The following is a 72,089-nucleotide window of genomic DNA, read 5'->3' as shown; positions in this document are numbered from 1 at the left end:
ACAACAACCTTCAATTTCCCTTTTACTCGCTCGGTCTGAGCACCAGTTGGGTCCATGGCTGGTCAACTAGCAGGAGAATGAGCAGATTGGCACTCCCAACTAGCGGAGGGAGTTTGGACGGGAGAAAATGGAGAAGGTGTCGCTGGAGAGGCGGGAATAGGTGGATTGCTCCTTGGCTGCTTGGCGGCTGGCTCTTTTCTCAAGCCGGTCTTGGGAGCCACCTTTCTTTTCTTACCTCCTTTGGTCGAGGCTGGAGGAGAAGCGTAGAGATAAAATTGTCTAAGTCAGACATTGCTGCAGAAAAAAGATGAACATTAAAAAAATATCGAAGATATAAAACGAGCAGGAACAAAGCTTATTTCAACATTCAACAACATTAAGCAGTTCATAAACAATCTATATCACATATGTATTCCTCATAAAAATCAGAAGAGGAGGACATATCGAAAGGATCGTCATCCTCCTACAACACCTGCTTCTCCTTTCCTTTGTCTGCAAAAGTTGTTGGAGCCCTTGGGCGAGGAGAATCGTAATGCCTTGGATAGTCAAGACAATTTTACTGTGTATTTTAAATTGTGCAAGACTTGCTAATAAAGTCGTTTGGACATAAATGTGTTACTAAGGTCAATTAATAGATTAGGGTTAAAAGTTTTCAAGGCAATTACAACCCTCAAAATAAATACAACTGAAGCCAACCTAAGTGGCAAAATACAATTTGACTCTAGTCCCTGTCAATCCCTCAGCGGTGGTGGTCGAGCAGCTGCTAATGTACACACCAACCCTATAGCTCTCCAACTCATGACTGGTCCAACTTTCCCTTTCCCTTACATGCACCACATAGCACCTGTGAGGCAAGACTCAGCCAAGAATTCTTATTTCAACAGACACAAATAAGCCACATTATATGCATAGTCAAACTTAGATCAATAAGTTCAATCAACAACAGGATATAAGTGATAAGCTTAACAGTAATACTCAACTCAACAACACATAAACCAATCACATCAATCAATACAATTAGTTAAGTGCAAGGCACTTCTGTTTAATGTATAATGTTCAGGCCCAGCGTCCTTAGGCCATGCCCTCTGGTCTTACAGCCGACCCCAGGGCGCTTAGATCAGGCTGCATTCTGCATGCTTGCTATCGGCCCTCAGCGCACATCGAGCAATTAGAGGCAACCTATACAAGCGTGTCTATCAAGATATTCTCAGATACAAATATATTCAAAATCATAACATACTTGTTAACAAGGGTCTAAGCCTCATTCACAACCTAAGTGTAGTTTTCTTACCTCGAGTCCCGAGCTGAAGGTGTGAGATGGTCCCGAGCACGATCCTCAATTGCGAGCCTTAACGGTAACCCTAGTCACACAGAGATAATGGATAACCATTAAAATCTAAACCAATTAAAATCTTTAGAATAACACACTAGCCCCCAGGACATCAAATCCTACTAAACCTGGTAGTAGGATCCTTCCCGAGCACTTAAATTTGGGTTCTCGAGCTTAAAACCCTATTATAGCCCTTAATCCCTATTTGAGTCGTGGCCCATCCCCTAAGGGCTGTGGCGCACTACAAATCAGAGAGCCTTGGGCTCTCTACAAGGGGACACGGGCCGCGATGCTCCCCATTTGAGCAACAGGCTGCCTGGACGGTTTAAGACGCTCCCAAGCCTCCTCGTTCATACGGGTTGCAGCGCCTGAAGAAGAGGGTCGTGACTTGAGCCCAAAAATTCCCAACATTTTCAATCCAAAAATCCTTAGAATTTCCTGCCAAAAATCTCCCTTTTCCCAAAATCAAACACCCAACACATTCACTACAACACATACAACATTTATAACCTATAAACTAGCTCAAAACTACCTTAAATCTCAAAATTAGACCCTAAGTTTATAACTCAAGAAAACCTCTAACTACAACAAAAGTACTATAAAAAATAAGAACACAATCATTACCTCAACTACAATTCCGACCTTGAGCTAAATTCTCAGACCCAATCTTCAAAAAATTGGTGCCCTTTCCTTCAATCCTCCAAACTATCACCAAGAGAGGGAGGGAGAGAGCAAACGTAGGAGAGGGCTGAGAGAGAATACTGAGAAATGTTCTGGTTAGTTCCTAAAGTGTTTCTAAGAATATCCCTTAACACAAAGACCAAAATGCCGCTAGTGTTATCTCAGCTCTTTATTTCCTTTAAGGGAAAACCTGTCATTTACCGCAATCCCTGCTAATCCTCAAGCGATCCTATAAATTTTCAAATAATCTCGATGTGCCAATTAGTCACCAAATAATTTCCCATTATCCAATAAATCCCAAATACACATTAAGTGTCACGACCCAAATTCGCTAATAAGGCTTAAGGGCCTTGATTAGTCTGCCTGGACGGCATAATGGGAATTATGTGTGATTTAAATGAGTAAAATGCATGATTATGTGAAAAGCATGTTTATGTGGTTATTTGTATATTTATGATGCATGACAAGGTGTATTAGTATGTATGTAGGCCCCGATTAGGATAGAAAGGGTATTTTTGTAATTTTGGCCCGTTGAGGGCATAAATGTTAGTAACTGTGATAAATTGATAAGACCACATTATTATGTGGATATATTTATAACCGGTGATTCAAGACGATCCTTGTGAGTGAGTTAGCGGAAAAGTCACGGTGGGGATTTATACCTGGCTTGGGGCGAGCCAGGGGGTATTTATGGGAATGTAGGTAATATATTGGAAATTATTTGGTATTGAAGAATATAATTGGAGATTAGTTAGGTATCGGGAATTAAGCGGAAAATATTAGAGACATTTGAGGAATTAGCGGGAATTGGGGTGAAATGATCAAAACGCCCTAGATGCACTTAAAGGTTTAAAATTAAACGGGAGGGCATTATGGTCATTTCTCTTGCAAGAGATAAGTATGCTGAGGCTTTATACTTAGTGGGAATTGTAGAAAAAGGTAGAAGGCCGAGGAAAGAAAGAAAAGAAGGAAAAGAAGGAAAAGAAAGAAAAATAAAAGGAAGGAAAACATAGCAGTTTTCTTAGGGTCAGTTGGTGATTCTCTCACCCTTTCTCTTCAATTTTCTTGGAGCAAAACTCAGAAGGGAGCTAAGTTAGGCTGAGAAACAAGAGTATTGAGCTAAACTTGAAAGGTTTGCAAGGGATTAGCAAGAACACATCAGTATTTGAGGTAAGCCTTTAGAGTTTTCAGTTTCTGGTTTGGTTAGTTTAAACTATGGTGTGTAAGCTGAGTTGATGGGAACTTTAGGGAAATTCAAGCAAAGGAATTGGGAAAGAACAAGCTAAGGAGGTCAAGAAGTTAACTTGAAATCTAATTTCCATCAAAGGTATAAATTCTGAACTTTAAACTTTGAAGTTTTGACTGTGTTTTGCTGAATTCTGAAGTCTAGGAGTGACTATGGTGAATTTTGGGATTAGAGGTGCATTTGGTTATGATGCTTTGGATGAGATAGACATGTTAGTGAGCTTGATTTTGAGTTTGGTGAAGGTTTGGGGGAGTTTTGGTTAAGTTTGGCTTGGGGAAATCGCAGGAAGGGAAAATGTGGTGTTGGCAGTTTGTGACTAGCGCTAGCCTTTGGGTGCTGTAGCGCTAGGCCAAGCTTGCTGAGGGCATTTTGGTTCTGTTTGTAGTGCTGTAGCACCCTCCAATGAGCGTAGTAGCACTACCCTGTCTTCAGAAAGGGATTTTAGGGTTATTTACAAGAGTTTTAGACCAAGGGTTCGGGGTTCGATTCCACCACCCTGTTTGGTGGAATTAGGACTTCGTGAGGGCTCGGGATTGGTCCCAAGGCTAGGTTATGGACTTGAGGGTTGATGATGACTCTGGCCCATGATTGTGATTAGGTTCGCGCTAGGGCTCGGGAAGGATCGTGCTTGAGGATCTCATTGAGCAAAGCTAGCAAATTCAAAGGTAAGAAAACTACTCCCAGTTATATGTTTTTGATGGGATTAAGAGCTCCCTATATTTGTATAATGTCAATGATGGTATTACGCCATGGGACATGTGATAGAGGCCTAAGGGTGCCGTATACAATAATTGCGCACAGGGCGCGGCTTGGCCACTGGTAGTCGAGGACAGCTTAATATTCACTGAGTTCGGTTTAAGCGGGTCGGAGTCAGTGGGATAACGGAGGGTGCAGCCTGAGGGCGCTAACCCTAGTTATCATTTGTGATTTGGTGTATGATATGAGTTGATATGTTTAGTATGCTAAATACTTGGTTATCCTGAATATTTATATGGTTGAGAACATGTTTATGAGATGTTGGATTGCCTGTTGATTGCTTATGCTCTGTTATTGTGTTTTCTTGCTGGGCCTTGGCTCACGGGTGCTACGTGGTGTAGGTAAAGGCAAAGGCAAGTTAGACCAGTCCTGAGATGGAGAGCTGCGGGGCTGAATGTACATAGCCAGCTGTTCGGTCTCCATGGCCGAGGAGTGGATCAGGACAAAGATTTCCTAATTGTCTGTTTGCCTTAATATGGCTAATACTGTATTTAAATCTTGAATCTTTTGTAAATGGTTTTAAACTTAATATTTTTGGGGATCTCGTGTAAATAGGAAATGTTTCTTTATAAGAAATGTGACTTTTAAGACCAAAACATTTTAACCCTAGTTCCACTATAGTTTCAAAAACACGTTCTTAATTAAATGACCTGATTAGCAAGTCTAGCACTTTTATAAACACACAGTGTAACGGTCTTGGCTGTCCAAGGCGTTACATTAAGTCCTCGAAATACCCCAAGGCTCACCCCGAGCAGGGTATTAGACCCCGTTGTGACTATTTAGCTAATCTGCTCACTAGGATCGTCTCGAGCCGAATACTGCAAATACATCCACATAATAATGTGGTCTCAATCATTTAACACATATAATCACATTTATACCCTCAACGCGTTAACATTACAAATATGCCCTTATTAACAAGAACAGGCCTACATGCATATTTAATACACATAAACATGCATATATATATATATATTTATATCACCATATAAATCATGTATGCCACGTAGTCACACATTTAATTAATCAATTTCGCACATATATATCTCATTATGGCCTATCGATACACTAATCAAGACACTAAGCCTTATTAGCATTTTTGAGACGTTAAAACTATCCCCTCCTAATGAAAATTCCATCCTTGAAATTTACCTGAATAACTCGGGATGTTGATCCCGCATAACCGACTCTAGCTCCCACGTCACTTCCTCGACCTTGCTATTACTCCATAAGACTTTAGAGGATTCGTCTTGTTTCTTAGAACCTTGTCCTTTCTGTCTAGGATCTGAACTTGTCGCTCCTCATAAGACAAGCTCATTTGTAGCTCCAGATCGTCATATCCCAATACATGGGTCGTATCTGACACATACTTTCAAAGCAAAGTGATGTGAAACACATCATGAACTCCTAATAATGACGGGGGCAGAGCCAAAAGGTCCTAGGAATTTAGGGCTCAGCTTGATTCCAATCTATAGGCTACCTGCTTGATCCTCTTCAGGATCTCAAAAGGTCCTACGAATTTAGGGCTCAGCTTGCCCTTTTTCCCAAATCTCTTTACTCCCCGAAATGGCGAAAATCGCAGAAATACGTGGTCCCCTACCTAGAACTCCACGTCCCTACGATTAGGGTCAGCGTAGCTTTTCTGTCTTCTCTACGAATACATCATTCGAGCTTGGATCTTCTCAATAGCTTCATTAGTCTTCTGAACCATCTTTTGTCCCAAATATTTCCTTTCCCCCATCTCATTCCAATGAATGGGCAATCTACACTTCCTTCCATATAGAATCTTGTAAGGAGCTACTCCAATTGTTGACTAATAACTATTGTTGTATGAGAATTCAATCAACGAGAGGTACTTACTCCAAGACCTCTCAAAGTCTAGAGCACATGCTCTAAGCATGTCTTCCAATATCTGAATTGTCCTCTCAGACTGCCCGTCTATCTAAGGATGAAAGGCTATACTGAACTTCAACTAAGTTCTTGTAGCCTTCTCTAAACCACTCCAAAACTTGGAAGTAAATATGGGATCCGAGTTCGATACTATAGACTTTGGAACCCCATGAAGACGTACGAGCTCCCTCACATACAGCTCTGCATACTGGTCCACATTATAGGTTGTCCTCACTGGCAGAAAGTGAGCTGACTTGGTGTATCTGTCTACTATCACCTATATCGAGTCATGTTGCCCCACCGTCCTGGGCAAGACTCCTACAAAGTCCATGGTAACATATTCCCACTTCCATTTAAGAATACCTAACGGCTGTAACAACCTCGCTAGCTGCTGGTGTTCAGCCTTCACCTGCTGATAGGTTAAGCACTTTGGTACGTAATCGACCAAATCCTTCTTCAGCCCAAGCCAACAGTACAATCACTGTACATCCTGATACATCATTGTGGTGCCTGGATCTAATGAATATGGTGTAGTATGAGATTCATCAAGAATCTCTCATCTAATACCCGTATCAATCTGAACACAGATCTGATCCTTACACCTCAGCAAACCCGTCTCTGAAATGGAATAATCCTTAGCTACTCTAGCTAGGATGTGACAGTTAGAATCTCATGATCCGTAAGGGGAAAGACCGGGTAAAGTTGTTCAATCCCACACCGCCTAGGGAAGATCAAATGTGATGATTTTAAGACTGTGTAGGTATGGGACTACATAGTTGAAGAAGGCTTAAATGGATTGATGGGTACTACCTATATCAACTAGATGCATCTTCTTTTCAGTAGCCCATCACCTGAGAACTCCAAAGTTAAGCGTTCTTGAGCTGGAGTAATCTGAAGATGGGTGACCTCCTGGGAAGTTTTCTCAGGAAGCGTGCGTGTGAGGACAAAGAATGCTGGAAAGACTCATGTTGGTTTGTAGGGCCAGTTGTCATTCCAGGAAGCAGCCATAGTTACGTGCGGCATTACAAATGGTATCAGAGCCTTGACCCAGTCGGAAGTGTGGCCAACAGGGACGTCGGGCCCGTAAGGGGGGTGGTGTGACAGTCAGAATCTTGTGATCCGTAAGGGGAAAGACCGAGTAAAGCTGTACAATCCCACACCGCCTGGGGAAGGTCAAGTGTGATGATTTTAAGACTGTGTAGGTATGGGACTACACAGTTGAAGAGGGCTTAAATGGATTGATGGGTACTACCTATATCAACAAGATGCATCTTCTTTTCGGTAGCCCATCACCTGAGAATTCCAAAGTTAAGCTTGCTTGACCTAGAGTAATCTCAAGATGGGTGACCTCTTGGAAAGTTTTCTTAGGAAGTGTACGTGTGAGGACAAAGCATGCTGGAAAGACTCGTGTTGGTTTGTAGGGCCAGTCATCATTCCATGAAGTAGCCATAGTGACGTGGGGCGTTACAAATGCTATCAGAGCCTTGACCCAGTCAGAAGTGTGGCCAACGGGGACGTCGGACCCGTAAGGGGGGGTGATTGTGCAGTCAGAATCTCGTGATCCGTAAGGGCAAAGACCGGCTAAAGCTGTGCAATCCCACACCACCTGGGGAAGGTCAAGTGTGATGATTCTAAGACTGTGTAGGTATGGGACTACACAGTTGAAGAGGGCTTAAATGGATTGATGGGTACTACCTATATCAACAAGATGCATCTTCTTTTCGGTAGCCCATCACCTGAGAATTCCAAAGTTAAGCTTGCTTGACCTAGAGTAATCTCAAGATGGGTGACCTCTTGGAAAGTTTTCTTAGGAAGTGTGCGTGTGAGGACAAAGCATGCTGGAAAGACTCTTGTTGGTTTGTAGGGCCAACCGTCATTCCAGGAAGCAGCCATAGTGACGTGGGGCGTTACATAGGACATCCCATCTAATCTCCTTTTACCATGTATCACTCATTTCATGCTCTTTTATCCTCTTTAAGAGGGTCGACTGTAGTGTAATATTTTCCAACTGGCTCACTACCACTTCTGTCTTTGCTCTGGTCATTTCTTTTGCCAATTCCTTTGATATTTGCTTAGATCTACACAACTGTCCTGGGCCCCTCCGGCTCAAAGCATCGACCACTACATTGACTTTCCCTAGGTGATAAAGGATGTCATAGTCATAATCCTTTACCAACTCTAGCCACCATCTCTGTCTCATATTTAGGTTCTGCTAGGTGAAGAAATACTTCAAACTCTTATGATTGGTGCATCTCTCGCACTTCTCTCCATACAAATAGCGTCGCCACAATTTTAGTGAGAATTCCACTACTGCCAGTTCCAAACCATGGGTAGGGTACTATTGCTCATATTCCTTCAACTGCCACGATGCGTAGGTAATAACTTTCCCACTCTGCATCAACACACATCCCAACCCTAGTCTTGATACGTCGCAATACTACACAAATTTGTCCCCATCTAAAGGAAGACTCAGTAGTGCAGCTGTAATCAATCATCGCTTCAGTTCTTGGAATCCACCCTCACATTTGTCTTACCATGTGAACTTTAAATTCTTCCATATCGACTCAGTCAATGGTGTGGCAATCTTTGAAAACCCTTCCACGAACTGCCCGTAATATCTCGCCAACCCAAGGAAACTTCTAACCTCTGAGGCATTCCTTGGCCTCGTCCAATCCCTAACTACTTCTACCTTGGCCAGATCTACCTTAATCCCATCTCTAGTGACAATATGTCCAAGGAATGTCACCTTCGGTAGCCAGAACTCACACTTCTTAAATTTAGCATATAACCGATGCTCCCTTAACCTCTGCAATACCCATCAGAGATGCTGCTCATGCTCTACCTCTAAATGAAAGTAAACCACGATGTCCTTGATGAAGATAATCACAAACTAATCTAAGTAATCCTTGAACAACATGTTCATCAGATCCATGAACGCTGCTGGGGCATTGGTCAATCCAAATGACATGACCGAGAACTCATAGTGCCTATACCTCATGTGTAAGGTTGTCTTCAAGTTATCCTCATCCTTGATCCTTAGCTGGTGATAACTAGATCGAAGATTAATCTTCGAGAATACTGTCTTATCCTGCAACTGATCGAATAGATCATCTACCTCAGTAGTGGTTACTTGTTCTTGATAGTCAACTTGTTCAACTCCCTGTATTCTATACACATCCTCAAGGTCCCATCCTTCTTCTTCACAAAAAAAAAAAAAAACTGGAGCACCCCATGGCGAGAAGCTAGGTCTGATAAATCCCAGATGTAATAGCTCCTGTAACTGTACCTTCAACTCCTTCAACTCTATCGAACCCATTCTATATGGTGCCCTAGACACCGATTCTATACCTGGTACTACCTCAATGAAAAACTCGGTCTCGAGGTGTAACGACCCAAATTAGCTAATAAGGCTTAAGGGCCTTGATTAGTGTGCCAGGAGGGCAGGTTGGGATTTATGTGTGATTTTATGAGTTAAATGCATGGTTATGATTTAAAGCATGTTATTTGGCTATTTGTTTAACTGAGATGCATGGCTATGTTTATTAGTATGCATGTAGGCCCAGATCGTGTTAGAAGGGCGAAATTGTAATTTTGGCCATGTTGGGCATAACTGTGTTGGTATGTGATAATTGTATTCTGTGAATTGTACCACGTGGGTGTGGTTTTATTATTTTGATGCACGTGCCGAGACGGTCCTAGAGAGCTAGTTAACTTAAGAGTCACAACATGATTTCTATACCCGGCTCGGGAGGAGCCTAGGGGTACTTTGGGAATTTTATGGTTAAGTTGAGATTTAGCGGGTAATGGTTATTGGAGATTTAGTAACCTGGGTAACCATTAGTTACTGCTGTGGGTAACAATTTTTAAGGTAAAAAGTGATAGAATTGGAATGAAGTGTAATGACTTAAGTGCCCTTTGAGGTTTAGCCAAGGAGGATTAGTAGGAAAGGGTAAAATGGTCTTTTGGCAAGGGTTATAGACAAAATTCAGCTGGGATTTAGGGGGGTTCGGTTTGGGCATTTATGTCACTTGAGGCTTGATAGAAATTGAAGAGAAGAAAGAGAAGGAGAAAGAAGGTTAGGGCAAGAAGAAGAAGAGAAGGAGAAGTGGGAGTCTAGGAGGAGATCAAGGACTTTGTGTGGGTTCTCCACTTTTGGTAAGGATCTTGTGCATATTTTATGATTGATTTCTGTTTTAACTTGTGAATCTAAAGCTTGAGTTAGTGTGTTTGAGTTTTTGGTTTGAGTTGCTAAAAATAGGAATCAAGGGGTGGATTCTTGAGTGTGTTGATGTTTTTGTCTTGTATCTAGTGCCTATAGGTTGTTAGGTTGTTCATATGAAGTTTGAAATTGATTTTGGGGTTTGGGTATTGGTTTGGTTTGATTTGGGAAGGTTTTAGCTCGGTGGAAACGCAAGAGAAAACCCAGTTTTCTGGGTTCGCGAAGGAGCGCCGCGGCCCTGTTCTTGGGCGCCGCGGCGCGAGGCTGTGTCCAGGCGAGGGTGGCTTTCTGTCTTGCTGGGCGCCGCGGCGCTATAGGGCAGCGCCGCGGCGCTAGGCCATTTTCAGGGGTTAGAAATTTGCATTTTTGAGCTTTTGCTCCGGGGTTTCGGGGGATGTTTCCGATGAATTGTTTTAGGGATTTGGGAGTCCCGAGAGTGTGGGATTGGTCCCGGGAAGCGGTTTTTGATTTGATTAGTGTTGAGGGATATTTCTTGTGTGTTGTGACTAGGTTATTGGAGAGGCTCGTGCTTGGGGACCGTGCTAGCGGCTTTAGTGCATCAGGAGGCTCGGAATGCAGGTAAGAAAACTATAACACCCGTAGGATAGGGCGTGGGCCCATAGTGTGATTGCGGGGCACGACCCTATATTGCATGATGAGATGATTGCCGGGCATGGCCCTATATTGCATTACATGTTAGGGGTAGACTTACATGTATTGATAATTGTATGAATGTTGTTTGATTTATGCTTTGTATGATTATAATGAAATGAACGGCAAGGGCCGAGTGCGGCGTAGGCCGGGTACGGCAGCGGAGCCGGAAGTAACACTAAGCACATGGGATGCTTATGGTCAGGGCGGGGCCCGGGACCCAGAGGATATGTGTGAGATCCTTGCGGTGAGGACCGATACCCCAGGGCTTGGGTAAGGTTTCTGGGGCGGCATGGCCGTGTTTTCTTAGTCTAATGGTTGACTTGTTTTTCTGTGGATTATCTGTTATGATTTACTGTATATTTGCATATGTTATGTTCTGCATGAGTTTTCTTGCTGGGCTTCGGCTCACGGGTGCTCTGTGTTGCAGGTAAGGGCAATGACTGAGTCAACCAACCTTGAGTACGGAGAGCGTGAAGCGACGCGTACATGTTTGGCCTGCCCGACTGCTTTGGTTGGGGGTTTATTCGAAAATGGCTGTAATAATCTATGATTTTATGATTTATCAACTGTAAACTTATTTCAAGATGTAATTAGTTTTCAAACCTTATTTTGGGATCCCAAATGTTTAATAATAGAAGTTTTAATGAAACGACGCATTTTCAAAGATTACAGCCTTAAATTTTAATTAGTCACACTTTTGTCTCAAAACCTCGGTTAGCGAGTTCTTTGCACACTGTTTTGTCTTAAAAATCACTTAGTAACGGCTCTAAGGAAGTAGGGCGTTACACGAGGTACGGCGGCAGTCCTGGTAAGTCCTCAGGGAACACATACAAGAACTTACATACCAGTCTAGTCTCCCCTGGTCCCACTAGCATGACCCTAGTTCTATCCACCACTCTAGCTAGAAAACCTATACAACCTCCTTGTAATAGGTCTCTAGCCCTCAATGCTGATATCGTGGGAATGCGAGGTCCAAGCACAGTACCAACAAAAATGAAGGGGTCCTCACGCATAGGCTCAAATGTCATCATCTTCTTCTTGTAGTCTATAGTCTCCCTATACTTGACTAACCAATCCATCCCCAAAATCATGTCAAAGTCATCCATACCCAACTCAATCAAGTCTACTGATAGTTTCTTACTTTCCATCATCACTGGCAATGCTCTAATCCATCTTCTAGAAACTACCAGTTCCCCTATAGGCAGTATATTCCCAAACTCTGCGGTGTAATACTCACTAGGCCTACACAATCCATCAATCACTTTGCTAGAAAGAAGTGAATGCGTAGCACCAGAGTCAATCAATATAGTATATGAAGTGAAACGCTACGAACCTGACTTATCACCACCGATGGACTAGCCTTAGCCTCTGCCTGAGTAAAGGTGAACACTCGAGCTGGAGTCAAGTTGTTCGCCTTCCTTTGTTATTTTTTCTAAAACATTAGGCAATATTTCTTGAGGTACCCAATCACCTCGCACAAGTATCAGGCTTTCGCCTGACATTTTCCCAAAAGGCGCTTCCTAAATCTAGCACACTCTATGTAGTTTAGTCATGTCTCACTACTGCCCTAGCGGCCGCCATGGACACCCCGGCCCCTCCTATCAGGACCAGCAGTGGTTGAGGTGTCAGGGGTCTTCGTCTTCTGATCACTGGGGCCTTGCCCCTACCAGATCATGTAAGTGGAGGCACTACCCTCCAAACATCCCGTCTTGTAGCGCTCTCCCTCCATATCTTGTTCTCTGCCTCCTTAGCTGTGAGGGCCTTCACAACCAACTGGGCATAAGTAGTCTCCCCAAGTACTAATGTGATCTGCACATCTCGGGCTATCATAGCATTCATCCCCCGAACAAACCTGTTTTTCCTGACTGCATATATAGGCACTAGATTAGGTGCAAACTATTATAGTCTGTCAAATTTTAGGGCTTACTCGGTAACTTTCATGCTGCCCTGTATCAGACCGGTGACTCATTCACCTTTGTCGCCCTGACGACAATGCTGTAGTATTTCTGGTTGAACAAATCCCTGAACTCATCCCAACTGATGGTAGAAACATCTCGAGTTTGGGTCGCCACATCCCACCAAATGTGGGCATCATCTCGAAACATGTATGTGGTGCAAGCCACCTTATCATTACCTTCCACCTTTATGAAGTCCAAGATGGAGGTGATTAGACTCATCCACTATTCAGCCTTAAATGGATCTGATCCTCCCTCAAAGACTGGAGGATGCTGCTTCCTAAACCTTTCATACAGCGGCTCCCACCTGTTCCCAATCTCAGGCTGTTGTACTACTAGTGTCACAACAAGTGGCAAGTCAGGTGCAACATTCCCAAGTGAAACATGCTGCCTAAGAAGATGAATCTCTTCCTCTTGGCTCTGAAGTCTAGCTTGCATGTCAGCAAGCAACTACTGCCAATTCTCAGGGACTGACAGAGGTATCTAGCCCTAGTCATCATCTCTAGCCTCAATCCTGGTGTCAGCTAGTCGAACTAATCACCTTGGAGGTATAACTCTCCAAGTTTCTCTACAATCAACGACTCGGCTGATCAGGCAATGATAACAAATTTGAAATCACCCCTCAGTCTTATGCCAATACTCAACCAACATGATTCAATTACAATGCAAACAGGCATTTTAACAATTATCACATACAATAGCAATGCTAATAAGCATGCCCTATCATGTACACCTAGAAGTCAAGGGCCAGGCCCTATTCTTATATCTCATACTTCCTAATAAACATGCAGATAAGACATTTATATTTCATTTAAACAATCAAACATGCAATCACATATATGGTTACAAAACCCTGAGTCAAGCTTGTCTTTAGTAGCGAGTGTACATGCCCAGCCAGTCTTTAGGAACCCTTAAACCTAGACCGCTCTAATACCATGTTTTAATGCCCTGGATAGCCAAGACCATGCCACCGTGTAATTTAAATAGTGCAAGACTTTCTCATCAAGTCATTTGGACATAAACGTATTACTAAGGTCAATTAATGGATTAGGGTTAAATGATTTTGATCGTAGAATAGTTGCACACAGGAACCCAAAAATATGTTTTCAAGGCAATTACAACCCTCAAAATAAATACAACTGAAGCTAGCCTATGTGGACAAATACAATTTGGCACTAGTTCCTACCAATTCATCGGCCGTGGTTGTCGAGAAGCTGCTGATGTACACACAACCCCTAAAGCTCTTCAACTCATTGTTGGTCCAACTTTCCCTTTCCCTTACCTGCACCACTTTGCATCTGTGAGCTTAGGCTCAATAAGAAAACTTAATTCAACAAACACAAATAGGCCATAGTTTATGCACAGTAACACTTAGATCAATAAGTTCAATCAACAACGGGATATAAGCAATAAGCTTAACAGTAATACTCAGTTCAACAAACACATAAACCAATCACATAAATCAAGACAATTAGTTAAGTGCAAGCAGCACTTCTGTTTATTGTATAATGTTCAGGTCCGCCGCCCTTTGGCCAAGTACTCTGGTCTTACAGCCGACCCTGGCACACTTAGGCCAGGCTGTGTTCTGCATGCTTGCTATCAGCCCTCAACGCTCTTAGGCCGACCTTCAAAATAGATATGATCACAAATATGTATTGCACAACCAGAAATCAGAGGCAACCTATACAATCATATATTCACAAATATGTACGCTCTTAGGCATGCCTATCCATATATTTTTAGATATAGATATATTCACAATCATAACATACTCATTAACAGGGGTCTAAGCCCCATTAAAAATTTGGGTACAATTTTCTTACCTCGAGTCCTGAGCTGAAGGTGTGAGAGGGTCTCGAGCACGATCCTCAATCCCGAGCCCTAACGATAACCCTAGTCACACAACGATAATGGCTAACCATTAAAACCTAAACCAATTAAAATCTTTAGAATAACACACTAGTCTCGATGACTTTGAATCCTAATAAACTGGGTAGTAGGATCCTTCCCAAGCCTTTAAATTTGGGTTCCCGAGCTTAAATCCTTGTTCTAGGCTTAATCCCTATTTGAGTCGCGGTCTAGCTCCTAAGGGCCATGATGCGCTACAAGTTAGAGAACCTTGGGCTCTCTTCAAGGGGACATGGGCTACAGTGCGCCCCATTTGAGCCACGGCGCCTGGACGGTTTCAGAGGCTCCCAAGCCTCCTAGTTCATATGGGTCACAGCTCAAGCACAAAAACCTAGAAATTCCCAATGTTTTCAATCTAAAAATCCTCAGAATTTCCTACTAAAAATCTCCCTTTTTTCCAAATCAATCCTCCAAGAGGTTCACTGCAACACATACAACATTTATAACCTATAAATTAGCTCAAAACTACCTCAAATCTAAAAATTAGACCCTAAGTTCATAACTTAAGAAAACCTCTTACTACAACAAAATTACTATAAAAAATCAGAACAAAATCCTTACCACAACTGCAATTCCGATCCTGAGCTAACTCCAATTGTGCTCCTAGCTTGATTCTTAAATTCTCATCCCCAAACTTCGAAGAATTGGTACCCTTTCCTTCAATCTTTCAAACAATCACCAAGAGAGGGAGAGAGAGAGCAAACGTGGGAGAGGGCTGAGAGAGAATACTGAGAGATGTTCTGGTTAGTTCCTGAAGTGTTTCTAAGTATATCCCCTAACCCAAAGACAAAAATGCCCCTAGTGTTATCTCAACCCTTTATTTCCTTTTAGGGTGAACCAGTCATTTGCCGCAATTCCAACTAATCCTCAAGTGGTCCTATAAATTCCTAATTAATCTCGACATGCCCAATTAATCACCAAATAATTTCCCATTAACCAATAAATCCTAAATACGCACTAAGTCCTCGAAATACCTCAGGCACACCCCGAGCTAGGTTTTAGACCCCATTAAGACTATTTTGCTAATCTTCTCACTAGGATCGCCTCGAGTCGAATACTGAAAATAAATCCACATAATAATGTGGTCTCAATCATTTAACATATATAATCACATTTATACCCTGAACTAGTCCAAATTTCAAATATGCCCTTATTAACAAGAATGGGCCTACATGCATATTTAATCACATAAACATGCATATATTTTCATATTACCATATAAATCATGTATGCCACATAGTCACACATTTAATCAATCAATTTCACACATATAAATCCAATTATGCCCCCTGGCACACTAATCAAGGCACTAAGCCTTATTATCATTTTTGGGACATTACAAGAATCCTCTTGCTCCCTAATACTAATCCATGTTGCCTTCCCCCTTTGAGGTACATGGGTCACTTGGGGTTGTGCATATCGCCCCACCTCCTCGCCAACTGCCAGATTGTCCACTAATTGCACACTCTGTAGTTCCCCCAATGTTTTCTTTATGGGTATCAAACAGACCAACCCTCCTAAGAATTCTGTTGTTAAAAGCAACCTATATTTTCTATGCTCGATGGAAAGAATTTTTAAAGTTGCTGCTCGCTTTACCATATCGGACGTAGGAAGAGGTCTTTCCCATGGACCTTAAGTATAGTGAAAGAAATAGAACTAAGCACTAGAGTAAAGGAAAAGTGCAAAAGAGAAAAACTAAGGATTATCGTTACCTCATCGCTGAAAGGAAAAATTATCTGTGTCCAGGTCAGTCGTCAGAAAGTATTCCTTGAAATAACCACCCACGTTGCTCCTAAATGTGGGCTCTTTTAGGAACACCTTGGTTGTGTCCCTGTGGCATAAATAGAAGAATCTAGTGCCTCGCTGCCTTTGGTTCCACTTCAATTAAAAAAGATAATGAACTTCTTGAGGACTAAGAGCAGCCCATGCTTGGATGCAATAAAGGATATATAATGCTAAAAGCATTACATATTGATTAGGCATTATTTAATAAGGGGCAACATAACGTCCCAAAATTCCTATTAAGGCTTAGTGCTTGATTAGGGGAATAGGAGGGCAATATTTGAATATTATGTGTTCATATGTGAATTAATTGAATATTTATGTGATAAGGTTTGATTAATATAGTTGATTATGTGAATTGCATGGGTTATATTATTATATGAGTGATTATATATGTTTATGTGTATTAAATGTGCGAAATAGGTCCACTTTTATTTAAAGGGGAATATTTGTAATTTTGTCTCGTTGAGGGTATAATTATGATTATATAAACTTATATGATTGAGATCACATTATTATGAGGATATATTTGAGATATTCAGCATGAGTCGATCCTCTTTTGCAAGATAGCGGTTTAGCTAGAAATGGGGATTTATACCCAGCTCGGGGTGAGCCAGGGGTATTTCAGTAATTCAATGAGTTACTGCGACTCATTAGAGTATGAGTGTAGAATCCCAAAATGTTTACTTAGCTAGATAGTAGTAGTAGTAGTAATAGCTAGTAGTAGTTATAGTATGTTTATTACTGTGGATTTTGGTTCAAGCCGGGACTTAGTTGAACACTCGTAGCAACACTTATAGATTTTATAAGTTTAACCTATAGTTTAAGAGTATTAATTATAACATAAGGTTTGATTAATATAGTTGATTATAAAGATGTTATTAATTATACTATAATGTTTAAATAGAATTAATAAGATCATGACACTTGTCGTGTGCAGGTTTATTTAAGGATTTTATTATAGTTTAAGTAAAAGAAAGTTCTAGAATCTTCCATGACCAATAAGAGCATGACATTTGTCACAATCTTGTTTATTTGAGGAATTAAGTATTTTTAAGAGGATAATTCAGAAATAGAGGTTTCTAGAAGCCCTAGACCCTTCCAAAACCTAATGGAATCTCGTTTTACTTAGTCAAACCTGTTTTATCATTTCAAATTAAGCTGATAATGTGCAATTACGTGTTTAATATATTCACGAAAGCCGATATATCGCAGCCTAGGAGCCGATATATCGCCACACGGTGAATACGAAAAACACGTGAACTTCACACAAACGCATCGACGAACCCTCGGGATATAAGGCCAGGCGATATATCACCTACAATGGGCGATATACGGGCTCTAGGGTTACATTTTCAAATGATTTTGAAACTGAGCTCAATTTAACACTTAACCACTTGACCAGCCTCTGAACGTCTTGACCGAGTCTTAAGTCTCTATTGAAAGAATATTCAAATATTTTTCAATTAATATTCATTATTTTTATTCAAGCTAAAAGAAGATCTTTCCAGACCTTGAACTCTATAAATACGACCTAGTACACAGCCATTTCTCTCATTCTTCAAGCTGTGTCAAGAGCCTTCAAGATGCTAGGATTACTATTGTAACGCCCTACGTCTTTAGAGCCGTTACTAAGTGAGTTCAAAACGTGCAATTAACTCGTTAATCGAGGTTTTAAGGAAAAAGTGTAATTAAGCCATAAACAGAGTCTTATATTTTGAAAATAATTCCATTCATTGAAAATCATAAAGCATTTAATATTTGGGATCCCAAAATATTGTTTAAAAATATTTACAACTAAAAAATATAACTAAAGTCGGCTAAACAACAAAATCTAGGTTTAGTACAACCATCTCCCAAAATACCCCTGGCCATGGCAGCCAGGCAGACCAAACATGTACACGTTGCTTAACACTCTCCGTACTCATGGTTGGTCACTTTCCCCTTACCCTTACCTACCTACACCACAAAGCACCCGTGAGACAAAACCCAGTAAGAAAACCCTCACAAGCAGATAACATATGCATATTAAACACTTAACATATAAACAAGCCATCATCAGGCTAACCACATACGGCCATGCCGTCCTAGGCGCTTTACCAGGCCTTGGGTTTGTGGTCCATACTGTGAGGATATCCCACGTATCCTTTAGGGTCTCGCCCTGGAAACTCGCACTACATGCACGAAACGCTGCTCCAGGCCCCTTGCCGTTCTCGGCCTAGCCGTTCTCGACCTTCGCCGTTCCTGGCCCTCGCCGTTCCCAGCTCTTGTCATTCATTCACATATATGCACACATAGCATAACTAAGCATATACTTAAACATGAATAAACTCAACCAAAGGGGCTATGCCCTGCAACACAATCATATAGGGCTGTGCCCTGCAATATAAGCTCTACGGGTACAATAGTTTTCTTACCTGTGTCCTAAGCTAACCGAGCACTGCAGTCATGAGCACAATCCTCTAACCCGAGCATTGAAGAAAGATCCTAGTCACAACGTATGAACAATAATCAACCAACACTTTCTAATCCATTAAATAGTTTTGAGACATAATTCTAACCTCCGGGACAATGGTTTCTACTAAACTGGGTAGTAGAAACCTTCCCGAGCGTTAACGTTCAAGTTCCCGAGCTAAAAGCCCTCATTTTGTCAAAAATCCACTTTTGGGCCGCGGCCCAGCCTCCCTTAAGTGCCACAGCACACCCCAAAACAGAGGAAAAATTGCCTCACATCTGTCACCCTAGGGCCGCAGCACCTGGGAAATCTCTCGAAGCCCCACTAGCCTATAAACTCAAGCGGGCCGCGGCGCTGATGAATTGGGCCGCGACTCAACCCCGAAACCCAGAAATTCCATGCAATCTTACAAGCTAACTCCCCTGGAAATCATCCCAAACACACCCCAACAACAGAATTGAGTCCCATAATCATCCTAATACACTTTATGTAGCATATAAGCCCAGAGAAACCAACCAAAATCCTACCATAATTCAAGTTCAATTATCTAAGATTTAACCCCTCAAACTTCAGCAAAACAGAGGAAAATTAGATAGAATTCAAGCTTAGATCCTTACCTCAAGAATGGGTTCGACCCTCAGCTGTTTATAATCTGCTCCAAGCTTTGATTTCTCCAACTCCCAGTTTAAATTCAAAGCTTTCTCCTCCAAAAATCCCAAAAACCTTTCAAGCATCTAGAGAGTGAAAGAGAGAGAGCGTTACACGTGGGAGAGAAGGAGAGTTCCTTATGATTTCTACTTCTTTCTTTCCCTCCAGAATATGCCTAGAAACTAAGGATATCCCCAGCTGCCTAACATAATCCTATCCTTGAACCAAAATGACCAAAATAGCCCTTTAACTTGTCCCTAATCCTTTAGTAACCCAAGGGTACTTCAGTTATTTGCCATACCCCACTAATTCCCTGAGTAGTCTTATAAATTCTTATTAATCCCGACATATCCCATCTATTACTAAATTATTACGCGCTACTCAATAATTCCCGAACACATTTTACATTCCCAAAATACCCCTAGGCTCCTCCCGTGCCGGGTATTTGACCCCGTTGTGACTTTCTAGCTGATCGGCTCCCTCAGACCGTCTCAGATCACGCATCTCAAATATTCCACCACATACACGTGGTAAAATAAAAAATATCGCATTTAGTGCATTTATGCCCTCAACGAGCTAAAATTACAAGCATGCCCCTAATAACCAAACGGGGCCCACATGCATATTTAATTCACCTAAACATGCATTTCTAATCACATACTCATCAAATTCACATATAATAATAATAAATCACTTATTGCCCTCCAGGCACGCTAATCAAGGCCCCAAGCCTTATTAGCGAATTTGGGACGCTACAACTATCCCCACCTTATTGAAATTTCATCCTCGAAATTACCTGAACAACTCGGGATACCGCTCCCGTATCTCTAATTCAAGTTCCCATTTCGCCTCCTCAACTTTGCTGGTTCTCCACAGAACTTTCACGAAGGCAATGGTCTTGCTCCGCAAGACTTTATTCTTCCGGTAAAGAATCTGAACCGGCTTCTCCTCATAAGACAAATCCTGGTCCAGCTCCAAATTCTCATAATTCAGTACATGCGTCGAATCTGATACATACTTTCAGAGCATGGATACATGAAAAACATTATGAATCCCTAATAAGGATGGAGGCATCGCTAACCTGTAAGCTACCTCTCCAACCAGTTCCAGAATCTTGAAGGGGCCAACAAACCTAGGGCTCAGCTTGCTCCAAATACGAAACCATTTCACTCCCCTCAAAGGTGAAACCCTAAGGAACACGTGGTCACCGACCTAAAACTCTACACTCCTGCATCTCAAGTCCAAGTAACTCTTCTGGCGACTCTAGGAGGCGAGCATTCGAGCTCTAATCTTGTCAATTGCCTCATTGGTCCTCTGAACCATCTCATAGCCCAAATATCTCCTCTCACGCACCTCATCCCAATGGATAGGTGATCTGCACTTCCTCCCATAAAGCATCTCATACGGAGCCACTCCGATAGTTGCCTGATAACTGTTGTTGTACGAGAACTCAATCAAGGGGAGATACTTGGTCCAAGATCCCGTGAAATCTAGCACACAGGCTTGTAGCATGTCCTCCAGTATCTGAATCGTCCTCTTAGACTTTCCATCTGTCTAAGGATGATAAGCGGTACTAAACCGTAATTGCGTGCCCATAGCCTTCTGCAGATTCTCCCAAAACTTGGAGGTGAAGGTGGGGTCCCTGTCGGATACTATCGACCTCAGAGCCCCATGAAGTCGAACAATTTCCTTCACATATAACTCAGCATACTGCTCCATAGTATAAGTCATCCTGACAGGTAAAAAGTGGGTGGACTTGGTATACCTATCCACAATCACCCACACCAAGTCATGCTATCCCACGGTCTTCGGAAAACCAACCACGAAGTCCATAGTGATATCTTCCCACTTCCACTCTGGAATCCCTAGAGGCTGCAGCAACCCTGCTGGCCTCTGATGTTCAGCACTTGGCCACATAATCCACCACATCACTCTTCATGCCCGACCACCTATACAAAGCTCTCATATCTTGGTACATCTTTGTCGTACCTGGATGTAAGGACTAGGGAGTGGTATGCGATTCATCTAAGATCTCCCACAGGATATCAGAATCCATCGAAACATAGATTCGACCCTTGTACTTCAGTAACCCTATCTCCGAGATAGAAAAGTCCTTAGCCGCTCTGACTAAGGTGTTCTCTCTGTGACATCTCAGCTGGGAATCTTTCCCCTGTGCCTCCTTGATTCTCTCAAGGAATGTAGACTGAAGAGTGATGTTGGCTAACCAACCAACCACCAACTCTATACCCTCTCTAGTCATCTCCTTAGCTAACTTTTCAGATATCTGTCTCGAACTGAACAACTGTCTTGGGCCTTTCCGACTCAATGCATCAGCCACCACATTAGCCTTCCCAGGATGGTATTGGATATCACAATCATAATCCTTAATCAACTCCAGCCATCGTCTCTGGCGCCTATTCAGATCCTTCTGAGTAAAGAAGTACTTCAAACTCTTATGGTCGATGTATATCTCGCACTTCTCACCATATAGATAATGTCTCCAAATCTTAAGTGCGAATACCACCGCGACCAACTCTAGATCATGCGTGGGATTTATGTCCAAGAAATAGTACGGTTGCATGGAATCCCTAAAACAATAGTTTCCAATAGAGGATCGGTGATTACATCGAGATTTTGGGGAAGCTTACAGCAAGCCATGGGTGCTAAGTTAAGTCTTATTACAACATTTCATCCTTAGACAGACGATCAGTTCGAGCGTACCATACAAATTTTAGAAGATATGTTGCATGCTTGTGTACTTGATTTCGGAGGATCATGGAATAAGTACTTACCGGTGATAGAATTCTCCTACAACAATAGCTACCAGTCAATGATCAGGATGGCACCTTATGAGTTACTTTATGGAAGAAGGTGCCGATCACCACTACATTGGGATGAGGTAGGAGAAAGGCAGCTTCTTGGTCCCGAAGCTGTTAGAAAACCTCAGGAAGCAGTAGCACTGATTAGAAAGCATATGCTCATTGATCAAAGTCCTCAGAAAAGTTATGCGGATGCCAAATAGCGTGATGTGGAATTCAAAGTTGGAGATCAAGTCTTCCTAAGGATATCTCCTATGAAAGGGGTAAAGTAGTTTGGGAAGAAAGGCTAGCTTAGTCCTCGGTTTATAGGTCCTTTTGAGATATTGGACAAAGTGGGAGCAGTTGCATATAGATTAGCCCTATCGCTAGCTCTCGCAGATAGCCACAATTTGTTCCACATCTCGATGCTACGGAAGTATGTGTCAGATCCATCTCACGTTCTCAAGTACGATACAATAACACTCCAGAAAGACTTGAGTTATGAGGAACGACCGGTTAGCATCCTAGATAGAGGGATGAAGCAGTTACAGTCCAAAAGTATTCCAATAGTCAAAGTCCTATGGAGTAATAGTTCTGAACGGGAGGCAACGTGGGAGTTGGAGGAGGACATGCAAGCTTGGTATCCGAATTTTTTTGCTAAGTAAATTTCGGGGACGAAATTCTTTGTAGTAGGGGAGAATTGTAGAGTCCCAGAATGTTTACTTAGCTAGATAGTAGTAGTAGTAATAGCTAATAGTAGTTATAGTATGTTTATTACTGTGGATTTTGGTTCAAATTGGGACTTAGTTGAACACTCGTAGCAACACTTATAAATTTTATAAGTTTAACCTATAGTTGAAGAATATTAATTATAACATAAGGTTTGATTAATATAGTTGATTATAAAGATGTTATTTATTATACTATAAGGTTTAAATAGAATTAATAAGATCATGACACTTTTCGTGTGCAGGTTTATTTAAGGATTTAATTATAGTTTAAGAAAAAAAAGTTCAAGAAAGCTCTAGAATCTTTCAAGAACAATAAGAGCATGACATTTGTCATAATCTTGTTTATTTGAGGACTTAAGTATTTTTAAGCGGATAATTCAGAAATAGAGGTTTCTAGACGCTCTAGACCCTTCCAGAACCTGTTGGAATCACGTTTTACTCAGTCAAACCTGTTTTATCATTTCAAATTAAGCTAATAATGTGAAATTAAGTGTTTAATATATTCACGAATGCTGATATATCGCAGCCTAGGAACCGATATATCGCCACACGGGGAATACGAAAAACACGTGAACTTCGCACAAACGCATCGACGAACCCTTGGGATATAAGCCTAGGCGATATATCACCTACAATGGGCGATATATCGTCTCTAAGGTTACATTTTCAAATGATTTTGAAACCGAGCTCAATTTAACACTTAACCACTTGACCAGCCTCTGAACGTTTTGACCGACTCTTCAGCCTCTATTGAACGAATATTCAAATATTTTTCAATTAATATTCATTATTTTTATTCAACCTAAAAGAAGATCTTTCCACACCTTGAACTCTATAAATAGGACCTAGTACCAAGCCATTTCTCTCATTCTTCAAGTTGTGTTCAGAGCCTTCAAGCTGCTAGGATTACTATAGAGTGTTAAACACTTGGGTTGGGGTATAAGGTTTATCATCTTAAGCTTTATAAACACTTGGGAAGTAAGATAAATAGTGTGTTTCCAATATTGAGGTGTAGTTCGATTCTAGTACATTCAAAGGTATTCCTAATCTTAAGTTCATTTCAGTTTAATTCTTTAGTTTTCATTCAGATCCTAACTCGCTGTTTTCACTTCTTGGTTAGGTATTTAAGTTCTTTGAACTTAAGGTTTATTTTTGGTAAGTTTCATCTCGGTGGTTTAGTTCATTTCTTGATCATCTCTTTCTTTTAGAAATACTCACCTTCTTATTATTGGTTATAGGAGTGTTCCATATCCCATCCTTGTTCTCAAATCCCGATATTGGTAAGGAAAATAGGTTAGAATTTATATGTTTATATGATATGTCATGCTATCTTATGTTATGCTATCTTATGTTATGTTATGTTACATTATGTATAGTATGTTTATAGACCTTGGGCATATGACTGGTTAGCGAACAAGCCCCAATAAATTATGGGCATATGACTTGCTTAGCTAGCAAGCCCCACCAATCTATTGGTCATGTGAGTTGTTTAGTTTACAAGCCCCAAGTAGTATAATGGCCATTGTAGTAGCATATGACATATGTTTATAGTATATGTTCATGTTATAGTTTATGTGTATTTTTTATGTTTTTAGTAGATTTTCCTTGTTGGGCATTAGGCTCATTCTTTTATTTTTATGTATGCAGGAAAATAGTTATGGTGGCGGAAGGATTCTTGGCAGCTTGGGGTTGTGTATTGAGGAAGAATGGATTTGGAGGACTTCATGAACAATTCGAGGACGAAGTTATTTTCAGTCTTTTTAATTATATTTCTATGTATTTTCCACATTTGGCTTTGTAAACAATTTTAATTAAGTTAAAGTTATGTTTTATTTTTCAAACAATGGGATCCCATACCCCAAATTTATGAATTCCAACATTTTAGTTTTTAATAAAGTTATGAATGTTTCGTATGTATGTTTTCTTAAACTGTCTATGTATAGTAATTTTAGTGGTCCAAAGTCTTAGCATTAGTTGGGTCATTACAATGAGTAATATGTTGGGCAAAATAGTGATATTCTAGGTTTGGTGGAATTAATTGGGATTATAAGTATAATGTGAGATGAGAGTGTAAATGATGATTTTTCCCTTGATGGGCGTTAAGAGGAAAAATTATCCTTGGGGGAGTTTTGGTCTTTTGGACCCTTAAGTTATTTTCAGCTGAGCATATCAACTTAAGAGGAAGGGAAAAATAGGCAAAAATAGAACACTCTCGTTCTCTCTCTCTCTCTCTCTCTCTCTCTCTCTCTCTCTCTCTCTAAACTTTGGGATTTTGGAAGAGAACATGGGTTTTAAGGATTTGATGCAAGTTGGCCTTGGGATTTAGAACTGCTAAAGGTTGTAATAGCTAGGAATCGAACTGCATCTGAGATAATCCAATAACTGAGATTTTGTTCTTGGGTTTTTATAGTTTTTTTGAAGCTATACTTAATTCTTAGTTATATGGAGTTTTGATTGAGTTTAAGAGTTGTTTACTGTATTATTGAGCTCCTGGGACTATTATTATGGTAGAAATTGGTTAAAATCATGTTTTGGGATGATTTTTAGGAAGTTGGCAATTCTTAAAATCAGTGGTTTTCTGGGCTCGGGGCTCTCTGACTTGTTGCATCATGACCCTTAGTGGGGGCACTACGACTCGAATTGGGGAAAAACATAAAAAGTAGGTTTTGGGAGTTGAGAATGCAAACCTAAGGGCTCGGGAACGGTTCTACTATCTGGTTTGGTAGAATTCAAGGTCTTAGAGTCTAGGACATAGTCTGGAAGCCTTTATTAGTTCATTTACTAATATTTATTCATTGTTATGGTTGTGATTAGGGTGAACCATTACAATCGGGAAGAAAATACAATACTCGGGGGTCGTCAGACACTATGACTTAGAACCTGAGGTAAGAAAACTACACCCGATCTGTGTTTAGGGCTTGGCTTGGCTATAGAACATGGTTATAACCATGCTGAGAATGTTTTATTAAACATTTTGAATGCATTGTGCTTACCTGTCTTAAGTAATGATTGCTTATCTCAATGCTTGACTGGAAAGTTCGGCTTATAAGTCGATGGTTATTTGTTATATTTGACTGAAAGGCTCGAATTATAATTCGAGGGTTATCGATTACATTTGACTGAAAATCTTTGCTTATAAGTTGAGGATTTATCCATTGTAGATATTTGAAAGCTAGGATTATAAGTGAAGGACTTGTCTATGGTATCTGATTAAAAGCTCGACTTATTTGTCGAGGATATATCTGGTTAAAAGACTCGACTTATAAGGCGAGGATTTACAAGGCTCTGATTATAAGTCGATGGTTTAAAGGCTCAGCTTATGAGTCAAGGGTTGCAATAACGTGCTGAACACCCACCGATGTCATTAAGCTAACCCGGAAGCATGACATATGCATGAACGACCCTATGGTCACCCAAAATACTAAGCGTCAGGTACGCTTGGACAACCCTAAGACTCGTTATACAGGAATTGGGTAATGGACCCTGTGATTTGATTATTTACTACTTATGAGCATGATTATGATTTATTGATGAGCCTTGGCGCACATGTGCTAAATGGTACATGTAAGGGAAAAGAAAGGCTAGACCAGCCATGAGTTGGAGAGCCTCAGGGGCAAGGTGTGTATATGCGACCTGCTTGACTGGCACGGCCGAGGGTATCAGTTGGAACTAGGGTTGGACCGTGATTTTTCTGCTTAGGTTGATTTTTCTAATCATTTTGAGTTTGTAAAAGTTTTAAACTCTGTTGGGAACCTATGTACTGCACTCAAACTCTTTTAAGGAAATGGTTTACTTTTGGTTGAAATTTTTAGTACATAAACTTGTGTTTAGTTTCAATTATACGTTTTAAGTCCAAATGACTCATATAACGAGTTAAGCACTATTTAATTACACAGTGTAACAATCCTAGATTAGGAGTACGTTACAACTTGGTATTAGAGTCGTTTAGGTTTAAGGGTTGGTAAAGATTGGTTGGGCATGCACACTTGTCGTTGACGACAAGCTCGACTAAAGGTTCGGTAACTATTAATGTGAATATGTGTTTACTTGCCAATTTGATATGTGAATGTGTTATTTTCATGATTGATTAGGAAGCATGAGTTTTACTGATAGGGCCTCGCCCTTGACTATTGTGTGAATGAAAAAAGATGAGCTTATTAACACCATTGCTACTATGAATATGGAAGAAATGCTTATTAGCACTATTATTTGTTTATAACTACTAAGTGTGTGCTTGTTAGCACTAGTGCTTATTAGCTTTGTTATATACATATGAATACTAAAAATATGCTTATTAGCACCCTGATTGAGCATGAATATGAATTGACTAGCTTATTAGCATGATTGTTGTATGTGAAAGCTATTGAACTGCTTAATAGCACTGTTATTTCATGTGTATGCTTATTCGTTTGGTCTTGGACCATGGAGTGGTGTTGGGCACTATTATTGTTGCCTGATGTGTCGAGTCATTAATTTCTAATAGACTTGGAAGTATGCTTCCAGGGAAATCAAATGAAATAGTCGGTGCTGGAGTTTAGGCCAGAGACAACGACCAGGGTCAGAATCCTCCGCCATCTCTTGAGAACTGGCAACAGGTGCTTGCTGGCATGCAAGCTAGATTTCAGAGGTAGAAAGAAGAGATCCACCTACTGAGACAGCAGCAGGTTCCAGTAGGGAAAAGTGCACCAGTTGTGCCACCTATTGTGGCAATAGTACTACAGCAATAGTCGGGGGCTGAGAAAAGGTGGGAGCCTCTATATGAGTGCTTTAGGAAGCAACACCTTCCTACCTTTGAGGGAGGGCCAGATCAACTGTGAGCTGAGTAGTGGATGGGTATGACCACCTCCATCGAAGACTTTATGGGGGTAGTAGGTAATGACAGAGTGGCATGTGCCACATTTATGTTTTGGGAGGATGCCCGAATCTAGTTGGAAGTGGTTTCCTAAACAAGAGATGTGAAGACTATGAGCTGGGAAGAGTTCAGAGGGTTATTTAATGAGAAATACTATAACAATGCAGTTAGAGTTGCAAAGGCGGTTGAGTTCAGTAATTTGGTGCAGGGCACCATAACTGTTACAGATGACGATTTGAAATTTGATTGGTTGGCCAAATGCACTTCAGACTTGATGCCAATAGATGTTATAAGAAAGGAGAGATTTGTTCGATTGCTATATGTTATGATAGCCTGGGATGTTAAAAATACTTCAATACCTAGAGTGACAACTTATGCTAAGGTAGTGGAGAAGGTCCATAATGCTGAGGGCGCTAAAAACAAGATCTGGCGCAAGAACACGCCCAGAAGGAATACAAGGAGGGTGGGACATCCATTTACTGGATCTGGTAGGGGGAGACCCTAGTGACCAGAAGGAAGACCCCAGACACTATTACAATTACAAGCTCATACAGGAGGCCACGGGGTATACAGGTTGGCCGCCAAGGCATGAATGAGAGCTGGAGTGTTAGGGTTTTATGCCCTAATTAAAACCCAATTTTTTTGTAATCTTATTTATTATCAATAAAAGAATTGAAATCATTTTTTGACTAGGTCAATTACTTTTGTTATCCCCAAAATTTGAAAATGATGATGTCGCAATAAAAGTGACAAGTGGTAAGAGATACTTGACTGATCAGTTACCTGCTCCACCCGACAAGGTAGGTGTTTGGCCGACCGATGAGGTGCTTGACCAACTGGTGGAGTGCTTGGCCGACCAGTGAGGTGTTTTGTCGACCGGTGGAGTGCTTTGCCAACCAGTGACGTGTTTGGCTGACTGGTGGAGTGCATGGCTGATCGGTCAAGTGTTTTGGCCGACCAGTTTTTCTCCAAGGAGTGAAGTCGACTTACTGAACAGATTATTGTTATGCAAACAAAATTCCAGCAACGGCTTAGACTAGAATCAGTCGTGCCTACGTGGGAATCTCTCAGATTATCCCAAAAAAGTCGCGTATTGTTGTATTTTAAATATTATTATTAATTAAATATTGTGAGAGTAATAGAAAGATCCTAATTATGAGGGATTTCAATTTGTACAATCCTGGGCCTATAAATACAGAGCTCATGGCATCATTTAGGGATTCAGATTCTGATTTTCCTAAGAGAGTATTTGATTTTTGAGAGAAGTATTGTATTCTTTTCGTTTACACTGAAGAAACTTAGTTGACTTAGGTTCATCTGATCTTTAGTGTAGATCTATAAATTGTAACTCTAAGTGGACTAGGCTATTACCAACACATTGGGTTGAACCACTATAAAAATCATCAGTATCGTTTTTTCTCTTGAAGGTTTAGTGTAGTTTTGATGTCTACTCGTCGTTTGGCAAATCTGTGGTCAACATTTTGGTGCTTTTGTTGAGAGCCTGAAGATAAAAACACACAATTATCGTAGAATTATGGCGCCCAAGAACACCAATGTGGCCTCCAAGAAGCCAGGTGTGGATGCCAAAAATCCACCAAGAAAAAAATCCCCAATACATGGTTAAATACAAGGCTAAAGGACACTTAGTCAGATTATCAGGCTTAGACCTATAAGTCTTGTGAAACCAGGAGATGGTCCCAGGGGAAGCGACGTCTTGTGAGTCATGAAGTATGGCCTTTGTGGATGCTCAATATTCCAGGCTTGTAAAAGATCCAAGGCACATGATAAGGTCCCATGAAGGCCTAAATACAAGTCTGAGCCGCGGGACGCTCGGGCCACCGTCATCTTGCAACTGCCTTGCACCACTTCTCGACGCATGTGTGTCTCGCGAAGCCCCAGCCTCGCACCACCTCTGAGTGCACCCAGCTAGGCGGCTCGTGTGTCACAACCCCATGCACCCCAGCAAGGCCCCATCTTGCATAGGAGGATCAGGCCCAGGAACGTCTCGCAAGGCCGGCACCATGCCTCCGCCTCGCTCACGCACCTGCCACAGCAAGGGCTCGCAAGGCCAGCGCCTCGCCCACGTAACCTGCCGCGCCAAGGGCTCGCAAGGCCGACACCACCCCAGCGCCTCGCCCACGTACCTACCGCGCCAGGGGCTCGCGAGGCCGACACCACACCAGTGCCTCGCCCGTGCACCTGTCGTGCCAAGGGCTCGCGAGGGCAACACCACACCAGCGCCTCGCCCACGTACCTGCCGTGCCAAGGGCTCGCGAGGCCGACGCCACACCAGCGCCTCGCCCACGCATCAGCCGCGCCAGGGTCTCATGAGAGACATCCTCACCTCAGCACGTCATGTCCATGCCACTAAGAGTAGCTTACATAGTGGGCCTCATTGGAGGGGTTTAGTTGCTCCCCATCATAGGAGCTGGTGACGGGACACCACTCTTGTTGTGGGTCTAACCTGAGGTAAGGTCAAGAACCTATTCCACGCACCCTTAGGAATGAAGTGGGGAAGCCTCATAGCGATTCATGCAAAGTTGAAAGGAATCAGAGTACAGACATGGTATCCATACCAGACAGGTAGTGGTCGTACAAATGAGGTACCTGTTGTGGTCCTCACCAGCCCACCTCTGACACCCGTACAAAGCAAGTATTGGAGGCATAACCGAGTACAAAAGCTGAGGTGCTCCCACAAACTCTGACCATGTACCAGAGCTGACACCACTACATCTAATACAACTCTCCTGATAGCATACTTGTGTACAAATTGGTCCCATGGACCATAATGTATCAGGGGCCATTAGAGCCCCCTATAAAAGGAACCCCTCTTCAACATTGAGGGGGGTTGGAAAATTCATTTTATGCAGAGGCTATTAAGCAATATACATTATTTACTCCATTGTTTATCTTTGTTTATACTTCCATAAGTTCATTCTAAGTTCTTATCTAAACATTGCAACATTTACCTTTGAGTTTTCCAATCTAATTTCATTGACGAGATTTCACCGTCAACACCAGGTTCATCTAAAGAACCTACTAGATCAGAAGGTCCTAGCCCTCAAGACCATGAGACTGAGCCCAGGGTCTTGCTCGAGGAGATGGCTCCAGAGGTTGAACAACTCCAGGAAGCCATGGGGGGCCTTCCGGGAGAAGATGGCGCAATTCAACGCCCGACAGGATTCATTCGCTAAAGAGATGGCTAGGCAAAAGGCGGCGTTTGAGTAGCAAAGACGGGAGATGGATGCCAGGAGCGAAGAGATCAAGAGACGGCAGGAGGAGGCCGATAGGCGACCCCGTGAGGCTGCACTCGCTCTGGAGGGCCTATGCAGTTAACCCAGGCCAATGCCCAAGCTACAGCGCGAGGAGCAGCTACCCAAGGAGCAAGGACCACAGATGCTGGTCGAAAAACTACTGACAGGCCCAATTCTCGAGGACCGAACAAAAGTGGGAGTAACCCTCCTGGTCGGGAAGAGGATGGGATCCGATCGGGCACTGCCTCGACTCGAAGGGGGAACTCTAGAACCCCCTCTAGGAGCCACCCATCAAAAACCTCCAGATCCGGAAGCCACAGATCAGGCAGTAAAAAGACTCCACCCGGACAGGAACAAACCAAAACTCCTCGAGGTAAAGAAACTTTGCACTTCAAAGATGGGCATGGTAATGATGAAGCTGATAGTCATCACACCGACCAATTGAATGAAAAATATGACAACGACCAGTGAGGAGGAAAGGCATAGATAGGAAGGCCACCACTGCATCCCAAGCAGCAGCGCTGTGGGAAAGAGCACGCCCCGCGTAGTAAGCCTTCTGAAAAAACTCGGAGCACAATGTTCGATCGATTGGGGAGGCATACCTCTCAGAAGGTTTTAAGAGATGTCATTGCCAACAGAAGAAGAACCGTCCTGGTCGAAGGGCAAGATCTGAACCGACGTACCAGTCAAGTAGACATACTTGATGTTGGTGCACCGAATAGGAGCGCCCGACCAGGCGGTCCAGACCTTGAGCCCCCAGTGGTGGCCCCAGGCATCCAGGCCCAGCTCGATGCTTTAATGGAAGCAGTTCAAGGTCTGTTGAAACGACCTTCTACAGTCGATCCGATAGACCACAGGAGTGGAAGCCCATTATGTGCTCGAATTAGAGTAGCCCAGCCGCCAGCGAAGTATAAAGCACCAGTACTGCCAGTTTATACAGAAAAGGAAGATCCGATAAGGCGTGTGGGGAAGTTCGAAGACCAAATGGAGCTGCTCGGAGTTAGCGATGACTATCGCTGTAGAGTTTTCCCCACTACATTATCCGATACTGCCCAAGAGTGGTATTCAAAATTTAAGCCGAACTCCATTACTTCTTGGGAGAGTTTCAGGAAAGAATTTTGTAAGCAGTTTAGCACTGCTTGGACCCCTCCGATTTACGCTAATCACTTGGCATATATTAAACAAGGGAAAGATGAATCTCTCAAGAGCTACATACAGAGGTTCATAAGAGAAGCCAACCGAGCAACTGCGGTTGGAGATGAGGGGAAGATGGTTGCAATTTCTTCTGGTATAATCTATCGGAGTCCTTTGTGGGACAGTATTCATCGCAATCCAATTTCAACACTACAACAATTTCTTGACCGGGCGGACAAATATATGAAATTGGATGATGCGATTGAGAAAGGGGGGAAAGGCCTAAACAATCTGCGCGGATCAACTGATCCTCCTAAGAATGGTGGAAATGGAAAAAATGGTGGTAAGAAACATGGAAATAATGGGTCTGACCGCCATGAGAAAAAGAAGCCTAAGTCGGGACCAAACAACAAGCCATCTAAGTATGAACCTCGGTTCACCAATTACACCACTCTTTCGGCCAGCTGAGCAGAGATATATCTGGCGAGTCATCAAGAGGTTCCCTACCGGAAACCCCCACCCATCAGGAATGAGATGAGTAAGAGAGACTTGAATAAGTTTTGTCGTTTCCATGGAGACTATGGTCACGACACAAATGATTTCAATCATCTCAAAGATGAGATAGAGTTTCTCCTCCGGTCAGGGAAATAAAAAATGTATCGAGCAGAAAAAGGCCCAAGGAGAGGGAAGTGACAACAATCCTGGGTTTAAGCGACAACGGTCTCCACCCTTGCAACTCGAGCCTATGGACTTCACTCTGGACAATATATGTGGAGGTCCACATCTTGCTGGGGATAGCAATAAGGCAAGAGAGAGATATGCTCGAACACTCCGACATGAGTTGGACGCAATATCGACGTCTGAAGTCATGACTGTAGATGTAGCGACCCAAATTTGCTAATAAGGCTTGGAGCCTTGATTAGTGTGCCTGGAGGGCAATAATTGTTATACTGTGTCAATCTATGTGAATTTAAATGATTATGTGATTAGAATGCATGTTTAGGTGGAATAAATATGCATGTGGGCCCCGTTTGATTGTTAGGGGTAAATTGGTAATTTTAGCCCGCTGAGGGCATAAATGTAATATATGTGAAATTTATGGTATAATGGTGATATAATTGTGATGCACGTGCCGAGACGGTCCTAGGGAGCTAATTAGTTTAAAAGTCACAACGGGATTAAATACCCGGCTCGGGAAGGGCCTAGGGGTATTTTGGGTATTTCTAAGTAATGGTTAGTGACATTTTGGTAACTTGAGTGACCACTTGTAGCCATTAAGTATAACTATTCTAGGTGAGAAAATGGTATATTTGTAAGGGATGTGAAATGTCTAGGATGCCCTTGAGGTTTAGTTAGAAAATGGAATTAGATGGAAGGGTAAAATGGTCTTTTGGCAGGGATTGGGATAAGTTTGGCTGAGGGAAAAAGCCATTCAAGTTTTTATACTTAGGCAAATTCTATTTTGGCTGAAAGAGAAGGGAAAACTAAGAACCTAGAAGGAAAAGTGGAAAAGGAAAGGAGCTGGTAGTTTGAGGCTTAGGAGGAGAATCAAAGTGGCTTGAGGCAACTAAAACCAAGCATAGGCCAAGATTTTCTCAGAGGTAAGAATTTATCTCTATTTTTTTGAGTTTCTAAGCTTGATTTTTAGAGTGTGAGCATGAAAATTGAAAGTTGGTTTGTGCCTGGTTTGTGTGGGAATTCAGTTTGAGAAACAAGAGGATTTAGCTTGAAGCTGGAATTGAAGAAAACTTAAGGTCGAATTCTCCACTTGAGGTAAGAATTCTATGTAATTCTGAGGTTTGTTTCTGGTGTGGTTTAAGTTTATAAGCCTTGGTTTAAGTTTTTGGTTTGCTGGTTTAAACATCTGAAATTTGAAACCAAAGTGTGAATGATGGGTGTGATTATGTGTTTGTGCTTATTGTTTGAGGTTTTGGATTGATTTTGGGGTTTAGGTATGCATTGGGGATGAATTGGGAGTTTTATGGCTCGGGGAAGATGCAGGGGAAAACCTAGAATTCTGGGTTCACGTAGGGGCGTCGCGGCCCTGTTCTTGGGTGACGCGGCGCAAAGCAGCATCAGGCATAAGGAGCCCTTCTGGGCGCCGCGGCCCTCAATGGGTAGTGCCGCGGCGCTAGGCTATTTTTGAGTAGGGGAAACTTTCCATTTTAGGGATTTTTCCCAAGGGGCTCGGGGGATGTTTCCGCTACTTTATTTTGGGAAATTGGAGGTCCCAAGAGTACGGGATTGCTCCCAGGAAATGGTTTTGGATTGCTTAGTATTAAAGAATGTTTTAAATGTGTTGTGACTAGGTTTTCGGAGAGGATCGGGTTAGAGGATCGTGCTCATGACTTTGGTGCGTAAGAAGCTCGGGACACAGGTAAGAAAACTAGTGTTTTCCCATAGAGCATAAGTTGTAGGGTTCGGCCCTGTATGACTGTGTTGTGGGGTTTGAACCTTTGATTGAGCTTATGTATGCTTAGCTTGTTGATTAGCTTAATCATATGTGAATGTGTTGATCGTACGGCATGAGCCGTGCACAGTGAAGACCGATAATGGCGAGGGCCGAGAACGGAAATGGGCCGGGAACGGCGATAGGCACATGGAGGGCAGGGCCATGTGCGACAAAGGGCCAGGGCCGGAAGCAGCGTTTAGCACGCGGAGTGCGAGTTGCTAGGATAGATCCTAAAGGATACTTGGGATATCCTCACGGTATAGACCACGAATCCAGGGCATGGAAAGGCGCTTGGGACGGCGTGGCCGTATGTGTTTAGCCAGTTGATGGCCTGTTTAACTAATTAGTGTTTGATATGCATATGTTATCTGTTTGTGAGTTTTCTTGCTGGGCTTCGGCTCACGGGTGCTCTGTGGTACAGGTAAGGGCAAGGAGAAAGTCAACCAATCATGAGTATGGTGAGCGTGAAGCGGCGTGTACATGTTTGGTGAGCCTGACTGCCACGGTCAGGGGCATTTTTGGGAGTTGAAGGTATAGAACTGGATTTTGTCGTTTAGTCGACTGTGATTATATTTTGAGTTGTAAATATTTCTAAACTGTATTTTGGGATCCCAAATGTTAAACTTTTACAATTTTCAATGAAATGAGATTATTTTCGAAAATTATGACTTTGATTTTAGCTTAGTCACACTTTTGTTCTACGAATCTCGTTTAGCGAGTTAATTGCACGATTTAAACTCACTTAGTAACGGCTCTAAGGTAGTAGGGCATTATAGTAGAGAAGCGACCTCCGAAGATCCCACGGTATGAAAGTGAGTCTCTCACTTTTACTGAAGATGATGCATGACATATGAGATATCCTCATAATGACCCCCTCATCATTACAATCAAAAATAGCAAACATGAAGGTGAAGAGATGTCTGGTCGACACGGGGAGCTCTGTGAACATCATTTACAAATAATCCTTTGAAAGGATGAGACTAACCATTAATGACTTGAAGTTGTGCTCTCAGGTCATTTATGGATTTACTGGAGAAGGGTTGTCGCCGGCCGAAACGATCAAGTTACCACTCACAACAGGAGATGCTCCCAAGCACGAGACAGTTATGACGGAGTTTCTGATAGTTGACTGTTCGTCAGCTTATAATGTGGTGATTTGTCGACCACTACTCACAGCCTTGCATGCGGCAGTCTCTATATGGCACCTTTCTATGAAGTTCCCGACTAGTGTAGGCATAGGTTGTGTCCAAGAAGACCAGAGAGAAGCTACAGAGTGTTATAATGCCTCGGTTGCTAAAGCACGAAAGGGGGCTAAGGAAAACAATATGATTGTGTGTACAGATAGAGAGGAGGTAGAGAAGATGGATGTCGACCGACAAAGCATTACAGTCGTAGCCGATTAGGAAAGAATGTTAGAAGAGGTTGGCCAAGAAAGCATTCTTGGTTTTAGTGAGCAACAAGCCCCATCCGGTGATGAAGTCACCAAATAGGGCGTTTCCCAAAGCGAGGGAATGGACTTTGATCCTCGCTTTGGGGATTATGATAGTGAGGTGGGACCTACGGAAGAATTAGAGGAGGTCCCAATAGATGAGAATGACCCGACCAGAGGGGTCAAGGTTGGAAAAAAAGTTGAAGTTAGAAGTAAAAGCACAGCTGGTAGAATTTTTGCGGAAGAATCAAGATGTCTTCGCCTGGTCTCACAAGGATATGGTGGGTATCTCACCAACTGTGATCAGCCACATGCTCAATGTGGATGAAAGCTATTAAAGGAGGAGGTGGAGCGATTAAAGGAAAACATGCTCATAAGGGAGGCTTATTACCCTGCCTGGGTTTCAAACCCAATATTAGTGCCCAAGTCCAATGGAAAGTGGAGGATTTGTGTGGATTTTACCGATCTGAACAAAGCATCTCCTAAGGACTGTTTTCCTTTGCCAAGGATAGACTAGTTGGTTGACGCGACCTCTGGTCATGAAACTTTGTCTTTTATGGACGCTTACTCGGGGTATAATCAGATTAGTATGCGCCCTCCCCATGAGGAGCATACCAGCTTCCGAATAGACATAGGATTGTATTGTTATAAGGTCATGCCATTCGGCTTGAAAAACGCAGGAGCCACCTACCAACGTTTAGTGAATGGCATATTCAGTGACTTAATCGGCAAAAACATGGAGTTGTACGTAGATAATACGCTGGTAATGTCAAAGGAAGCTAGAGGACATGTACAGGATTTGGAGGAATGCTTCCCAGTACTGAGAAAGTACAGCATGAAGTTGAATCCCCTCAAATGCTCGTTTGGAGTAAGTTCTAGAAAATTTCTTGGGTTTATTGTTAACTTGCGAGGAATAGAAGTAAATCTAGAGAAGATAAAGGCGTTCGCAGAAATGAAGTCTCTAGCCAGGATTAAGGATGGGCAAAGCTTGACTCGGCGGATTGCTGCTCTAAGCAGGTTCATTTCTAAATCAACGGACAAATGTGTCCCGTTTTTTAACTTTCTTAGAGGAAGCAAAAAATTTGAATGGACGGAAGAATGTGAGCAAGCTTTTTAAGCGATAAAGGAACACTTGGCTCAACCTCCTGTTCTTTCAAAGCCAGTTGATGGGGAGGACCATTTTTTTTACTTAGCAGTCACCGAGCATGTTGTCAGTGTTGCTCTGGTGCGAGAAAAAGATAAAGTGCAGCATCTAGTGTACTATGATAGCATGCAGCTGATAGGAGCATAGTCAAGGTATCCCGTGATCGAGAAGTTGGCCTATTGCTTGGTACTTGCATCTCGCAAATTGCGACTGTCCTTCCAGGCACATCCCATTAAAGTACTTACCGACTAGCCCCTACGCCAAGTCTTACAGAAGCCAGAGTCATCTGGTCGTTTACTTAAATTGGCGGTTGAATTGGGCCAATTCAAAATCAAATATCAACCAAGGTCCACTATTAAAGGACATGCTTTGGCGGACTTTATTGTTGAATGTACTGGGATTCCTGATATTCTCGACTAGCAAGAGCATGCGACTGGGCAAAGAGAGGATTTTCCTACTTGGCAACTTTTTGTTGATGGATCGTCAAACGAACATCATTCGGGAGCAGGAATTATATTGATCACACTGGAGAGGCATCAAATTCATTATGCGCTGAGGTTTGGAATTAACGCTTCTAATAATGAGGCGGAGTATGAAGCCCTCCTAGCAGGATTGCTCCTGGCTACAGATGTTCGTGCCCGGTCGGTTGAAGTAAATAGTGATTCCCAATTGGTGGTCTACCAAGTCTTAGGGGAATATCAAGCAAGGGGCTTGCACATGATGGCGTACTTGAATAAAACCAAGGATCTACTAGCACAATTCGAAGAGTATAATATTAAGCTGGTACCACGGGAGCAGAACTCTAATGCAGACGCTCTAGCAAAATTAGCTAGTGCAAAAGATGCTGAAACTTTGAATATAGTACCAGTGGAATACTTGGCAGAACCAAGTATTAATGAACGAGAAGCCATGCCCATCACAATCACTGACACTTGGATGACACCCATCATTACTTATCTTAAGCAAGGAGTCCTACCAGATAATCATAATGAAGCCAAGAAGATTATGAGGCACGCTGCTAGGTATATTATGATGGATGGGGTATTGTATAGAAGAGGGTACTCTATGCCACTACTTAGATGCATAACACTCGACCAGTCGAAGAACTTGCTGTCCGAAGTGCACAAGGGATTCTGCGGAGATCATGCTGGGGGGCATAGTCTATCTAAAAAGATTTTGCGGCAAGGATTTTTCTGGCCTATAATGAATGAGGATTCCATGGAGTATGTGAAGAAGTGTGATAAATGCCAGAGATTTTCTAAAGTACTCAAGGCACCTCCGAATGTCTTGAAGCAGATGAAGAGTCCATGGCCTTTTGCAGTATGGGAAATTGATCTGATCGAGAAACTGCCCAAAGGAAAAGGAGGAGTACAGTTTGCAGTAGTTGCTGTGGATAATTTCACCAAGTGGAACGAAGCTGGACCACTAGCAACGATCACCTCAAAGAAAGTGTTAGATTTTGTAGTTAAGAATATAATATGTCGCTATGCTCTGCCCAAGAAGATAGTCTCTGACAACGACACTCAGTTCTATAGTGACTTGTTTACCGATTTCTGCACTAGAAATGTCATTACGAAAAGTTTCTCCCCGGTAGCTCATTCGCAAGCCAATGGGCAAGTTGAAGCCGTAAATAAGACTTTGAAGGATACTCTAAAAAAATGTATAGAACGAGCTAAGGGTGCTTGGGTGGAAGAATTGCCAGAGGTCCTTTGGTCATACAGGACTACTGCCAGGATAGCAACTGGTCATACCCCTCTTTCCTTGGCATATGGATATGAAGCCATGTTGCCTGTTGAAGTAGACCCACCATCTCATCGGAGAACCACGTATGACCAGGAGGAGAATCACTAGTTGTTAGCTGAATCTTTGGATTTTGTTGAAGAGAGACGAGAAAAAGCAAGCTTGAGATTTGCTGCCCATCAGCAAAAAGTGGCCCACTATTTTAATTCCAGAGTTAGAGATCGGAAGTTCCATGTCGGAGATTTGGTCCTCAGAAAGGTGTTCATCAAAGACCTAGTGGCTGGCGTGCTAGGACCAAATTAGGAGGGACCATATAAGATTGAGCAAGTCCTACCACCCGACACTTACAAACTTTCTCGATTAAATGGAGAGCTGATCAAGAACTATTGGAATGGTGAGCACTTAAGGAAATATTATCAATAAATACTGCTTACAGAGAAGTAGTTTAGTTTCAAGTGTTTAACTTGTTATTTAAGTTTGTTTGTGAACTGGCTATTTGCTAACCAGTCATTTTGTTTTTGAACAATTTTATTTTGTTTGAGACTCGTAATTAGACACGCTTTGTCCTTATTTTTTTTACGAGTAATGAAAGAGATCACGCGCAGCGCGGTCGAATCTTGCTACATATTTTGCATATTTGTTGATTATTCTTACTTTGGCAGTGTTCAACTATCAGTGCATTTTAAAACAAGAAAGGTTTTCTAAGAGGAAAAAACCGGGCAGTGTTCAACTGGTCGGTATCCATAAGATAAATGGCCAACATTTAAAAGGTCGAATGTTTTTGCAGTGTTTAACTGCTGAAATATCCTCTTTATATTCAATGTGTTTCATGAGTAATAACTTCTCGGACAAATTCAGTCAAGTAGCAAGTGATCAAGGTTTTTCAACCCTCAATCACTTGGGGGGCACATAGGGTATACTGGTATATAATTCAACACAAGCAATCAAAACACGAGTAGAGATATTTGTTTTTAGGGTGACTTGTAAATTTTTGAAGTCGAAAAAGGCCATTAAGCTAACTTGTTTTACAAAGCTTAAGTAACTTGGAATTTTTTCCAAATTTTAAGTTAAGAACAATTATTCGTGTGCAAACAAAATGCTATGCTCATAAAATGTTATAGCAATAAGAATGTGAGAAAGCATACTGAGTAGTGACTTATGAAATGTTTAGAAATTCTAAGTTAGAAAACTAAGTACTCATATGAAAATGTAAGGCATATATCAGAATAAAACTTTTAAATGACTCAAGTCTAAAAAGTAAAGTGTTCATTCCAACAGCTCGACCATATGAGCAAAGTATAAAAACAAAATACAAAATAAGTGTCTACTGGTCGGATGAGGGATTCTCTGGTCAGCCAAAGGCTTACTGGTCAGCTAAAGAACTCCTTGGTCGGATGGTCACTCGGGTTGATCAACACCAACCTCGGCATCAGTAGCTTCCTCTGGTCGGAATGATAACGTAGGAGAAAAGGGCGCAACACCAGAAAGATTGGTTTTTTCCTCAGTGGCCTTTGCCTCGCACTTGGCAAGTTCTTTTGCCTTGGCCTCCTCTATGAGAAAGTCGAGGTTGAGGGGTTTGTTTAACTTCCATACCTGGTAGAAGGAGTTGAAACAAATCTCCTCGTAGCGAGCGAGGTCGACTTCCTTTTCTCACTTCAGCTCCTCGTTCTCGCAAGTCAGTTTTTCCAGCTAATCAGTCAACGTCTTGTTAATTTGAATTTGTTTCTGGTTTTCGTCAGCCAGATCCCTAAGAGATCCATCCCACTCGGCAATGGTCTTCTCCACCTGCTCAGCCTTGGATTTGAGATCCTTTTCAGAGGAAGTTAGAGTTTCTACTTTGGTTTGGGCTTCCACCAGCTGATCATTCAAGACCTTGATCAACTCCTTGTAGTCTACTGCTCGATGCTGAGCATGGCTGGTTGTAATAAGTGACTGCAGTTGTAACACCCCAATCTGCTAATAAGGTTTAGGACCATGATTAGCGTGCCTGGAGGGCAATAAATGAGTTAACATGTTTATATATGTGAATTTGAATGAATATGTGATTAGAATGCATGTTTAGGTGGTATAAATATGCATGCGAACCCCGTTTGTATGTTAGGGGTAAATTGGTAATCTTAGCCCGCTGAGGGTGTAAATGTGTTAATGGTATTATGTGATTTGCACCACGTGAGTGTGGTGCACGTGCCGAGACGGTCCTAGAGAGCTAGATAACTCAAAAGTCACAACAGGATTTGATACCCGGCTCGGGAGGAGCCTAGGGGTACTTTGGGGAATTTCATGAATTGAGTTGTGAATTTGTGGTTAATGGTTATTGGTGATTGGGTAACCTGAGTAACCATTAATAACTGCTGAGAGTAATAAGTTTAGATGGAAAATGGTAGAATTGTAATATAAGTGAAAGGACAAGAGTGCCCTTGAGGTTTAGTTAGGAGAGGATAACTATGGGAGGATAGGATAGTAATTTGGCAGGGATTTAGATTACTTTAGCTGAAGGAAAAAGGGAATACATATTACACTTAGTCATATGCTTTGTTTATGCTGAAATTGGGAGAAACCTAGAGGAAAAGAGAAGAAAAGGAAGAAAGGAAGGGAGTTAGGAATTCTGAGATTTAGGAGAGGAATTAAGGTGGGTTGAAGTAATTGAAGCCAAACAAGAATCAAGATTTGTTCTGAGGTAAGAATTGCTTCTGTTTGACTGAGTTTTAAGCTTGATTTTAGAAAGTAAGAATGGAAATTTAAGGATGGTTATGGCTGGTTTTTATGAGAATTCAGCTTGATAATCAAGAGGAGTTGGTCTAAAGGTGGGATTGGAAGAAGCTCAAGCTGAGTTATTGATCGAGGTAAGAGCTTCTGTCACCTTTGAATTTTTGTTTCTGGTGTGGTTTGAGTATATTGAAGCATGGGTTAAGTTTTTCAAGTCTTGGTTTGAGTTTCTGAAATTTGAAACCAAAGGGTGAATTTTGGGTGTGATTCTTATGATTGAGTTGGTTTATGATGTTTATAGGTTGTTAAATGGTTTATTTGGGGTTTTAAACTGATTTTGGGGTTTAGGTATGTGTTTGGGTTGAATTGGGAGTGTTTTGGCTCAGGGAAAATGCAGAGGAAAACCCAGATTTCTGGGTTCGCGAAGGAGCGTTGCGGCCCTGTTTTTGGGCACCGCGACGCGAGGCTGCTTCAGGACAGGGGAAGGCTTTCTGACTTGCTGGGCGCCACAGCCCTCTAGGGCAGTACCTCGCGCGCTAGGCTAGTTTCAGAACATGGAATTTTGCAATTTTGAGTTTTTGCTCCGGGGGTTCGGGGGATGTTTCTGATGAATTGTTTTAGGAATTTGGAGATTCCGAGAGTGTGGGATTGGTCCCGGGAAGTGGTTTTGGATTGGTTAGTATTAAAGGATGTTTTATATGTGTTGTGACTAGGTCTCCGGAGAGGCTCGGGTTAGAGGACCGTGCTCGCGGCCTTGGTGCATCGGAAAGCTCGGGATACAGGTAAGAAAACTGTAGCACCCGTAGAACAGGGCTTGGGTCCATAGTATTGTTGTAGGGCGTGGCCCTAGATTGTATCGTTGCTAGGGTGTAGCTCTAAATGAATGATTTTATACTTGATTGTTATTTGGGAATACTAAATGTGGTAATAGCAGGGGGAACGACAAAGGGCTAGGAACGGCGAAGGGCCGAGAATGGCGAAGGGCCGAGAACGGCGAAGGCCAAGAACGACAGTGGGGCCGCGAATACCACTTAGCACATGGAGTGCTCCTGGTTAGGGTGAGACCCCAATGGATACATGGGATATCCTTACGGTGTAGACCGAGATCCCAGGCTTTAGTAACGCTTCTGGGACGGCATGGCTGTGTATGTGTTTAAATCTTATGGATTGTCTGATTAGATGTGAGTTATCTTTTATAGTGTTTATATGATATGGATATGTTATGTGTTGTATGAGTTTTCTTGCTGGGCTTCAGCTCATGGGTGCTCTGTGTTGCAGGTAAGGGCAAAGAGAAAGTCAACCAGCCATGAGTACGGAGAGCGTGGGGGCGGCGCGTACATGTTTGGCCTGCCCAACTGCTTTGGTTGGGGGCATTTTGAGAAATTGTTGTACTAAACAATGTTTTTGATAATTAGTCATCTAAATACCTATTTTGAATTTTAAATATTTTACAAATCTCATTTTGGGATCCCGAATGTTAAACTCTTAAACTTTTAACGAAATAGAGTACTTTTAAAGATTACAGCCTAGATTCCTATTTAATCGCACTTCTATTATTAAAACCTCGTCTAGCGAGCTAATTGAACATTTTAAACCAACTTAGTAACGGCTCTAAGGTGGTAGGGCGTTACTGCAGTGGAAAACAGAAAGTAACTACACGTAAAGTGAATTAATAACAAACTAGGATGTCTTATTATAAAATACTTACATTCATCAGTTGTGCAAGCCCCCTTTGCTGGACGACTTCAACACTGAGCCGGGGCAGAGATTCAAAGCTTTGAATTGTTGAAGCATCGTGAAGAGTTTGCTCACGCAATTCCTTCCCAATGTTGCCAGCGATGCGAAGGGGCTCACTTAAGCCAGTCAAGCGAGTGGGGGTTAAACTTGCAAAGGGAGAAATTGATGAGGGAGTCAGCTGCGGGATCATGATGGGCAGCTTGGGTTGTCTTCCCTGGCTGGTCGATATTTTCCTTGGAACTTTGTTTGGAGGATTTGAGCTACTTCCCTCCCCAGGTTTCCTCTTTTGGGCAAGGGTAGTGTTGAATTGCTTGAACCTATCTGAATCTGCAAAATAGTGAACACAAGATTTGTTAGTAAAAATTAGAGCAATATGTAGATAAATATTTTTACTACTACCAGACAACTCTATAGATTCCCTATAACCAAATTATTTATAACCGAACATTGACTACTAAACCTGAGTTTAGGATTTGATCAAGAAAGTCGTCCTCTTCTTTAAGTGATGAGCTGAAGTCCCTATGAAGCTCAATGCTCTTTCCTTTCCCAGACTGTGTGGGAGCGACACGTCTACGTTGATTCTCTGGCAGGGGTTCCCTAATAATAAGGTCGACTGGTCTACGAGAGTAGGGAGATGGTTTGGGAGAGAATTGATCGGTCACTACTTTAGTGTCAGCATTGCACTGGTCATTTGCATTTGCTTCCTCAGTAGTACTTTCTCCTATGATGTTTTGGTGGCTTGGTAACAACCCCACCATCTGAAGATTGTCCACGTTGACCAACTCTTTTACATTCTTCTTCTCGGTGGACATGTTGGCCAGTTCTTTTGCTCGGGAACACATTTCCTTGGTTGGCAAAGGCTGGTGAAATGGACCCACATGTGTGAAGGCTAAGTTGTTGGTCTTGATATCTAAAGTAAGAAAATACTCAGTATAGTATTTTCCGGGATTTTATTTATGAGCAATACCATGGAGGTATTTGATCCCTTTATGCCTGTGGAATAGGTGGAAAAAACCTGTATTCTTGTGGATTGGGTTGGTCCTAAAGTTGAAGAGGTAGTGCACTTCACGAGGAGTGGGTGGATCCCAACCTTGTAAGAAGTATAGAATGTATAAAGCGAACATTGCCTAAATCCCATTGGGAGCAATCTGGAAAGGAGAGACATTGAAGTAATCCGCTATTGACCGGAAGAAAGGGTGCAGCGGAATAGTAGCTCCTGCAAATACATGGTATCTAGACCAGGCACAGTAAGGTCCACCAGGCTTGTTAGCTCTCTGATGAGGATGTGGGCATATCACGTTAACCCCTTTCAGGCCTGAAGCTTGAATGTGTTTGTCAAACATGCAGGGGTTAAGTTTGGAAGGTTTGGCTGTGAACCAAGAGGGTGTTTCGTCTTCGTCTTTTCATGGTTTTTGAACAGCTAATTGTTGAATCTCGGTGGTAAATTTCTAAATGATTTTTCTCTGAGGTTTGCTGGGTTTTTGTATATGGCGAGGCGGTCTTGAAGAAGCCACAGTTTGGACTTCACTACGTTCCACTACCTTCTGTGCTGCTCTCTGAGCCACCTGAGGGTCTTGGTCCTGAGGAAGTCGGTTGGATTTCTTCACCCTCATTTCTGGATGTTCAACCTGTTGGTTGAGAAACTGTTCTTCGTGAAGGAAATATAAGGCTGACCGGGAAAGGAACTTTTTAAGGCGGCAAAGGCGATCTTCGGGGGTGCGACTGTTAGGAGACTTGGATGAAGAGTCACTAATTTGAGGAGTGTCGCTTGATTGCGGAATTGAAGTGTCAGAGTTTGTATGGTTTTCACCTCCCTTATAGTGCAAAGGAAACCAAACATACACAAATTAATTAGTGCAAAGGAAAAATATTTATTTACTGCTTGGAAAATATTTTTCTGGGTAGTAAAAATATATTCTACTCCCCAAAATAAAAGTTCAGGGATAAAGAAATTTTGATGCCTAAAATGCTTGGGGGCATTCACGTGTCTGAGCAAATACATACACATGACTGATTGGATGGGTGTATGCCCGATCGGATGGGCGTGCCTCTGAGTGGTCCGTGTGAAGCCGAGTGGATGGTGTGGCATGTCCTCCGAGTGCTCCACATAGTGTCAGAGTGGATGTGCGGTGGTGTTCAAGCGGATGTTCGGTAGTGTCTGAGCGGAGACATGCCATCTGGGAGGATCTATGCACACCCGAGCGGCTGGGCTAGTCTGAGCAGCAATCCTTGCATTCAGGCAGCTGATGTGTGCAAGCAGATGCGCATGGTTTTGAGCAGATGCACGTAGTTTCTGGGCATATGGTGTGATGATCTGATCGGGTGGCTGCATGTGCGCGCGCCCAAGAAGTGGGTGCCGAGGGGTTGCATTCACGCTTCTGAGGAGCTGCACAGGCGCGCGTCTGAGGAGATACGTGCGTGTTCGAACGGCTGGGCTATTTGTCCGAGGAGCTGGAAGGATGTCCGATCGGCTGGGTGTTCATCCGAGTAGATGCAATGGTTCCCCCGAGTGATTTCTATGGTGTCTGAAGGGCCAGGCCAGGCATCCGAGCAGTTCGTCGAGAATGGCCGATCAGCCACGCCGCATGTGCCCCTAATAATCTAGTTCCGAGGGGCTAGATTTTACCACTAACCGTGCAAGAGTTTGAAGACCATTTTCGAGAAGACCCAAATATCAAAGGGCATATACACAAACACATTTTTCTTACTCAAAGTACACTACAACAAGATCAAAGTGTGGGATTTGAAAGGTTTATCAAGTTCTAAGGATCCTAGTTACTCATCAAATACCCATAAACCCAAATATGCAATTTGGGGTGAAAAATTAGTTTTTCTTCAAATTTTCATGAAATTGGAGACAAAATTGATTTACCCATAGCCTAAACTGCATCAAAACAGCCACAATATGCATCATTCATCAAAGATTCAAACACAAATTCATGGGTGTATTTTAAATGGGGGTTTCGTCCTACAAGTTTTCTTTAGCTTTAAGAAAAAAAAACCCATAAATGGAGATGAGGAAGAAGAGCTTACCCAAATGTGTTGATTTCTTGAGGAACCCTTGGACTTGCTTGAAGGAAACTGGAGCCCTTCTTGGAGTTCTTGGAGGTTTTTGGCCAAGAGGGGGAGGAGCTTTGGAAAGTCACGTCCAAAGGGAAATGAAGAGGTTTGAGAGCCTTTTTGGTTTTCTTTTTGCTTGTGAGTTGTGAGCACACTTATGGGTCTATTTAAAGGGAAAAGTGGAAATTGTCACTTATTCTTAGACTCTTGGAATTCTCTTGGGTATATTCTCTCCCCCACGATTGGGAGCAGTTAATTACAGTGATCGTGGTCTAGTAAGACGTCTTGGTTTGTTGCAGAGGCGGGAGAATGTGTAAAGTTAGTTTTTTTTATGCCGTCAGCAGTGGAGAAAAAAGTTTCTTATGTGAGTATATCATATAATAAACTTGGGGGGCAAATGTTATCCCCAAAATTTGATAATGATGACGTGGCAATAAAAGTGACAAGCAGCAAGAGATACTTGACTGATCACTTGGCCGACCGGTGGGGTGCATGGCTGGTCAGTCAGGGTTTTGGCCGACCGGTGGAGTGCTTGGCCGACCAGTGAGGTGTTTGGTCGATCGGTGGAGTGCTTGGCCAACCAGTGAGGTGTTTGGCCGATCGGTCAAGTGTTTTGGCCCACCACTTTTTTTCCAAGGAGTGAAGTCAACTTACTGAACAGATTATTATTATGCAAGCAAAATTCCAGCAACGACTTAGACTAGAATCAGTCGTACCTACGCGGGAATCTCTCAGATTATCCCAAAGAATTCGTGTATTGTTGTATTTTAAATATTATTATTAATTAAATATTGGGAGAGTAATAGAAAGATCCCGATTATGAGGGATTTCAGTTTGTACGATCATGGGCCTATAAATACAGAGCTCATGGCATCATTTAGGAATTCAGATTCTGATTTTCCTAAGAGAGTATTTGATTTTTGAGAGAAGTATTGTATTATTTTCGTTTACACTGAAGAAACTCAGTTGACTCAGGCTCATCTGATCTTTAGTGTAGATCTATCAATTGTAGCTCTAAGTGGACTAGGCTATTACCAACACATTGGGGCTGAACTACTATAAAAACCATAAGTGTCGTTTTTTCTCTTGAAGGTTTAGTGTAGTTTTGACGTCTACTCGTCGTTGCCCAAATTTGTGGTCAACAACTTTGCTCACATATTTTATTTTCATGATTATTTGTTTAATATAAACTTCTATTATATCCCGAGCATATAGCTAATCGTATTTATAGTGACTGTTTACCGAGTTTTTCGGAAACGAATACAAACAAAATAATAAGAAGATAAGAACTGTAGAAGTGCAGAAATATAAATAGACAAATAGGTTTTTTACGTGGTTCAGGCGTTAACAAGCCCTAGTCCACGAGTCGATGTTATTATACTTGTAGAGAATTACAGTAAAATGGCTGGTGTACAAGAACCTCACAAACTCACAATGTTTCTCTCGGGTTCTCTTGAAGAAGATGAGGCTAGAGAGATTTTGGCAGAATTCTTGCTCTTTAATCTGTTGGCCTCTCCTCCTATCGTGAAATGAGGAGGTCTTTATAGCTAGGGTTTTGGATTAAGGTTTTACTCTGCCCTCATGAGTCTTAATTACACCAGTCGTAAATAGGGAATACAATTACTGTCGTAGCATGGCTACCCGGCTCTACGCAGGTATAATTACATGAAAATATGGGGAATGACAAAAGGCAGCCGTCTTTTCCAGGCTGTCAGCGGAACAGTGGGCGAAAAGGCACTTTTAGGCGTGTTGGGATGTGTGCGGCCTGGACCTGTCGGGCGGGATCCTGTGTCAGGTGAGTATCATTCCAACTATGCCTCCTCCGTGACTCGACCGCTTGGTCTTCTTCCGCGCGAGGCACGAAACTGTATCTGCGAAGGTAACCTGAAGAGCTTCTCCTGGAAGGACCTTCCCGGAAGGATATCCCTTTGGGAGTCCGGGAGAATTGACGAGCTTCCGGGTCGCGGTTGCTTAAAAGAGTGTGCTGGACACTAAACGGGTGAGGCGAAGCCTTTCTGTCCATCCGCGAGCCCTGGTCATTCTTCATGAAAGACTTTGATAATTCTGCTTTCCCGAGGCTATCCATCTAAACGCTATCCGGAAATCTGGATAACATTTACCCCCCAAGGTCACGGAGCTTGATAGGTCCGGGAGCTTGTACAGTCCTCCCGGTATTCTGGTCTCTAGATTAGGAGAGGGGTCACCTCCTGTGTTCCTGGAAGGGTTCCTTTTTCTCGTCTGAGTGTTAGTACGGAAGAGAAAAGGAAATTTCTTCTGTTTGAACTCAAGTACTCAAGTGTGGCAAGGGCCACGCGTCATGCAAGGAATGGCTCTGTGACCAAGACGTGTGCTTGAGGCGACTGGCTGAGTATGCGTGCGTCAGGCGTCTGAGTAGTGATTTGACGGTATTTAATGGTACACCGGGCCCGAGATGGTACAATAATGGGAAATAAATACTTTATTCCCATCCGAGGAGTCATAAATGGGACCGGCACTTCATCCCCAGCCGTCGGATCTGATGCATGCGGTATGGGAAGATCGGGACCGTCCATTTGTGGAATTTGAAATGACTTCGTTCCTACTATAAAAACGAGGGAACAGACCCTTCTTCCTCTTTACGCTTTCAAATTCTCGAGCTTTCAGATTCTCAGATTCCCAAATCTTCGAACTCTCAAGCTTCCAAGCCTCCTTTCCTTCGAATTTGCCACTTCTTTTGGTAAGGAATCCAGAAACTTTTCTTTCGATTTGGCAGTAGGTTTGTTCGCCGAAGTTCTAGGTTTGAATCATTGCTTGTCTTTGCAGCCTTTACTTCACGTGTTCGTGCGGTACAATGACCCAGTCACTCCCTCAATCTTCAACTACCCGAATACCAGTAAGTATTTTTACTTTGCTTTTTCCTTCTAAACCTCAGATTGTTGGTAGTTGTTAGGGTTGAGTTTTCTGCCGGTGTCATCTTTATGCATGTGTGAATAGGGCTTTGATAGGCATGTGACTGATGTGAGTCAATAAGTTATTTCTTTGCATGCTTTGACGGCTTGCTTTTGGAAAGTTGTTTCCCGTCTGCTTGTGTTGTTCTGGTTTGTCATTTTAGGGCATAAGCGTGAACGCCTTTAGGGTGTCTTCCCATGGGAAAACACTTCTCTCGGCGGGCTTAGGCTCGAAGGTTGAATCTGGTTCCTTGCTGTCCTCCGGGTGGCATGGTGCCAACCCCTCGGCAAGCTCGGTGGGAGCCTCTCCAAGCAGTTTTCGGGGAGGGTCTCCCCGATGCCTTTAATACCGTTAGGGTATGACAAGGGTGCTGACTGCTTGGAGTGTTTTCTTCTTTGTTTCTTTTGCTCAGTGACGAACACCTCAAAGGAACAAATCATTGCTGCGGTAGAGGCTGAATCTGCCCAGGAGCAAGGTTCCCCTGTTGCCGGCGCAAAGGGGAAAGCAAACACTAAGGTGGCCGCGGCTAGCCCACCGACTATCAACAGTTCCATCTGGTAGATGGACCAGAAGCCGAACCTGTTAAGGAACTACGGGATGCTGGAGCTGTATTCCTCAGAGGCAGGCCTGAAGAACATCCCAGGCCTGATGTTGCACCGTCCGTCGGTGCTGGGTGAGTCTGCCAGCCAGAGTCACGAGGGTTTTGGTGCCTGGAGCTGGGCACACTTGCCCCTAAGAAGTTATTTTTCCAACTTCTGCGTGAAGGCGGGGATTGCCCCCTTCCAGTTGATTCCCCCCAGCTACAAGCTTCTAGTGGGGTGGTATATCTTTTGCAAGTCCCGGGACCTGGGGGCCCCTACCCCGGAGGAGGTGTTATACTTCTATGGGCTGAAGTCTCAGCCCATGAGAGGTCATGCAGACAAGGTGGGGTTTTATAGGCTGGAGAGGTACCCGGACGTGATGTGTCCCACATGTCATACCGCGAGGGTTCCAGATCTCCGGGAGTACTGGTTCCTGATGACTGGCATCCCATTGAAGAGGGTGCCAGCTCTATCTTTGGACTTCAAAGTCCCTGGTAAGTGCACCTTCCTCTCTTTTTTAACTTTGTTTCTTTGCGTTTGGTTTGCCTCCCGGGAGGATCTTTAACACTCGTGTTTGGATTTTGCAGAAGCCGTCCCACGGACACCTCGCTGTGCGGAGATGATAAGGAGGTCAAACTTCTACGAGGGGCTCTCGGAGGAAGAGCTGAAGGTGGAAGGACTTGTGACCACCAAATCTTTGAGGGAGTACGAGCTACTCGCCTCTTTCCAAAATATTGAGCCAGTGAGTGGCAGGGGGCAAAGTCAGGTGTCAGCTGACGTCCGGGAGCAGATTGCCCTGAAGCTGTCCAAGGTGATCTGCCAGGCAGCCCAGGACGAGAATAATTTATCCCCCAGTTGGGCGGAGAGGTTCCCCGAACCCCAGTCGGAGGAAGAAGAAATCGAGGCTCGCCACGCCGCAGCTTACCCCAATGAAGGGACTCCGGGAGCTGGTACCTCCGGGAAAGGTAAAACTAGCTTTCGATTGATCCACACCCCCAACCTGTCTGAGGTTTCCCGGACTTCTCAGATGGGGTTCGATCCCCGTTTCCTTAGGCTAGATTCGCGTAGGATACCTTTTGATAGATATTGCGATAGGGTAGATGAGCTCCTCGGGTGTTTGAGTGACGGTAGTCTGCCAGAAGGTGTCACCATGGTTGACCCTTCTTCCCTCAGCATGTCATTCCCGGACTTCAAGGAGTACGGGAGCTTCCTGGAGCAGGAAGCGGTGTCTTGTTTTGCTCGGGGAAGGCCATCCACGTTTCTCGTGCATGGTCGTCCTTCTCGAACTTTCTTCTTTTTTGTATCTTGTTCCCTGCTGGTGGACTTGTTTTGTTTTTATGTTGTGGCTTGTTTTGTTTTCTGCTTATCTTTTTTCACATCGCTTGCTGGTTGGTTAACCTTGCTTCGTACATTTCTTGGAGAACATCCCGAAGCAAAGATGTTGGGGAGAGCTACCTCACTTATCAAGAAGGCCGCCACCAGCCAAGACCCGCCCAAGGGGAAAGGACGAAAGGCCGGAGCTGGTAGGGGAGGCAAAGCTGCCACACCCAAGAAGACAAGTGGCGAGGCACAAGGGTCTCTGGTGGTGGAGAGGGCAATCGTGCCCGTGGTGGAGAAGTCACCCGTCAAGGGGCCTTCCGAGAACATGGTGGTCTCGAGTAGTAGCAGCGACGAGGAAGGTCTTGTGTTCCCCGCGAAGATGGCCGGGGTGAGCAAGCGCCCCGGAGGAGAGGCTGAGGGCGACAAGAGGAAACGCCTTAGACATTCTTCTCCCGGAGGTGATGGAGACCTCCGGGCTGCGCGCAATCCCCTCCAGACTACCCCCACCTAGCAGCAAACACAACCCCAACAACAAAAGCAACAGCAACAACAACAACAACAACAACAAAGACAATCAACACCGCCACATCAGCAGCAAAAACAACAGCAACATCAGCAGCAACACCAAACCGGGGCGGTAGTGTCTTCGCTACCGTCCCTAATACCCCGTCTACCTCCTCCTCCAGTCCAGAGGGAGTCCACCATTTTGGGGTCTCCTTCTGCTCTTTCTCTTCCACTTTCTCAACAAACAAGCCTTCCTCAGCCTGGCCTGAAGTTCCACTTCCCTCAGAAACCAACCCGTTTCCCCGCTGCCCTCCTGGAGGGTGTATTTCATGATGCATAATGGCAGACATTTTCATGGCAATTTTCACATAACCACATAATGCACACATGACACGTAATGCAAATATGTTCATGGCAACAAATCAACCTAAGCTTAACAATTTAAAATTTTCAAACACAATGCTAACACATAAGTGGTGTTCTCTGTATGTTTTGTTCAAGGGGCATATGGCTAAGGCATAGCCATGTATACCCCCCCAAGTGAGCGTGGGGTCCGGACGTCTCCGAACCGCGTGGTCACTTGTTAAAACGCAGCTTGGAACAAAGGGATAAAAAATGCAGTAAAAGCGGAGTGAATCTCTCCGTGTTTTATTAAATTAGCCTGTTAGGCATGTGTTTTACAGCTGGGAGGATTATCTCCATATTTTACATTTTTGCTACGTCCCCCAAGGACTTTCGACTAGATAGTCTGGGGCCTACTGATAGTAACGGCGGAGGTGCTCCGCGTTCCAGGCGCGCGGGACTTTAGATCCGTCGAGTCTCTTTAAGTGATACGTCCCATGGCCCACTTTTTCTTGGACTTCATAGGGGCCTTCCCAGTTGGGTCCGAAGACTCCTACTCCCGGATCCTGCGTAGCAGGAAATACTCTCCGTAGGACAAGGTCCCCAACTTCGAATGTCCAGCTCTTGACTCTTGTGTTGAAGTGTTGGGCTATCTTGCCTTGGTACATTTTGAGTTGGACCTGTGACTACTCCCGGAGCACTTCGATCATGTCCAGGGACTCCTGGAGAAGGGCGTGGTTCCGGGTAGGGTCGTAGGTGTTCTGCCTGTGAGAGGGGATCATAGTTTCTACTGGGATGACGGCCTCGCAACCGAAGGTCATGGAATAAGGTGTGTGCCCCGTGGAAGTTCTCTCTGTTGTGCGATAGGCCCAAAGTACTCGCGGAAGCTCTTCCGGCCAGTGAGCCTTGCATGCTTGGAGTTTTTTCTTCAACGTGGTCTTTAAGATTTTGTTCACCGCTTCCACCTGCCCATTAGCTTGAGGTCTGACGACTGCGAAAAAGCTTTTGATGATTCCATGCGAAGCACAGAAGTCCGTGAAATGCTCACTATCAAATTGCTTCCTGTTGTCGGACACAATTTTACGTGGAAGCCCGAAACGACACCCTATATTCTTGATGACAAAGTCCAGTGCTTTCTTAGATGTGACCGTGTTCATAGGTTCAGCTTCAGCCCATTTGGTGAAGTAGTCTACCGCGACTATGGCATACTTCACTCCACCCCTTCCAGTTGGAAGGGAACCTACTAGGTCAATGCCCCAAACGGCGAACGGCCAAGGGCTGGTCATTAAGGTAATTTCTGTAGGCAGCGCTCGCGGAACCTTGGCGTACCTCTGGCACTGCTCACATTTTCTGACATAATCCACACAATCCTTCTTCATGGTGGGCCAGAAGTATCCTTGGCGAAGGATCTTTTTGGAGAGGCTCAGCCCGGAGGTATGGTCGCCACAGAAGCCTCCGTGAATCTCATGGATGATAGTGCTGATTTCGGTTCCGTCAACACACCTAAGGAAGGGTATGGACAACCCTCTGCAGTAAAGCTTTCCATCCATAACCACGTATCGGGGAGCTTGATATTGGAGCTTTCTTGCGTCAGCTTTATTAGTGGGGAGCTCTCCGGTGGTGAGAAATCTGAGGATGGGTCCTATCCAGGAATGGGAACGGTCGATGATGGCATTTACCCTCTGTGTCTCAGTACTAGGTGCTTCTAAGTGCCTGATGGGCACTAGGCCATATTGTTCAATCTCCGGGTCTGTCGCAAGCTTGGCCAGTGTGTCCGCGAGTGAATTCTGGTCCCGGGGGACCTGGCGGATTTGGTAGCCTTTGAAATGCTGCAAGAGGCCGCGAGAGAGAGACACGTAGGCGGCCATTTTTTCGCCTTTCGTCTGGTATTCTCCGGATATTTGGTTTACCACAAGTAGGGAGTCGCTGTATACTTCGATTTTTTGGGCTCCGACTTCTCTGGCCAGTTGTAATCCAGCTAGCATGGCTTCGTGTTCTGCCTCGTTGTTGGATGCTGGGAACGCGAAACGGATGGCGCTCTGGAGATGATGTCCTTGGGGAGAAATTAGGATAACTCCTGCTCCAGCTCCTTTTTCATTCGAGGCTCCGTCTACATAGACCTTCCATGTGGGAAGTTCCGGGACAGGATCTTCCGGGAGGTCATTCATTCCTGAGCATTCCACAATAAAGTTCGCGAGAGCTTGGCCTTTTATGGAAACACGTGGCTGGTAGTGGATGTCAAACTGGATCAGTTCCATGGCCCATTTAAGTAATCTGCCAGAAGACTCGGGCTTCTGCAAGACTTGCCGGAGAGGGTGATTGGTGAGTACTCTGATGGTGTGCGCCTGGAAATAGGGCCTTAGCTTCCGCGAAGCGATTAGCAGGCAGAGGGAGAGTTTCTCGATCATTGAATATCTGGACTCGGCGTCCAGTAACCTCTTGCTCACGTAATACACAGGGAGCTGGAGACGGCCGTCTTCCCGGACGAGAGCGGCACTTACGGCATGCTTTGTCACAGCTAAGTACAAGAACAACGCCTCTCCTTCGACCGGTTTGGATAGGATGGGAGCTCGAGTTAGATGTTCCTTGAGGTGTTGGAAGGCTGCTTCGCATTCGGGGGTCCACTTGAACCTCTTGTTTCCTCGCAACACATTGAAGAAGGGGACACATTTGTCAGTGGCCTTAGATACGAAGCGGCTGAGAGCAGCTATCCTTCCGGTAACGCTTTGGACATCCTTATGCTTCTAGGGAGAAGGCATATCTGTGAACGCCTTAATTTTTTCAGGGTTGGCCTCCACTCCGCGGGAGCTGACAATGAAACCGAGGAACTTCCCAGACGAGACCCCGAAAGTACATTTCTTCGGATTCAGTTTCATTCCGTACTTTCGGATCACGGCAAAAGCTTCCTCAAGGTCGTCACTGTGGTCCTCGGAGGTCTTGGATTTTACCAACATATCGTCTACATACACCTCCATGTTCCTCCCCAGCTGGTCCTTGAACATCTTGTTTACTAGACGCTGGTATGTCGCCCCGGCATTCTTCAAACCGAAAGGCATGACCACATAACAGTAGACACCCTTGTCCGTGAGGAAGCTAGTGTGTTCCTGGTCCGCGACATGCATCTTGATCTGGTTGTATCCGGAGTATGCATCCATGAAGGATAAGAGTTCATACCGGAAGTAGCGTCTACCATCTGATCGATTCGCGGAAGAGGGAAACAATCTTTTGGACAGGCTTTGTTTAGGTCCGTGAAGTCAATACACATTCGCCAGGACCCATTGGGTTTCGGGACCAGAGCCGGGTTGGCCAACCACACGGGATAGAGTGACTCCTGGAGAAAGCCTATGGACATCAGCTTGCCCACTTCAGCTTTGACTACTTCGGCCCTCACTGGGTCTAACGGCCTCCTTTTTTGGCGAACTGGGGTTGCAGATGGGTCTATGTTGAGTGCGTGGCACGCAATATTAGGATTAATCCCCGTCATATCAGCGTGGCACCATGCCAGGATATCCTGATTATTCTTCACAGTGGCCACGATCTTTTCTCAAATGGCCAATGGAAGGTTTTTCCCCACCTGAATGACTTTGGTGGGATCTCCCGAGTTGAGGATCACCTCTTCGACTTCCTCCATCGACTCTATCGCCCTCTCGACCCCCACTCTAGGGTCGAGTTAGTCAACGTATGCCCCTTGGGCACCCCCAGTTTCTAGTAAATCCTCCGCCAAAGGTGCGGCAACAATCGCCTCCTGGACCGTGTAGACGGATCGGACGGAGACGTTATAACAGCTTCGTGCACTTCGTTGGTCTCCCCAGAGGGTGCCGATACGCCCGTTGTCGCATGGAAACTTCAAGCATAAGTGGCGTATCGAGGTTATGGCCCCAACATCGATTAGGAACGGTCGGCCTAGGATGGCATTATACGCCGTGGGGCAGTCGACCACCACGAATGTGCAGTGCTTGAAGGCACAAGCGTCGCTGTCTCCTCTGAGGGTGACTGGAAGTTGAATTTTGCCTAAGGGCATGAGTGCATCCCCATTGAACCCCTGAAGCTGGATGGGGCATGGGGTCAGATCTGTCTCGGTTAATCCGATCGCGTGGAAGGCAGCTTTGAAGAGGATGTTTACGGAGCTTCCATTATCGACTAGGATCCGTGACACCTTCTTATTGGCGATCTAGGCTTCCACGACGAGGGGATCGTTGTGGGGGAAGTGCACATGTCGGGCGTCATCTTCCGTGAAGGTGATGGGAAGATCCATCATTCGGGGACGCTGAGCAGGTGACTGAACCAAGGCGCACATCTCCCCGGTGTGTTCTAACTCCCTCAAGTACCTTTTTTGGGAGTTGCGGGTGCTTCCGGCAAGGTGCGGTCCTCCAGAAATGGTGGCTACGTGTCCGTCAACGGGTGGCAGAGCAAGGCCTGGCGGATATGGTTTTCCGGGTCCTGGAGTCAACATGGCAATGGGTGCTGGAGAGGTCGGAGCAGGAAGCGCTGGGAACTGAGATCCAGGAGCTTGTGGGTGACCGGCTCCAGGAGCGCTAGCGGTCCCCCTCTGTCCCGGAGAGTATGCAGCTCCGTGAACTACTCCCTGTCCGGGATAGATTATGGGAATCCTCACCCATTGACCGAGGTGTCCCGCTCTTGCCAGGGACTCGATCTCATCCTTCAGCTGAAGGCATTCGTTTGTGGTGTGTCCCACGTCTCCGTGGAACTCACACCTCTTATTGGAGTCTCGCGGGCGCCTTTCTCCGTGAGACACTTTCGGGGGCTTCCTGTAGTTGACCATATTACAGGTCGCCCGATAGACATTCTCTCATGAGTCTATCAAACTGGTGTACTCCGTGAACTTGGGCTCATAGTTCTTCCGGGGTTTCTTTGAATGGTCCCCCCGGTTGGAGTTTCTTCCGCCTCGTTTATTCCGCGATTGGCTCAGATTTTGTTCTGGGCCTTCCGCTAGCGGTTGCGACGGGCCGGGAGCGATACTATATCTGGTTTGTACGGCTCCGTACCCAGAGAAATGGGTTTGACTCGGCGTCTGAGCAGACGCGGAAGGCCCATACACGCTTGGAGTGAACTGGGCTCCTGGAAGCGTGAGGGCTGGTGCGGGAGCTTGCCAAGCAAAGCTCGGCGCAGTCACGAAGGGCGTCGGAGCTGGGGGAACTCCAAAGGCCTGTTGTTAGGCATCCTCAAGGTTGATGATTCCCTGAGCTTTTGATATGAATTTGGACAGAGTTTCTGCTCGTCTTAGCAGCAGCTTCCATCATTCTTTGAATGAAAGCTTTGAGGCTCTCATTGGGCAGCTACTTGATGTTGGTTAAGGAACCAACCTCCATGTCGTGGTCCTGGGCAGCAATGAACTGCCTCTTGAATGCGGACTGTAGCTCCTTCCAACTGTGGATGGATCCGGGAGCTAATATTTTCCACCAGTCCTCCGCGGACTTGGTAAGGGTGAGTGAGAAGCACATGCATTTGGCATCCTCACTGACGCGCGCCACTTGCATCATCTTGTTGTATTTAGCTAGATGGGTGCGCGGGTCTGTCCTCCCCTCATATAATTCTATATGAGGCATTTTGAAGTTCTCCGGGAGGGGCGTTTCCGCGATCCTCCGAATACATGGTTCCGGGTCTTCCTCCTCAGAGTCTTACAGGGCCCCACTTTGCTTCCGGACCAGCTTGGTCAAGGCAGCGATCTGTTCCTCGAGCCTCTTTGTATCGCTCTCCGGGAGGTCACGTCCCCGGAGCTTGTCGTTGAGATGATTCCGCAGGTCATCTCCGCGAGGCCGGGCCTTTTCTCCTTTGGCTTTTTCATACTTGGCCTCCAACCTTCTTCTTAGGCCCACCATGGACCAGCTATCTTCGAAGTGCGTGTCCACAGCCCGACCGTCCTGGTTGACGGAATCACTGGGGCGGTTGTTCCTTCCCCTAGGCCTGGGTGCCTTAGCACCGGGCCCTTTAGGCACAGAGTGCCCCCTTGGGGCTGAAGGACGTCTGGGCTTAGGAGCGCCAGAGACCTTCTACGCGTGGGGGGGGGGGGCAGTCGGCCTGGTGATTCACGCCTTTAGGAGGTGCAGGGGCGTTAGTGCGCACAGGCTCCCCAACTTTTTCTTTGCCCTTGTTAGGGGCAGCTTTGGATGGTCCAGCAGCGGCGGGATCCGGCATGGTGGCATCAGCATCACCTAAGACAGAGGCGTCCTCGTCCGAGTCGCCTAGATCTCCGAACTTGCTTTGGAGGCGCTCCATCATGCGCTGCATTTTTTCGGAGACGCGCTCCTGCTCAGCAAGCTTGGCCTTAGTGGTCACCAGTTCTTCGGCTACTTGGACCAGTTCTGGATCCTTCTCGTAGTAGTAGCCGTCTTTGTAGTAACCGTCTCAGACATACTCTTCTTCATTTTCTAAGTATGTCGTATCTTCAGTACTGACCCGATCCTGGCGGGATGTCGGGTCTTCACCTTGGTAGTCCGAGTCGTGGGTACTTTCTCCTTCGGTCTGGGCTGCCGAGGGTTCGTTTTTTACCGCATCTTCCATCATAATATCGGGGTTGACCCTAGCATTCTTGTCAACCGCGGATTTTCTCGTAGTCACCATCTTTTCAGTACAGAGTGAATACAAAAAACGTACACAGAAAAAGAGCTGACTAACAACTTCCTACAGCTCTCAACGAAAGCACCAAAATGTTTACCGAGTTTTTCGGAAACGAATACAAACAAAATAATAAGAAGATAAGAACTGTAGAAGTGCAGAAATATAAATAGACAAATAGGTTTTTTACGTGGTTCAGGCGTTAACAAGCCCTAGTCCACGAGTAGATTTTATTATACTTGTAGAGAATTACAGTAAAATGGCTGGTGTACAAGAACCTCACAAACTCACAATGTTTCTCTCGGGTTCTCTTGAAGAAGATGAAGCTAGAGAGATTTTGGCAGAATTCTTGCTCTTTAATCTGTTGGCCTCTCCTCCTATCGTGAAATGAGGAGGTCTTTATAGCTAGGGTTTTGGATTAAGGTTTTACTCTGCCCTCATGAGTCTTAATTACACCAGTCGTAAATAGGGAATACAATTACTATCGTAGCATGGCTACCCGGCTCTACGCAGGTATAATTACATGAAAATATGAGGAATGACAAAAGGCAGCCGTCTTTTCCAGGCTGTTAGCGGAACAGTGGGCGAAAAGGCACTTTTAGGCGTGCTGGGATGTGTGCGGCCTCGACCTGTCGGGCGGGATCCTGTGTCAGGTGAGTATCATTCCAACTATGCCTCCTCCGTGACTCGACCGCTTGGTCTTCTTCCGCGCGAGGCACGGAACTGTATCCGCGAAGGTAACCTGAAGAGCTTCTCCTGGAAGGACCTTCCCCGAAGGATATCCCTTTGGGAGTCCAGGAGAATTGACGAGCTTCCGGGTCGCGGTTACTTAAAAGAGTGTGCTGGACACTAAACGGGTGAGGCGAAGCCTTTCTGTCCATCCGCGAGCCCTGGTCATTCTTCGTGAAAGACTTTGATAATTCTGCTTCCCCGAGGCTATCCATCTAAACGCTATCCGGAAATCTGGATAACAGTGACGTAATCACAGTGGAATATAAATATGATTATATGATCAAAATAAGTTAGTCCTAAGATTATTCAGTGCATAGGATTTACAATAACTTGCCAATCTATGATATGATCTACTTACACATTGTAGTGTTATGTTCTTTCTAGAACATTAGCAAAGTAGATAAGATCGGACGTATTTGTTACATCGGTCTGGACCGATATTGACAATTGATAGGATAAGTAAACATACAGTTAATATCTATTCTAGTCATATCATATAGTTGACCATAGCTCAATTCAATCTCAATTCTGAGTGTTTAGTATTCTAAATTATTGTATTATTTGAGTTCTTTGACTTGTTCGTTACCAGCTTACCCTATGGACTAGCCTATACATACTTCTTGGGAACTCGGTAGTATACTTGAGTGGGAGTGTTAATCATAGATAGGAACATCTATAGCTTCTGATGAAGAAGTGAAATGATGGTTTCCTTTTAGTTTGGTTCAAGGAGCTAAATGATAGAGATTTCATTTTCAGTAATTAATATTAGTTTACAGAAATATCATTTACAAGGAACTAAGTGTTTTAAGGTTAAAATACAATGGCGGGTAAAACGATATTTTAGTCCCATCTCATTATAGACCGTCTATAGAGGATTGAGTGACAATTATGTTTGTAACAATGGATAATTAATAACGTATCTATATTTCTTATAGAGCGTTCTATGAATTTAAGAGTGCAATTCCGAGTCTTTAGTGGATTCACGAGGAATCAATAAGTTAGTAAATTTTTTTTTTATATTTATGATGACTTATTGGAGCTTGATTTCATAGGCCCATGGTCCCCATTGTACCTTGGATAAAATCATCTAGATAGTCTCAAAAATTGATTATTTATCAATTAGAATTATCAATGTTGACCACGTCAATTTCAGATAATTTCACAGAGTTAAGTAATTTAGAGAAGAATAGAGAAATTAGGGAAGATTTATTAATTAAGATAAATTGGTATCTAAATTAATAATTAAGTTTACATCAAGGTTCAAATTATATATAATTAATTTGATAAAGGATTTAAATAATTATTTAATTAATGAAATCAATAAAAAATAATGCATGCCTTGATTTTAAGTCCAATGGGCTTATAATCAAATGGGAAATTTATGGCCCTAAAGCCAATGACAATTTCAACCTAGGGCTGTTTATTGGCTATTATTTTATTGATTTTTTAATTAAATAAATGATCTAATTTAGTCTATAAAAGGATTGTTAAGAGAGAAGTCAAAACAGAAGTTGAAACACATGTTTCTAATACGTTTTAGATTCTATCTAAACATAAGTCCTTTTCTAAGTCTTATTGTTCTTTTATCTTCTTTTCTTTGTATCTATCTCATGTGTTGAGAATTTCCCACTCTAGTCTACGTGATTCCAAGGATACTTTGGAAGGCTTTGAAGAAAATTGAAGATCGGTTCAGTTTCTTGGTAATACTCTACGACAGAAAGGATACAAGGGTTAGAGAAACTGAAGGAATGACTCATTCATTCTGCTGCATATATGTAAGTATTATTATCGTTATTTCTCTTAGAATTCAATTTTAGAAACATGTTCTAGGTTATCTCATATTAATTTGTTTAATATTAGATCTACATGAAAATAAATAAACATCCTTTATAAGTTTTCCATACATGGAGGTCTTATCCAGAATGTGCCAAATGCAGGAGAAGTAATTTGAGAGAGTGCCAGGAAAAGGCCTGCTTTTTTGTGGTACAGTTGGGCACCTCAAGAAAGATTGCAGAAGGGTGAAGAAGGAAGAACCAAAGAAGGCAGACAACTAGGCTCTAGCTCGAGTGTTCGCATTAACACAATTAGAGGCTGAGGCTGGACTGTCAGTAGTGACAATTCAACTCTCTAGTGGTGACACTTCTTATACTATTTTCATTGATTCTGGGGCTACACATTCCTTTGTTTCTAGTTGAGTGTTTGATAGGTTGTGTCGGCAATGTGTGTATTATGTAGTGGGATTTGGCACATTATTGCCTATTAGGGATCTGGTAGTCTCTAGAAGATGGGTTAGATCATTACCGGTACAGGTGCATAGTGGAGAGCTATCGGTAGATCTGATTGAGCTGGTCATTGAGGAGTTTGATATGATTCTGGCTATTGATTGGCTAGCCAAGTATGGAGCAACCATAGATTGTAAGAAAAAGATGGTAAACTTTGAATATGAGGGTGAAGACCTGTTTGTATTTATGGGAACTATGCATGGACCTTGTACTCCTATGATATCAGCATTGAGAGTAAGAGACCTATTATGATGTGGTTGCATAGAATTCCAAGCTAGTGTGGTAGATACCTCTGGGGCTATGCCAGTTGGACCCTAAAGATCAGGTTAGTTTGTGAATTTCTAGATGTTTTTCTAGAATAGTTACCAAGGTTGTCACCCCGCAGAGAGATAGAATTTGCCATTGAACTGGCAGTCAGGACAGAGACAATGTCTAGAGCACCATACAGGATGGTCCCAGCAGAATTGAAGGAACTGAAGGTTTAGTTACATGAATTATTGACTTGGGATTTATCAGGCCCAATTTTTTCCCATGGGGTACGCCAGTTTCATTCGTGAAGAAGAAAGATGGTTCTCTAAGGATGTGTATTGATTACAGGGAGCTGAACAAGCTGACTATCGAGAACAGGTATCCACTTATCGAGAATAGGTATCAACTGCCAAGGATTGATGATTTGTTTGATCAACTACAGGGAAAGACTATATTTTCCAAGATTGATCTTTGATATGGTTATCACCAGCTGAGGATCAAGGATGAGGACATTCTGAAGAAGGCCTTTCGTACTAGGAATGGGACTTATGAGTTCTTAGTCATGTTGTTTGGATTGACTAATTCCCCAGCAACCTCTATGGATCTAATGAATAATGTGTTCAAGGATTACATGGACAGGTTTTTTATAGTGTTCATCGGCGACATCCTGGGTTATTCTCTGTTGGAGGCAGAGCATGAGCCGCACCTCTGGTCTGTATTACATAGGTTGAGGGGGCACTGATTGTATGAAAAGTTCTAGAAGTGTGAGTTTTGGTTATCTCATGTGATGTTCCACAATCACATAGTCAGCAGAGATGGAATTAAGGTGGACTCGACTATGATTGAGTTAGTCAGGGATTGACCAAGACCAAGGAGTGCTTAAGAGATTATAAGTTTTCTTTGATTGGCAGGGTATTGCCGACATTTTGTGGAAGGGTTCTTGAGGATTGCGACACCACAAACAGAGCTGACATGCAAGAACCTGAAGTTTGTGTGGTCAGATAGGTGTGAGAACAAATTCTGGGAGTTGAAGTGGTGATTGATCACTACTCTGGTTCTGAGTGTTCCTTCAGATCATGAGAAGTTTGTGGTCTACTATGATGCATCGAAGCAAGGGTTAGGTTGTGTCCTTAAGCAAGCAGAAAAGGTTGATCCCTACACTTGATTCGGAGTTAGTAGCGGTGGTCTTTGCTTTGAAGGTGGTGACATTACCTTTATGGGGAGAAGTTTGAGATATACACTAAACATAAGAGCTTGAAGTATTTCTTTACCCAGAGAGATCTTAATATGAGACAGAGGCGTTGACTGGAGTTAGTGAAAGATTGTGATTATGAGGAGTTGGCAGAAGAGATGACTAGAGCAAGTATAGAGCTGGTGATTGGCAAGTTAGATAACCTCCCCTTGCAGTTTACTCTCTTGTGGAGGATTAGAGAAGGGCAGATAAATGATACTCAGTTGATGAGGCAAAGAGAGGACGTCCTATCTGGAGTGGCTATGGATTACACTATCTAAGAGATGTGTTTACTAAGATACTTTTAGGGGATTTGTGTTCCAATGGACTCTACTATCAGACGGGAGATTCTGGATGAATCTCATACCACACCGTATTCTCTCCATCCAAGCACCACAAAGATGTATCAAGATTTCAAATTGCTATATTGATGGTAAGAGATGAAAAAATATGTAATTGAATATGTGGCTAAATGTCTAACGTGTCAACAGGTGAAATCTGAACACCAGAGACCAAGCAAGGCTACTATGGTATCCCTGAGTGGAAATGGGAGGACATTACTATGGACTTTGTAGTGGGATTACCAAAGACCGTAGGTCAGTATGATTCTATTTTAGTGATTGTTGATCGGTATACCAAATCAACCCATTTCTTGCTTGTGAGGATGAACTTTACAATGGATCAGTACGCTGATCTTTATGTGAAAGAGATAGTACACCTTCATGGGACTCCTAGGTCCATTGTGTCAGATCATAGCTCGATTTTTACTTCCAAGTTTTGGGGAAGTCTGTAGAAGGCTATGGGTACACAAATGAAGTTCAATACTGCCTATCATCCTCAGACAGGTGGACGATCTGAGAGGATGATACAGATATTAGAGGGCATGTTGTAACCATGTGTACTGGACTTTGAAGGGACCTAGATTAATTATTTGCCATTGATTGAATTTTTCTACAACAACAGCTACCAGGCGACTATTGGAGTGGCTCCTTATAAGATGATGTATGGTAGGAAATGCAGATCACTCATCCACTGGGATGAAATGGGTGAGAGGAAATATCTAGGTCACGGATCAGTTCAGAGGACGAATGAGGCCATTGAGAAGATTAGAGCTTGGATGCTCACTATTCAGAGTAAACAGAAGAGCTACGTTGATCCCAAGCGTAGAGCATATAGGTTCAAGCTGGGGACTATGTTTTCCTCCGTGTTTCACCATTGAGAGCAGTGAAGTAGTTTGGGAAGAAGGGCAAGTTGAGCCCTAGGTTTGTTGGACCTTTTGAGATCCTAGAAAGGATTGGTGAAGTAGCCTATAGGTTATCTTTGCCCCATCGCTATCAGGGGTTAATAATATATTCCATATTTCGATGCTTCAGAAATATATTTAAGATGTAACTCATGTGTTGAGTTATAAGGATCTAGAGCTACCGACAGATTTGTCCTATGATGAGCAACCGATTAAGCTCTTGGATAGAATGGACAAAGTATTGAGGAACAAAACCATACCTTTGGTTAAGGTATATGGAGGAATAGAAAGGTCGAGAAAGAGATATGGGAATTACAGTTAGACATGTGGGATCAATATACCAAGCTATTCAAGTAAACTTTGAGGGTGAAATTTCTATAAGGATGGGATAGTTGTAATGTGCCAAAATTCCTAAAAAGGCTTAGTGCCTTGATTAGGGGTCCTGGAGGGAAATATTAAAATATTATGTGTTCATATGTGAATTAAATGAATATTTTAGTGATTATGTGAATTACATGGGTTATATTATTATATGACTTATTATGCATGTTTAAGTGTATTAAATGTGCGAAACAGGCCCGCTTTTATTTAAAGGGGCGTATTTATAATTTTGACACATTGAGGGTACATTTGTGATTATATGATATTATATGATTGAGACCACATCATTATGTGGATATATTTGAGATATTCAGCAATAGCTAGTTTTAGCAAGATAGCGGTTTAGTCACAATGGGGGATTTATACAAGGCTCGGGGTGAGCCAGGACTCATTAGAGTATGCGTCGTTTGTTGGGGAAAATAGTGATATTCCGGGTTTGGCAGAATTAACTGGGATTATAAGTATAATGTGAGACGGGAGTGTAAATAACTATTTTTCCCTTGAGGGGCATTGAGAGGAAAGAGTTGCCTTGGGGGCGTTTTGATCTTTTAGATCATTAAGCTATTTTCAGTTGAGTTTATCAACTCAAGAGGAAGGGAAAAACAAGGCCAAAACAAAACACTCTCATTCTCTTTCTCTCTCTCACGTTTCTCTATCTCTCTCTCTAAACATTGGGATTTTGGAAGAGAACTTTGGTTTTAAAGATGTGATTCAAGTTGGCCTTGGGATTTAGAACTACTGAAGGTTCTAACAACTTCGAATCAAACTCCATCAGAGGTAATCCGATAATTAAGTTTTATTTATTGGGTGTTTATAGTTTTTTTGAAGCTTTACTAAATTCTTAGTTGTATGGAGTCTTGATTGAGTTTAAGAGTTGTTTACTATATTTCTGAGCAACTGAGACAATTATTATGGTCGAAACTAGTTAAAATCATGTTTTGGGATGATTTATGGGAAGTTGGAAATTCTTAAAATCAGTGGTTTTCTGGGTTCGGAGGTCGAGCTGTGGCACTATTCTTGTACCGTCGCTACCTTTTATGAACTCAGAGTGGCAAAAAGGTGCCTCGAACTGCCTTGGCACTACAGCGCTAGGCGGGTTGTGTCACGGTGCGTGCCCTGTTGTTTATTATTTCTAGGCATGGAAATTATGATTATGTGATCTGATGATTATATTTTCTTGTTGTGCCTTGACTCATGGGTTCTATATGGTTTAGGTAAAGGAAAACAAAAGTTAGACCAGCCATGAGTTGGAGAACTTCAAAGGCAGGGTGTACATATGCAGCCTACTCGACCGCCACGGCCGAGGGTATCAGTTGGAGCTAGGGTTGGACCCTAATTTTGCCACTTAGTTCATCTTTCGTATTCATTTTGAGTTTGTAACAGTTTTAAACTCTGTTGGGATCCCATGTATTGCACTCAAACTCTTTTAATGAAATGGTTAACTTTTGACTGAATTTTTTAGTACCTAAACCTATGGTTAGTTTCAATTATATGTTTAAAGTTCAAATGACTCGTTTAGCGAGTTAAGCACGATTTAATTACGTTGTGTAACAGTCCTGGATTAGGAGGACATTACAAGCAATGTTGAAATATCTGGCAATGTCCCTGAAGTAGTTGGGAAGTGGGAGAGTAGTGCCAACCAAGATATGGAAACACCACCAGACACTAAAGGCACCGCCAGAAAGGTTGGAACGCTGGATGGCCTGCGGAATAACAATATTTATCCTCTTAATTCCATACATTTAGGGTACTCCTCGAGAAAGCTGCTTGACAAGGTACTAGTAGAGACTATGTACAGGGGACATTTTTCCTCTTACAAGGACCTTGCATGGCATAGAGTCTTATGGTGTTGGTCATCTACTCTTGCTCTTGTGGCGGTTGTTGTTGTTATTGTTCTTGTTGTTGCCCTTGTTCTTGTTGTTGTTGCTCCTGCTAGTGCTCTTGAGGAGGTTGTTGCGAGGTTGTTGTTGCTGCCCATTGGTCGCATGCCTTGTGACCTAGGGATCTGTAGCCAATCTTTGTCTAGTCACTTATTTGATCCTAGCCATATCTGGAGAACAGAAAGCTACAGCTACAACCTTTTCAACAAATGTAGACCAACTTATTGCCCTCCCACTGGTCGGAATTCCTTTCTGGACTGGATCAACAGAATCAAGATAGATAACAAAAGTCCAATCAGTTGGAAGGAATTTCCTTATTCCTTGGTATAATTCCTCAACCCTACGACAATATTCCTGGTCGGGAAGAAAATGAAAATCATAATGAGGGTTCTCACCAGATTCATTAGTAGGTTCCGTAATATCGAGATTGAGATCAATGTCTTGTCCAGTCCATTCCACTTCATTGACCAACATTTCTAGCAAATCCTGGTCAATTGAATAATCACTTCCTCTATGATCGTGTGTGTAACGTCCTGAATTTGCTATTAAAGCTGAGTGCCTAGATTACTGTGCCAGGAGGGCATATTCAGGTTTATATGTGGAATTAATTGAATTTATAGGTGATTATTTGGTATAGATGATTTATACGATAATGTGAATAGTTATGCATGTTTACGAGTATTAAATATGCATGTGGGCCCATTTTTGTAAATTGGGGCAGATTTATAATTTTTGACCCATTGAAGGTGTATTTGTAATATATATGTGCTTTATGAGTGAGACCATGGTATTGTGAAGAAATATTTTAGATGTGTGGTTCGAGGCGATCTTAGTGAGCGGATTAGCGGAATAGTCACAACGGGATCAAGGTAGAAAACAAAAGTCCAATCAGTTGGAAGGAATGTCCTTATTCCTTGGTATAATTCCTCAAACATACGACAATATTCTTGGTCAGGAAGAAAATGAAAATCTTAATGAGAGTGCTCACTAGATTCATTAGTAGGTTCTGTAGTATCGTGATTGAGATCAATGTCTTGTCGAGTTTGTTCCACTTCATTGACTAGAATTTGTAGCAAATCCGGGTCAATTGAATAATCGCTTCCCCAATAATCGTGTTTGTAATGTTCCGAAATTTCAATTAAGGCTGAGTGCCTAGATTACTGTGTCAGGAGGGCATAATCAGATTTATATGTGGAATTAATTGAATATATGGGTGATTATGTGGTATAGGTGATTTATACAATAATGTTAATATTTATGCATGTTTATGTGTATTAAATATGCAAGTGGGCTCGGTTTTGTAAATTGGGGGATATATGTAATTTTTGACTTGTTGAGGGTGTATTTGTAATATATATATATGCTTATGAGTCAGACCACGATATTGTGGAGATATATTTGAGATGTGTGCTCCGAGGTGATCCTAGTGAGCGGATTAGCAGAATAGTCACAACGCGAAATACCAGGCTCAGTGTGAACCTAGGGGCATTTTGGGAAACCTAGTGAGTATTAGGGATTTATCGGGTAACTGGTAGTTATTTGGTGATTAATTAGGTATGTTAGGATTAATTGGAAATTCAAAGTGTTATTTGAGGTGTAGCGGGAAAAGGGTGGTAAAGATCATTTCGCCATTGGCGGCATTAAAGGATAAGGGTTTGATCAAAGGACATTTTTGTCTTTTGTACCAAGGGATAGACTTGGGCTTGGCTAGACTTTGTTGACAAGAGGATCCTAGAAACTATGAGAAAACTAAAACCACTCTCAACTCACACACTCACTCTCTCTCTCACGTTCATCTCTCTCTCTCTTGAAGTATTGGTAACATTGGGTCTTTTGAGGGGGAAGACTTGAAATCTTAAGGTGTAAACTGAGGAATCAAACCTAGGAGCATGCTTGGGGACAACTGAGGGTCGAAATAAAATTTGAGGTAAGGTTTAAGACATGTTTTTCTCTGTGAATTTCTGCTTAGCCTAGGTTTTGACAGGGTTTTAGTTTCAACTTGATTTGTTGAGTTTGGAGAAAGATTTGTAATTTGTTTTAGGGGTAATTAACATGCCCATGCTGTGTTGTTAAGAGTATTCGACTAAATTCTGGCTATACAACATATTTAAGTTGAATTATGGAGAGTATGGCTTGGGGAAAATGCAGTAAAAGCTGGGGAAAAACTGGGTTCGCGGGGCCGTGTTGCGATGCTGTTCTTGTGCGCCGCGGCCCGCATGAACTCTGAAGGCCTACGGGGTTTGTTGAAGCTTATTAGCACTGCCACACTGGGTAGGGCCTGGCGCGGCACGTATCCATTGAAATCCCTAGGTTATTCTCTGACTTGTAGAGGGCCGCGACGCCTCTGAGGAGCGTCGCGGCTCGAATGGGAAATGTTGGTCAATTAGGGTTTTTAGGCTGGGAACTAAAAATTAAGGGCTCGGGAAGGATTTTACTACCTGATTTATTAGAAATCAAGGTCCCAGAGGCTAATATATTATTTCAAAGCTTTTAATCGGTTTAGATTGTTATGGTTATTTATTATTACATTGTGACTAGGCTGACCACTAAGGCTCGGGATTAGGGATCGTGCTCGGGATCGCCTTGTACGATAAGCTCTGGGCCTAAGGTAAGAAAACTGTTTATTCACATAGAGCAGCACAAGACCTGATTATCAGTGCTTATGTTGTGCTTAGTGTGTTGTGTAAATTTTTGTAACTATTACGTCATACATGTGTTTGTGACGGATCAGAAAAGGTTGGGATTGCCAAAGGTCGGGAGCGGCAAAGGCTAGGAGTAGCAAAGGTCGGGAGCAACAAAGGCCAGGATTGGCATTAAGCATGCTGAATGTAGGCCGCAAGAGGAAGGCCATCTAAGGGTGTCATAATCACTCGCTCGGTTAAGACCTTCAACTTGGTGCCTGGTAACACACCTTGATCGGCTTGGGCCACTGTTGTGAATTTTAATTGAAACTTATGGATTTCCTGTTGTGTTAGATAAGTTATGCATTTATTAATATAAATTATTATATGTTGTGCTGTGAACTTTTCTTACTGGGCCTCGGCTCACGGGTGCAACCATGAGTTGGAGAGTATGTAGCGGTGCATACATGTTTGGCCTACCTGCCACGGTTGGGGTACTTTTGAGGAGCACAATAGAATGTGTCTTTTTGTCACTTAGTTCTATTGTAGAGTGTCTTTCAAATTGTAAACATGTTTTAAACAATATTTTGGGATCCCAATGTAACTCTTTTACGATCTTAATGAAAGTACAAATCTTTTCTATAAAAGTTTTTTTAATGAGTCGTTACGTTAATTTAATTACACTTTTGGATCTAACACCTCGATTAGCGAGTTAAATACACATTCTAAAAACCACAGGATAAAAACTCTAGGATAGTAGGGCGTTACAACTTGGTATCAGTGTGTGCCAAGGTTTATGGTTCCTAGAGATTGACCGAACATGTATGCTCGTTGCTAGATACAAGCTTGACATATGGTTGGTCGGTATTAAGTGAAATATTTTTCTAACAGCTTATCTGAATTGCCCTACTTGCTTGATTAATATATATAAAGAGCATGATGTGTGTATGATGCTAGGACATGGCCCCTTGAATGTAACATGATTATGCTATGTGTACATTGTATTGGTTTGCTATTTGTAATTGATCGGTTTGACTTGAGGATGGGAATAGATGTGAGCTATTGTATGAAGATTTCAGAAGCATTATCCTCTAGTTTTCAAGGGAGGGCTGGATCTGTTCAGAGCTGAACATTGGATGGGCATGTCTAGCTCCATCCTTGACTATGTGGGAGTGGTAGGCATTGATAGAGTGGCTTGTGCCACGTATATGCTGCGGGAAGATGCCCGAATGTGGTGGGAAGTGGTATCCCAGACCCGGAATGTTGTTATGATGGGTTAGGAACAATTTAGAAAATTGTTCATTGAAAGGTATTACTATGACGCTGTTCATTGCGAAGACCATTGAGTTTATGAACTTGGTTTAAGGTAGTAAGATGGTGATAGAGTATGTCAAAGAATTTAATGGGTTGTCCAATTCGCTTTTGATTGGGTACCAACAGATATGGCCTGGAGGGAATAATTCTTTTGGGGACTTATCTCTGGGATAGCCCATTGAGCCAAGATCGCTCCAGTACATAAGATTATTACCTATGCTTAGGAAGTACGGAGGGCCATTGCTATTGAGAACACAGGAGGTGAGATATGGAGCGAGAGTACCGTAGGACAGGAAGCTCAGACAATGGAACTCCCATGTGCAGGATCAGGTAGGGGCGGAGGCCCTGGTAACCAGAAAATGAAGACCCCTGATAGTTCTACTACTCCTAATTCTGACAGGAGGGGTCATAGTATTCAGGGTGGCCGCCAGGGTGGCAACGAGGTCGGGAGAAGTTATCCAGTGTGCGCCAGGGGCACTTCTAGTAAGGGACAATCAAATTACTCTGCCAAGAGGGCATAATCGGATTTATAAGTGGAATTAATTTCATTTATGGGTGATTATATGTTATATATGATTTATACGGTAATGTGAATAGTTATGCATGTTTATGTGAATTAAATATGCATGTGGACCCGTTTTTGTAAATTGGGGAATATTTGTAATTTTCGACCCATTGAGGGTGTGTTTGTAATATATATATATATATATATGCTTTATGAGTGAGACAACAGTATTGTTGAGATATATTTTAGATGGGTGGTCCGAGGCGATCCTAGTGAGCGGGTTAGTAGAATAGTCATAACGGCATTAAATACCCAGCTCAGTGTGAGCGTAGGGGTATTTTGGGAAACCTAGTGAGTATTTGGGATTTATTGGGTTTATTTGGTGATTAATTGGGTATGTCGAGATTAATTGGAAATTCATAGTGTTATTTGAGGTTTAGCGTGAAAAGGGTTGTAAAGACCACGGTTGGGATACTTACTTTTGAGGAGCACAGTAGAATTTCTGGTTTTGTCTCTTAGGTCATCTGTACAGTGACTTTTAAATTGTAAACAATAATTTGGGATCCTAATGTAACTCTTTTACGATCTTAATGAAAGTACAAATCTTTTATATGAAAATTTTATTAAATGTGTCTTTATGATAATTTAATTACACTTTTGAGTCTAACACCTCGATTAGCAAGTCAAATACACATCCTAATAACCACAGGGTAACGGCTCTAGGACAGGAGGGTGTTACAGTGTGCTTACAAATGATAACAGGTAAAGGGGAAGTGAGTTATTAGACTAGCTTATGTGTCTGCCTAATAAATGTGAGCTGCTCAAAAAACAAAATTCTG

This window comes from Humulus lupulus, chromosome 9 (genome assembly GCF_963169125.1).
Source record: "Humulus lupulus chromosome 9, drHumLupu1.1, whole genome shotgun sequence".
In the NCBI taxonomy this organism is placed as follows: Eukaryota; Viridiplantae; Streptophyta; class Magnoliopsida; order Rosales; family Cannabaceae; genus Humulus; species Humulus lupulus.
Note: the sequence above shows the minus strand (reverse complement) of the source record.